This window comes from Eleutherodactylus coqui, chromosome 2 (assembly GCF_035609145.1).
Source record: "Eleutherodactylus coqui strain aEleCoq1 chromosome 2, aEleCoq1.hap1, whole genome shotgun sequence".
NCBI classification, from domain to species: domain Eukaryota; kingdom Metazoa; phylum Chordata; class Amphibia; order Anura; family Eleutherodactylidae; genus Eleutherodactylus; species Eleutherodactylus coqui.
Genome location: NC_089838.1, coordinates 117,055,490 through 117,127,578, shown reverse-complemented (window position 1 = coordinate 117,127,578; position 72,089 = coordinate 117,055,490).

Below are 72,089 nucleotides of genomic sequence, written 5' to 3'. Positions count from 1 at the left end.
CAGCAACCCAACAGCAGCTTATTTAAGACCATGAAAATGTGTCACTTTGCAAGTATTCTAAATTTCTGTCTAGAAAGTGCTGATTATACGCTGCTGCACTGCAGTTTTCATAAAGTACAACTGCGGTCAGGGATTTCCTGTATATGCACTTTTAGGATGCTACTAAAAATGCTTACTAGCATAAAAACATATTAATTTTCTATTCCCTTGGATGTATGTTAACACGCAGAACGTTTTTCTTTAGGCAAAACATTTAAAAAAGCAGGTATAATAAATATTTCAGCCAAGAATATCTGAAAGCCTTTCAATTATTTAACCTTCAAGCGGAAGCATAAGTTAAACTGGTTGTACTACAGTTTCAAGTTATTCACTATCCACAGGATAAGGGATTACTTTCTGGGGGTTTCACCTCTGAGACCCCGGCCGATCTCGAGAACTGGATTCCCATGTCTTGCTCTACCGGTTACTGCTGAAGTTGCTTCCCCAACTGCAGGGACGGCTCTGTGAATAGAGTGCTGGTCGAACTCCATTAATTTCAATGGGACCGACGGAAATAGCGGAGCTCGGGTATCTCTGCAGTTCCATTGAAAGTGAATGGAGTGCTAGTGCTGTCATGGACTTGAATGCCATGTTAGTCTAAAGCAGGGGTGCACAACTCACGGCCTTTAAACAGCGCTACCCCGGATTGCAGCCCTCAGACATTGTTTCTGTACATCCTCCAAAGCATGTTATAGAGGAGCAGGAACTGAGCAGATTCATATGTAGTTTTCAGGGAAAGATTTAGTATAACTTGTATCTGATTCATTTATAACTCTGCTCATTTTGAGCTGAACACTCCAATGGGAATTGGTTTCTTATTCCCATTCATTGTTAAGACTTGTTAGAAATTCACATTGATTTAAAGGAATGCTACCATCCAATAGGTGGCGCTATTTTTCCATCTTCTTATTTGCGTAAATTACCCAGAGGAGCTAGCATGGCCTTATAAGTCTCCTCACTCACTTTCTAGGTGTCCCCACAGCCCTTTTGGCTGCTCTCCTAGGGGAGAGACTAAACCATCCCCCGACCCACTCAACCGCTAGGTGTCTCCACACATTTTTTGGGTGATCTCCTCAAGGAGACACAACACCCCTTCTGACCCCCATCACAAGCCTCTCACAAGCTAAGTCAGAAACCTACTGCACACTGAGGGATAAACATCCTGAAACAGTCTGTCTGTGTATGGTTTTCTGGCTTGATTTCTTATTTCCAATCATTGTTAAGACTTGTTAGAAGGTCACATTGATTTGAAGAAATGCTGTCATCCAATAGGTGGCGCTACAGAGTTATTTTTCCATCTCCTTTATTTGCAGTCTCCAGAATGGTACATGTGAAGGAATTGTCGAACTCATGTGCAAATATATGCATATGATGCATATAGCCGTGGATGATGGATTATGGCCTCACACCTGCTTTAATAGCGGGAACCAAAGAAACCTTCAATCCCCGCTGTTTAACCCTTTATATGCTCCCTCTGTCATCCATCAGACACCCACGATGGGATCACAGGGTCCCGGTAGGTTGCTATAGCATCTGGAGGCTTGAATATAGCCTCCAGCTCTGCCAGCTACCATGGCCTATGAGGCTCACACTCTAGCTGAGCTTCAAAGGTTTTTTAATACCCTTCTGTACTGAAATATATGAATCCTATATGAAGACGACTATAGCCCCACCAAAAATGTTAGTCCTACATATTTATTAATATGACAGCCCCCAAATCAATGTCCAAGACAGGACTGCAGAAATTACCCCATTTTTCCTTGTATAAAGCGCATTTTTTCTACAAATATTTTGTTTAAAAATCGCATCATGTCTTATACACGGGATGCCGACATTCTAATGTAAGTTTTCATTGGAAACGATCCGACAAAAACTTACATGAATGTCGGCTGCAAGGTACCGCTAATGGGTGTGCGGGAGCCCTTAGAGCTCCGTCATACTATCGGAGCGGGGAGGCAGAGCAGCGGAGAAGCAGGGCAGCAACATGGAGAAGCAGGCCAGAGGTGCGGCTAGGTGAGTATGCCTGCACCCTCACACATACACATAACACACACAGTACATATACAGTACATACATACAACACAGTCTACTCACCAGCCGTCACCTCTCAGCGCTGCTCAGCCGGTCTTCTGTCTCCTGCGTTTGGTCCCCATAGCAACCTGTAAACAGCAACCTCTCACAAGACAGCGGGGGTGCTGTGAAGAGCTACGGAGACCTGTCAGGCAGCACGGAAAGGCGGTCTGTTGAGTATAACAGGGACCTATAGTGGGATTTAAACATAGAACAGTACTACTGTTTTATGCTTAAAATCTTTTTTTCTTAATTTTGGGTGGGAAAGTAGGGGGTGCATCTCATACACAGGGGTGTCTGCTACATGTAAAAATATGGTATCCTTAAAAAAATTTATTGAAAATTACATATATAATAAAAATATTAAAAAAAACAGAACATGAAGAAAATAGGGCATCAATACACAGGGAAATACATCACCTCAGGTCACACATATAAGAAAATCATACTCATCAATCTACAATAGGCACAACCAAGCTCAATGTCATGCACATAATAAGGTGTTACCACGTGACCGAGGGTCTGAAAATCCCTGCACCCAGGCGTGCACGTGTCTCCTATGTATTGATGCTGCATTTCCTTCATGTTCTGTTTTTCTAAATGTTTTTATTAACTATGTAGTTTTCAATAGACATTTTTTAAGGATAATTTCTGCAGTCCTGTCTTGGACGTTGATTTTGGGGGTTGTTATATACTGAAATATAGCAGTGTATTAAAATAATGATAAAATATGATGATAATCAATTCTGCTAGTAGGACAAAAATAAACAGTTAGAAAAGTATAAATGAAATAGTAAAAAACAAGATAAAAACATCAAAACCCCACCTTTCCCCTTTTACCTTTACCATGTAAAAAAAAAAATCACATGTGAGGAATTGTTGCATTCGTAATGAGCAATGACTCAGAGAAAAACATACTTTATTTAACCCTCAGGCCGGCTTCATATGGGTGTCAAAACTTTTTGTGAGATTTGTATGTTGCAAGACGTACAAATCTCACACAAATAAGAACCTCATTTCTTTGAATGGGGTCATACACATGAGTGATGTTTTCCTGCATGGCACCGCCATGCAATGCTATGCGTGCAATAAATCGCAGCATGTTCCATCTTGCTACATGTTCACTCATCGTAGTGCCCATTGTTTTCATTAGGGCCAGCAGCAGCATCGCCAGCCCCATCGAAAGCAATGGGAGAGACTCTGCGATCTTCTCGTAAAATCAAAGAATGGTAAAGTTGAAAGGGACCTCCAGGGTCATCGGGTCAAACCCCCTGCTCAGTGCAGGATTCATGAAATCATCCCAGACAGATATTTGTCCAGCCTTTCTTTGAACACTTCCATTGAAGGAGAACTCACCACCTCCCATGTCAACCTTTTCCACTCATTGATTACGCTCACTGTCAAAGTTTTTTCTAATATCTAATTTGTGTCTCCCCCCTTTCAGTTTCATCCCATTGCTTCTACTCTTTCCTTGTGCAAATGAGAATAGGGCTGATCCCTCTGCACTGTGACAGCCCTTCAGATATTTGTAGACAGCTATTAAGTCTCCTCTCAGCTTTCTTTTTTGCAAGCTAAACATTCCCAGATCCTTTAACCGTTCGTCATAGGACATGATTTGCAGACCGCTCACCATCTTGGTAACTCTTCTCTGAACTTGCTCCAGTTTGTTGATGTCTTTCTTAAGTGGGGTGCCCAGAACTGGACACAGTTTTCCAGATGGGGTCTGACTAAGGAAGAGTAGAGGGGGATAGTTACCTCACGTGATCTAAACTCTATGCTTCTCCTAATACATCCCAGAAATGTTTTTACCTTTTTGGCTGCTACATCACATTGTTGACTCATGTTCAGTCCACGATCTATTAGTATACCCAAGTCTTTTTCACATGTGCTGCTGCTTAGCCCAATTCCTCCCATTCTGTATGTGCTTTTTTCATTTTTCTTGCCCAGATTTAGGACTTTGCATTTCTCCTTGTTAAATACCATTCTGTTAGTCGACGCCTACTGTTCAAGCGTTTCTAGATCTTTTTTAATACTCTCTTTCTCTATCCTAGTGTTAGCTATCCCTCCTAGCTTTGTGTCGTCTGCAAATTCTATCAGTTTCCCATCAATTCCCTCCTCCAGATCATTTATAAAAAGGTTGAACAACACTGGGCCTAGGGCAGAGTCTTGTGGTACCCCATATGATACATTCTTCCACTTGGATGTGCAGCCATTCATTTACCACTCTTTGAGTATGATCACTCAGCCAGTTGTCAATACACCTAACAATTGCCTTGTCAATCCCATATTTAGTCATTTTTTTTAATAAGTATGCTATGAGATACTTTGTCAAATGCTTTACTAAAGTCAAGATATACTATATTTACTGCATTTCCCTGATCGACCCAGTCAGTGATGCTGTCATAGAAGGAAATTAGATTCGTCTGGCATAACCCCATGCTGTCTTTGGTTAATTTCTCCATTTTTATCCAAGTACTTGCATATACGTATGCTCTTTAATAATTTGTTCAAAGATCTTCCCCGGTATAGAAGTCAGGTTCACGGGCCTGTAGTTTCCTGGATCCACCTTCTTCCTTTTTTTGAAGATAGAGGCATTTGCCCTTTTCCAATCTTCTGGGACTTCTCCTGTTCTCCAGAAATTTTCCTAGGATGTATTTCATCTGGATCTTGTGACTTAGCTATGTGTTCCCTTACAATCTCTCTGCTTATAGATAGTCTGCATTATTTTATTCCCCCAATAGCACAGGGAAGATCAGTTGATATTACATCTACTTTCTGAGAGAAAACAGATACAAAATAGGAATTTAAAAGTTCGGCCTTATCAACATCATTCTTAACCAATTCACCATTTTCATCTTGTAAGCACCCAATAGCATCTTTGACTTTTGTTTTGCTTTTGACATACCCCCCAAATCCTTTTTTTTTAAATTTTGGCCTCTGTTGCAAGCCTCAATTCATTATTAGCTTTAGCTTTTCCAACACTTGCCCTACAGTTTCTGCAGACTGCATTATTTTCTTCTTTAGATATTCCCCCCTCTTTCCAACTAGGAAACATATTTTACTTCCTTCTTAACATGTGTGCAAGTTCTGTATTCATCCATCCTGGTCTCTTTAAATGCTTACCATTCTTCCTTCTTTTAGGGATTGTTAACGATTGTGCCTCGAGAATCTCATTTTGCAATATTTCCCAATCTTCTTGGACATTTCTGTCCTTAAAAAACATCCAGGCATTGGATTATTCCCATTCTCTTTCTAAGTTCATTAAAATCTGCCTTTCTGAAATCCAACCTTGAGGTCTGAGTTTTCTCAGGTCTTCCTCCTCTTTTTATCCAAAATTCAAGGATAGCATGATCACTGCCTCCTAAGGTCCCAGTCACTCTTACTTTCTCAACCATTCCCTACCTGTTGGTAAGAATTAAAGGGGTTGTCGCGCAGAAGCAAGTGCAGTTATGCACTTCTGTATGGCCATATTAATGCACTTTGTAATATACATTGTGCATTAAATATTGGCCATACAGAAGTTATACACTTACCCCCTCCTGGTGCTGGCGTCCCCGTCTCCATGGCGACGAGCAAACTGCTTCTCTGGTCGCCGGAACAGTCGTGCTTGCGCAGAGAGGAATCCTCTTCTGGAAGGACCTTGCTCACAAGCTGCGTCCTGGCTCCTCCCCTTCTCAGCGCCATCGCGTAGCTCCGCCCCGTTACATGGTGCCGATCAGCCAATGAGGTGGCTGGAATCGGCAATGGAGCTCAGACAGCAGAAGGACATCCACAGTGCACCATGGGAGAAGACCGGTGGTGCATCGTGGGAGAAGACCGGTGGCAGCCATCTTGGAAAGAAGATTTTTTAAAGTTTCTGAACGGGGATTCAGGTAAGGGAATTTTTTTTTGAAATAACACATGGCTGCAGTATTCATTTACAGGTACTGGGGGACTGGGCAAAAGAAAAATTTTCTCTTTAGGCGCGGGACAACCCCTTTAAGTCCAAGATAGCAGATCCCCTTGTTTTCTCTTCTACCTTTTGGAAGATAAAGTTGTTAGCAAGAGTGGATAAGAATTTGTTGGACCCATTATTGTTGCCTGAGAGAGATTTCCAACAAATGTCTGGATAGTTAAAATCTTCCTTGATTGCTATGTCATCATTCTTTGAGAGCTTGGGCATCTGATGTAGGACGACTTCATCAATATCTTCTGCTTGCACAGGCGGCCTATAGTAAATGCCTACAATGTTGTTCTCTCCTTGTATCCTTAAACAAACTGTTTCTACAGAACTCCCATGCTCTGAAGCTTGAATCTCTGTGGAGATGAATGTTTTCCTAACATACAATGCAATACCTCCTCCCCTTTTATTAGGTCTGTTTCTTATAAAAAGGTTGTATCCTTCAAGCCTTGTGTTCCAATCATGTGTATCATTCCACCAAGTTTCCGTGATGCCTCTGACATCATATTTCTCTTCCTGTGTTAGGAGCTCCAATTCTCCTTGTTTGTTTCCCATGCTCTGTGCATTTGTGTAGAAACATTTTAGTTTATGATCGGTGTCTCTTTCTTCTCTACTTTCCTTCTAAATTTTTTGTCTTTGTTCTTTCTTTCCACTTCTAATAGCGAGATTCTCAAATGTATTAATTAGCTGTATATTTTTACCTGGCCTGTCACTTCCCTTCCCACAGCAGGCTGCGACTGCTGCGGCTGTGACAGCCGTGGCAGAGGATTCCCTTCATCCCCGAAGTGAGGCAAGGCTGTTTTAACATGAAAATGCCTCGCATCCATGGGGATTTAACATGGATGGTGAGCAGAATATGGGGGCAGCATTCCCACCCCATATCGTCTTTACCTGTGTGAGGTTATTCTCACAGTGCATGTCATAAAAGAATATACAAAAAAACATGTTGAAAATAGCTAATTTTGTTTATGTTGCCTTACAAAAAACGGAATAGAAAGTGATTAAAACGTCACATGGGTCAACAAATAGTACCATTAAAAAGTACAACTCATGCCACAAAAAAAGAAAAACCGTTTCACAGCACCACTGACAAGAAAAGAAAAACGTTTGGAGTCTATAAATGCAGTGAATAACAAAAAATAAATTTTCTTTTTAAATAGTGGGAAACCCTATATAAATGATATATTATAAAACCCTATACTGACATAATAGTACTGACCCACAGAATTAATTTAATATATTACTTATACTGAATGGAGAACGCCATTAAAATAATAATTGCAGATTTTGTTAATCTTGCCTCTAGAAAGAAAAGGTATAAAAAGCAATCACAATGTTATACACTATGTTTCCCAAAAAAATTTGGATAAATGAAGATTAGAGTTCATCTTGCAAAAAGAAGCCCTTAGAGAGCTCCGGTAATGGAAAAATAAAAATGCTATCGCTGTTGGAATGCGACGACACAAAAGCATATATTTAAAAAAAAGTTTTTCGTGTACAAAAATAGCAGCACATAAAAAACTGTATAAGGGCTTATTTACACGAGTGTATATCGGTCGGGTTTTCACGCTCGGCCGATCTAAGCAGACTCCCCCTTCCCTCCCCCTTACCGGCTCTTTGCCTCTCTCCTCCAGTCTGGCGTTTGCAATGGGAGGGGGCGGGGCGGAGATAAGCTCCGCTCTGTTCCGCCCACTCCCATTGCTGGCTATGGACAAGGGGCGGGGAGGGAGCATAGCTCCACCCTTGTCCCGCCCACTTCCATTGCAAACCGTTCGGAGGGGAGGAGAGAGACAGAGAGCCGGTGAGTGGGAGGGAGGGGGGGAACTGCTTAGATGGAAGCATATATGAAAACGCCGGCCGATATACGCTTGTGCGAATAAGCCCTTAACTCAATTAAATAATGCAACTTTCTTAGAATTTATTTGATCAAATCATATTGGCCCATCTACCAACGTCCAGGTGACCAACCTTTCAGATGGGTCCTAACACTAATACTAGGTGGTTTATCTTAACCTAGGAAAGATGGGTACCCATCTCTAAGAATGCTCCTCTCTTGGGCCATTATATAACTCACAGAAAAAGAAGCCAGATACAAGATATATACTACGGGAAATGCTCAATCGCCGTTTGACCTTTCCAAGGTTCAGATTAAACCACCTGGTATAAGCATTAGGACTCATCTGAGCTTGGTCACCTGAACGTTGGTAGATGGGCCAATATGATTTGATCAAATTATATAGCAAGAACCTTGCATTATTAAATATGGTTAAAGTATTTACACACTTGCGTTTTTTATAGCGCAATTGTCAATGGGACTTTCTAATGTTAAAAACGCATCACAAATTTGTGCTTTGCGTTTTTTGTGCGATGCGTTTTTAACTTTAGAAAGTCCCTTTGACAATCATGTTAAAAAACATTAGTGTATGGGAGCCCTTATAGGTATGTATAACTCTGATAGTAAATGTATTTTGCGTGCTGTTCTTTTGTTTCTGCTTCTAGAGAATAATGTTATCACATTACTTATTTTGTACACTGAACGCCGTATAAATGGAATGTTGCCAAAAATTCAACTTTTCCCACAAAAAAACAAGCCTTCATTGGGCTTTGTTGACGGAAAAAAATGTAAAAAGTTATGTCCTTATTAGTGCAGAATTATATGAGTGCCTATTGAGTATATGCGCACTAAATCCCATTCACACAAGCATATCCGTATTTTTTACGGACTGAATACGAATGGTACATGCTTATTCACTGCCTGTTTACACATTTTGCCAGAAGCTAATGTGAAAAACTTCGACATCCATTGGGCCTTCTTGCATTATTTTTTGCCCATCTGAAAAACACAGAAAATATGGATGCAACATGCACTAAATATGCATTAACACACGCACTGAAAATTGTGTGTCTTTCATGGACCAAAGTTGCTTATGCCCGTGTGAATGAGCCCTTACACATATGACAATGGGTCTCCAAAGCAAAAGCTCCTACTTACAGACACCCTGGCAAATAAAAGGGAGTCTCAGAGTTGGGCGTATGCGAAGGGGATGCCCATAGAGAACAACCGCTTTAATTTCCAGGTCAAATAAATATCAATGGCTGGTTCAAACATATACAGTACGTAGCTGTGGCTTCCCCAATATATAATGTATACAATGTAAGAAGACCGTGACAAATGTTGTCTGAGTCTACAATTATACGTATGTGCTTTTTTTGTTATTTATTTACCTCTTAAAGAACTTAGGCTTCATTGTTTTATTTTTTTGCGCCTTTCCATGGTGAAACACACATGTTCCGCAATTGCTTGTTGACCCATTTTAACCTTCTTTCAAAGTCATCTTTAAAGTGTAACTGTCCTTGACAATGAGAGAGACCTCCTTATTGTCTGCTTCTTTTTGGCAATCTTTAACATGGTGTTAAATGGCGTTCACATGGGGGAGTTGACTGCAGGCAGGAAACAAAGTAGTGTGTTGTTTTGAGTGACTTTGCTTGAGCTTCCCTTTTGATTCAGAGAATGATACACTTCTATAGAAGATGACAGACATTTTGACAGGTGCAATATGCTTTGAACTGTCTTGCCACATAGGGCTTTTGTGCAGAATTTTCCCAGCAGAGTGGCACATCTCTTTGGGATGCTGCTTCGCATAATGTTCGTTTTTCATCAAGTTTGGTTAATGTCCTCCTTTTTCCTTCTCTACATCTTTAATCCTGCTCACTTGAGAATAGAAACTGACAAACAAACAAATCAGGTTCAGATTTTTTGGTTTACTACGAAACAATATTCCGAACTTGCTTACTGTTTACTGTCAAATCTGAAAATGTGCATTAACATGTATTAGTTATGTCTGATTGAATGAAGGAGCAATTAATGAAAGATTATATCTGCTTCTACGTCAAGTAGGATGGTGCATGTCAAGCTGATAATGGACAGATCACCCCCATACAGCACAGATATTAGGGTTAAGGAGGATGTGGGACGAGGGCTGTACCCAATACTCCAGGCAAAAGTAATTCTGACTTTGTCAGAAAAAAATAATTAAAATGGCCAGTTTAGAAAACCCATGATCAAATACCTTATTAAGAGATCCTGAGTTAATAAAGGTGGGTCCCATGTTCATGACCTGTTAGCCAAGCATGTCTGTGCATCACATGAAGAATCCATTGATTTAAGAACTGTGTAATGCTTCATGTAAACTGTGGTGGCGCTGCAGATTAATGAAATGCTTGCTGCTGGGAACAGAATACCCTGATTATGGTTCATGGGCGACCCTTCTAATAATGAGGGATTGTATAAAGCATACTACCCTTTAAATGATCACATCTCAGGCACATGAATATACACACCAGAGTGCTGCCAATATATTTGTAAACATTTAATCAACTTGATTAGGGTGGCTTCACATTTGCATTGGAGGTTCCGCTTTCCTGCTCCATTTGAGAAGCAGTATTACATTATACTGCATTTTGACAGGCAGTCTATAAAGGCATGCCACAAGCATGTCTTTAACTCATGGCAGCCCTGGGAGCCTTCAAAAGACAAGTTCAATTCCCTTATGGAGACAAAAAAAATATACGAATAACTAAAAAAAAGTTTTTAATTATTGAAAAAAAACAGAAAGTAAAAAAGTAAAAAAAAAATGTTATTCCCATATTAATAATAAAAAACAAAAATAAAAGCATATTTGGTATTACTGCGTCTATAAAAGTTTGATCTATCAAAGTAATGCATTATTTATCCCACACGGTAAACGTGATCAGAAAAAAAAACAGTTGCGGATTTTTGGTTACGCAATCTCCAAGAAAAAATGTAATAAAAAGCGATCACCAAGTCACACAAACTCTAACATGGTGACATTAGAAACTAAGGGGTGGCCCTACAAAAATGAGCTCTCACACAACTATGTTGACAGAAAAATAAAAAAAAGTTATGGCTGTCAGAAGATGGTGGGAGAAAATAATTTTAGTTTTTTTCCAAAGATGTTTTATTTTTTAAAAGTTGTAGAAACAAGACCCCTCAAAAGATGGCAGAATTGCATTTTTTTCATTTTACGCCACATAGAAATTTTTGAAAAGTTTTCCTGTAAATTATGTGGTACAGTAAATGGTACCATTGAAACATACAACTCGTCCTGCAAAAACCAAGCCCTCACATACCTATGTAAATGAAAAAATAAAAGTTATGATTTTTTGTAAAAATGAGTGGGAAAATCAATTTTTTTTTAAAAAAAGGGCAGCATCTTTATAGGCTTAATGAGGCTGACTTCACTTACAACCTGATGCTGCAGAAATTCTTGATGTTCTTTGGTGGGGTTTGAGCCATGGTATCTGCAGTGCAGTTTCGAACTCTCTCTTTCTGGTTTTGCAGATTGTAGTTCTTTAGCAAGCCACCCTTCTGCAGCATTGGCACTCTCTGTTATGGTCCTTAGGCAGATGCAGGTACTCTTTAGTCCAAAGGGAAGTCTCAGTGTCCCTTCAGTAGCACCTGCTACTTGGCCTGCCTCTGTCACTCTTTGATGTCCTTACTATTACACAGGGCCTCTGTGCCCAAATAGTACCTGCATGTTCTCCTTGTGGCGCAGCACAAATTCTCCTTTTATAAGGTGCTGGAAGCTTTGAGAAGCCTAAGAACTCTTGGGGAAAGAGTCCCTTCTCTGGGCCATCTGAAGGTAGTGAAGGTCTAACTGTCCTGTCTCATCGCTCTTCAACAATGTCCCTGGGCTTTTGGGCCACTTCATTCTGTAAGGGGAAGAGCAGAGCAGCGCTCCCCCTTACATAATAATCAGTTATCCATAGTTTTGATCAGGATCGCCTACCACTATGATATATGAAATGGTGAAAGAAATGTGATTACCATCAAAAGTCATATTCTATATGTTTATTTAATGCATTTCATTCATTGTATGGTACAGGCATTTGTTCAAGGCTGAGATCGTCATGTGTGCATATACAGAACAGTACAACTTTAGGTGTGTAACCATAATCTTATCCTGAAGCTGAACGCATCATCCAGTAAACTTCATGGATGTAAATGTTCCCTATGGAAGCTGTGCCAATTCCTACCTACTAACTTACTCTAGTTCAGCTTGTCTCCCTCTGCTGGTTCCCATCTGATTCTCCAGGTCTTTCCTGTCCCCTAATACAAATGATTTTACATGTGAAGAAAATGAAAAAGTCTCAAAGTGATATTATTACCAGTAGCGCCCAATTACAACATAGGTCTCGCTATACAGGTCTGACATCTAGTTTAGATGATGCGGCACATAGAGATCAACCATATCCACAGAGTTATTTGAGCTATTATGGCACGCTATCATCAATGACCTTATTAGTCTGACGTTACCTACATCAGATCACTGTTGGTGACTTCAGTTTAGTTTTGAGATTCCAATCAACTTTTTTATTTGTGTTAAAATTAAAATTTTCTACAATAATATTTAACGTCTACAAATCACAGCGGTCTTAGTGAGGCCGGATGCACACAAGAGTAATTCGCTGTGTGCTGCCCGCACGTGACAGTCCCGCAGCAAGCAAGTACGCAATGACATTACATACTTGCTGCCGGCCACCGACAGTCATACACTACCGTATGTGCGCGTGATACACGCCAATATAGAACATGCTTTGATCTTTATTTCGCGAGTATTTTGCGCAATGTGTTTGATCGATAGCATTGGAGTCTATGGCAGATTGGTACATACATTGTATTCCGCGCACCCTACCCGATCACGGGACTGATGCTAATTAACATTACATATCATTAAATCCACATGATTACAGCATTTATGATGGCCAACGAGGCGGTAGGGATACCATTTCGAAGTGCGGGAAACATTTTCGCACCTATGCAGTTGATGCCTACACTTTCATATGTCTAACTTAGGAAGTGTTCACTATTTTACTTTTCATCTTGAAACCCTTTTACATGGCCTGATTATTAGGTACGAACATTTGTCTGAATGTTCGTTGATTCTGATCATTGAGCCGGGGACAACGTCCAGCCAACCAATCAGCAAACAGTCATTCGCTGCCTGATCAATCATAACAATGTTCACTAATTGGTTGTTCATTTCCTTGTGTGATTGACGAGCTGTACAGCTGGCCTAAGGGCACGAACAATCATTGTTATAATCGTTTGTTTCAATATGCAATCCTCAGTAAACGATTAGCACTCGAGAAGCTTGCCGACCGGTACTTGTTTGATCGAGCCAAGCATTCAGTCATTCAGTCCGTGTAAAAGGACCATTAGGCATCAAAAGCTATAAGAAATGCCGGTGGGAGCTATTTGACTCCCACAACTTACGGATCTCTAAGTTGCCATTCAGCTGGTTAAAATGGAGTAACAATTTGTCAAGCTTCCTCCAAGATACAAAATAGCTAAAACACCTTCCGGGTTTGCCAATTGTCCTTAAAATTTCTGGACAGTCCATAAAAATAGGCAATTTTTTTTTAGTATCTGTAAAATATGGAATGATTTTAAGCTGTAGACGCTTGTCCAGGTTGTTGTCATTTTAATTATCATCTTACAGTTGACAGTAAAAGCTACTTAGGCCTCATGTCCATGGGTGGTTTTTCACTGCGTATTACATGTGCGATGCGCGGCCGTGTGATACACGGTGAATGGAGTCAATGAGAGGCAATGGACTTTCATTGGCCCATGCACATGAGCATGTAGACATTGCGTGTAGATACGCACGAGAAATAGGTTGCAGCATGCTCTATTTCTCTGTGTACCATGCAGCGTGAGCCCTATGCATTTGTATGGGCAGCTCATGCAACGCTGTCCATTTGCAATACATGGCAGAGTGTGCGCATGGCAATCTGAAAAGAGTCAGATTTTGTGCGGTGTGCAGACTTTATCGGGTACAGCACAGGCACCAGGAAGCAGGCGAGTATTAAAAAACATATTATATGGTGGCAAGTTCCCTATAATGACCAGTCACTGAATCTTATCTTGTAGCTATTATTGTGCATAAAGAAAAACATTGCATTGTATTCCCTCTGCTATAGCTTTCTTTTATTACGAGTGCCGCCAAGTGATATTTACAACAGAAACAAGTAATGTGATCCTTGAAAATAGATGTGCTAATTGTAACTCGTAATGTCTAAACACAATATATATATGACTCGGAGGTAGCCTGATCCCAAGGTCTGATGAATAGACATGGATAAATGTTCTCTCCGCACTAACATCAACTATTAATAAATATTAATAATCTGTAAGCGTGTGCTCATGTGAACTGCACTACGGGCACATTAATGGGAACCTGTATGTTGTTATGTACCAAACTCAAACGAATGTATGAGTATCTTTTACATCAGTCTGTATCTTATTCACCTCAATGTGCAAAAATATGGGGAACGGCTTATGATTAGGTTTATCTTTTTCCCCTTATAGAGTGTAAGCTCTTGTGAGCAACGCCCTTACTACTCGTATTTGAATTGTTAATTATTTTATTACTCTGTGATGTTTTATTTTACCTGCATATGACCCCTCTAAATTGTAAAGTACTGTGTAGTATATTGGTGCTATATCTCAACACTGGTGTCCTATATTGAAATCACAATGCCTTCCTATGCCTGAACGCTATTTTTATTCAAGTATGGGACACCAATATGCCAGTACTGAGATATAACACTGCAGAAGTCTTTTTGACGATACCCTGTATTTACAGAGGCGTAACTTGAAGCTTTTGGGCTCCAATGCAAAACCTGTGACAGGCCCCCGAACTATTATGGTTTATTCATAGTCCTGGGCTCTCTATATGGAGAAGAGATGCATTATGGGTCCTGTGCCCTGGGGCAACCGCATCCTCTGCATCCCCCATAGTTATGCCCCTGATTATGTGTGTGTATGTATATATATATCTATATATATATATATATATATATATATATATATGTGTGTGTGTAAAAGCCCTCACTGACTGACTCACTCAATGACTGACTGACTCGTCACTAATTGTCTAACTTCCCGATGTCGTACAAACATGAAATTTGGCACAACTATTCTTTAGGTCCTAAATGGGAAAATTAGAAAATTAAGCGGGTCACAACTTGATTGTGTAATGCTGAGTGAAAAAGTATTTGCACCCCTATGTAATGTACCTAATTTAACTCTATAACTTCCCATTGTTGTTATACAAATATGAAATTTGGTGCAACCATTCTTTAGGCCCTAAATAGGAAAAGTAAAGGGGTCACAAAGAGAAAATTCAATGCTAATTGCAAAAGTAAGTGCAGTCCTGTGTAATGTACCCTCCCAGTGTTGTACAAACGTATTATATGGCACGAGCACTCATTATGTCCTAAATAGTAAAAGTAAAGGGGTCACAACTCAATTATTCAATGCTAATTGAAAAAGTAAGTGCACCCCTATGTAATGTAACTTCCCGGTGTCATACAAACATGGAATTTGGCACAACCATTCTTTAGGTCCTAAATAGGAAAAGTAAAGATGTCACAACTCGATTATTCAATGCTAAGTGCAAAAGTATTGGTACCCCTGTGTAATGTACCTAATCGAATTCTCTAACTTCCCAGTGTCGTACAAACGTGAAATTTGGAATGATCATTCTTTAGGTCCTATATAAGAAAAGTAAAGAGGTCAAAACTTAATTATTCAATGCTAAGTGCAAAAGTACAGGCACCCCTACGTAATGTACCTTATCTAATTCTCTATCTTGCCGGTGTCGAACAAACATGAAATTTGGCACGAGCATTCTTTAGGTCCTAAATAGGAAAAGTAAAGGGGTTGCAACTCGATTATTCAATGCTAATTGCAAAACTAAGTGCACCTCTATGTAATGTAACTTCCCGTTGTAGTACAAGAATGAAATTTGGCACGAGCATTCTTTAGGTCCTAAATAGGATAATTAAGGTCCTAAATAGCAAATGTAAAAGGGTCACAACTTGATTATTCAATGCCAATTGCAAAATTAAGTGCACCCTTATGTAATGTAACTTCCCGGTGTCGTACAAACATGAAATTTGGCATGAGCATTCTTTAGTTCCTGAATAGGATAAGTAAGGTTCTAAATAGGAAAAGTAAAGGGGTCACAACTCCATTATTCAATGCTTATTGCAAAACAAAGTGCAACCCTATGTAATGTAACTTTCTGGTGTCGTACAAGCGTGAAATTTGATGCGAGCATTCTTTAGGTCCTAAGTGAGGAGAGTGGGAGGGGTGGCAGATTCTACGGAGGGACATCGGTACATACAACCTGAGGAGAATCTAATACTCCTCTATGTGTATACATATTTTATTACTCGGTTCCTCTAAAGTAACCTTGACTTCATAAAATTTTCCTTGCGAAAAACACGTAAACACCTGTATCAAATTAACTTGGGCGAAGCCGGGTATATCAGATAGTGTGATGTATATCATTCATCCAATCGTGCAGGTTCATCAACACCTTAGATCTAAAAGAAAACTGTCACATGGTCAGTTAAAGTTGCACAGGGTGCAGCCACCAGTTTGTAGAGGGGGCACCAGGCGGATGTAGGCTGGGGGCAATCGCCCCTCCTTAGGTCCACTCATCCAGATAATATTCTTCCTCTGAACAGCAGTGGCTATGTACTGAAGTTTGTGCTGTATTTTTGTTATGAGTTTGGTCCTGGGGCTGTATTTGTTCTATGAGCTTGGTTTTGGTACAGCATTTATTCACTGAGCTGCTTTATTGTGGGTATGCTGCTATCTTGTTGCTTTTTGCATAAGCAAAATACAGGCAGATGGTGTATCAGTGCAATATAGGGGGGAACGCATAAAAAAAAATCCACACAAATGCTAGCCTAAAAATGGCACTGGCTGTGTAATCTTATGTGATGCCAGCTAAGATGAACTAAACTCCAATTAATTCAGATAGATAGATATTGCTTTGTTTAAAAAATATGACTTCCATTGTTATGTAAAGTTGGTGCTGATGATGCAGTGTCACCAAGCCAACCTTATTAAACAGATGACATATAATCGATCTTTTCATCTATTGGTCAGGGGCCAGAAAAAGACCTTTAGGCATTTTTAATATCCCGTTGCATTTATTGAACTGTCCCTGATGTCTATTGCTTGATATCCTTATTATCACGGTCTAATTCATAAGTATGTCTTTAAGATTGATTGATTGAGGCGACTTCATGAAAAATTAGATATCCCTAGCACAAGGGTTGGACTGATGTAAAAAAATGGTATAGCATACAAACATTACATGGTCTAGATAGTGACCCTATATCACTAGATACCTGCACAAAACCAGACACATTAAGACATGGCACCAATGTTTAGACATCTTTTTGGATAAGTTAGGTAAGTTGTACTAGTTGTCTACACTGTTTTCTTTTCCTTGGTGGACACCAAATATTAACCCTTTGTATTGAAAAACGTTAAAACATTTCTAAATGCGCTAAAATGGAAATAATGCAATTGCAACATTTTTTAAGGGGAGTTGTATTTACAGTATTTTCACTTAGTACTACTTAGGCAAATAAAATACCTTTTAAAGAAAATAATTTTTTTTTTGTCGTCATCTTTTAACCCCCATAAATTATTTATTTTTCCATCGATGCAGCAGTGGGGGAAGGAGGAGGCTCATTTTATTTGCAGCACAAACTGTAATTTTTATTGGTACCATTTTAGTGTACATACAACTTTTAATTCTTTTTTATTTAGACATTTCTTTTTATTCATTTTCTTGGGTAATGTAAATCACCCTGCACCTCGAAATATATGGTGCCAAGATCTGGTGTACAAAATCGAACGCTAAGGTCCATTTAGATGCAACGATTATCGCTCAAAATGTGCTCAAAAGACATAATTTGAGTGATAATCGTCGTGTGTAACTGCTCCAATCTTTCACTCTTCGGCTGAACGAAGATTTTTAGGTGAGCATAAAATCCATCGTTCAGCCGGAGAGAAGATAACACAGACTGCATGCTGAATTTGCTGTCCATGTGGCTGTGTACTCCAAGGGAGCTGCTGATTACATTGTATGCAGCAGGAAGCCTGAGGCAGAACAAGGGAGCTGAATGCAGAGAACAGACCACCTGCTGTTCTCTGCACACAGGCCCCAGAAGCTCATTTACATGCAAATGAAGGTGATAAGCTGCTAATAGACATTACAGTCCTTTAGCAGTTCATGCAAAACAATCGCTCAAAACCTATCTTTTGAATGATTATCTTTGTGTGTAAATTGACCTTTAGACCCAGAATTTCCAGGGTCATTTATTACCTCAGTAAACACCCCATGCTGCACTTACTATCTGACTCCTAGAAGTAACAAAGGAGCTGATTGCGATGAGCCAGACATAGCTGTTTTTAGCCTGGGGTGGCTTGATGACAGATAGCCTAGCTACTCTGGCTAACTAGTAGAAATCTGGCTAACTGCCCTCTCTTTGCTAAGCCTGAGTTTAGACCACATTCAGTCAGTTCTTAAAAGGGCATACAAAATGTTTTTTTTCTAGTAATTCTAGATTCTTTTAATAAATGCTGACTTTAGGAATTGCATGTATAAATAATCCCAAGTGTTTTTTTTTTAGACACCTGCAAATATATTGATCCTCTTACAACTTGGTCTTCCAATCAAGAAGAGTCACTTTCACAAGTACGACTTGCCCTCTTAGGTCTCTCAGATTGTGGAAAAGAATATGACGTCATAGAAGATGCCAGTGTTAATGGACTGGTGCCATTTCCTGAACAAGGTATTATCAATTTCATGGCATGATGTATAATGTCTAGAGAGTAGGACAGTAAAAAATGAAGTACTGTATATAACTGCAAGAAATGTTATCTATGTAAGGCTGGTTTCCCATTTGCGTTGGAACCTCCAGTTGGAACCTTGGAAGTCCTCAGTAATGTTTCATGTCGATGGTGATGTTGTGGCTCTGTACAACCTCTAGTTGGGTTTCTTCCTCACCTCTGTAGGCCTCCGATTTCATGTAGTGACATCCAGTGTTCTCTTTCTGCCACAATCTGTATGAATAAGACAGCTGCTCCATGCAGCATTGCTTCTCATGGAGAATAGCTCCGTACACAACGCACCCCACTGCTATGGTGGCACACAGAGACTACATGGCTCTGTACTAGGGAGTCCTACAACCGACATGTGCTGCCGTACAACCTTCTGGCAACATGTTCTGCTAAGTACACAAGGAGGAGGATAATAATAAGTCAAATATGCTTATTTACACCAATTGTTTAAACCCGGAGACCAACGCCTCTATACAAGTGTCAGTGTTTAATATGAAGACATTATTTACTGGCAGATCTCCACATATTGACTTTGATTGCATTACAAAAGCTCTCCAGAAGATTAATGCAAATCCTCTTTTATATCATTTTTATTATGTAACCGCTTTGTAGTATCACGAAGTTAATGTATTAAACCCATTCTCATCTTCCTTATCAGGTCACCGGTTTCCCCTTGCAGCTGAATTTCTAAATATGCCCAATACGCTAGACACTTATTCAAATAAGGGAGAAGTTAATCTGCAGAGAGACCACAATGTAAGTTGGATACAATGAATAGGCAGCATTTCTGCCTTTTTATAGTTTAGAGATGTCTGATGAAATAGTGTTGATTTATAGTATAGTCATGTCCTGCACCTATATCCAAATATTTATTGGAAAAATGCAACACTACAGCATTGTCCTGCCTTCCCTATGCAGGTTCAATGGTATCTTTGCATGGTGAATCAAATGGCCTCCATACAACTTCAATAGCTGTTGGCTGAATGATCATTCAGTCAACAGCTTATTCCTTCAGCTCCTCCATACACATGAATGTTCAGTTTGGCCAAGCATTCATATGTTCTGTGGAGAAAGCCGCATCCAGAGAATTCTTGTGGTAGCTTATCTCCAGGGAGAAGCAAGCGATAGAGCGTTAAAATTCAACACAAGCTGTCCTTCTTCTTACCTCCAACGTCATTTGTCCAGTCTCACCGAAATCGATGGGTTTGAACAACTAAAGTCTAATTTGTAAGAGGGGCATTTAGAGAGAGCAGGTTGTTTATTCCAGCTATACAGGAAGAGAATATATGGTATGGGGGATGTGCTATGGTGTCATATGTCTTTGTTGTGTAAAGGACTAAATGTGCTATGGTGTCATATGTCTAGGCCCAATGTGCTATGCTGTCATATGTCTTTTTTGTGCAAGCCCTAAAAGGTTACGTTTCTATGGAGATGGGAATATTGCGGTTCCAGTGATCTCTAGTGGCCAATTCGAAAACCGTTGTCCAGATATCGCCTTCTATGGGCTGTGCTTTGATTGGCTGTTGTGAGGTCACATGTTAGAAGGTCCTAAAAAGAAGAGAGAGAAAGGACTGAGCATTCTCACAGGGAACTTTCTAGTGGAAGGAAGCACAATATGAGCTGTGTAGTGAGCAGGAGGAGTGCGAGGACTGGGTCAGTGAGAGGAGTTGCTGCTGGGAAGCTGCTAAGTAAGATGCAATAGTTAGCAGAGGATCTGCTGCCCATAAGACAGCAGAAGCATCAGAGTCACGAACCATAGATAGTAGAGACATTTCAAGTGCGTCCTGTATGTGGAATTTCCAATAAACCGTGTTGATAGTAGTAGAGTATACTTTCTAAGAATGACTGTATGGCTATACTACATGGCCTATTTTTTTCTGCACAACGGGAATTATCTTTGCCAAGTGTTCTTGATACTATCCTTCTGGTATTATTGTTAGTGTCAAATTATTTAAAGGTAAAAGGTATTGTAGTTTAGCCCCATTCAGGTGACTTCTTTTTCTTATCTCATAAACGTTGATATATGGTCATATACAGGGGGTGGATGAAAATATGGAAACACATAATGCATGGGATTTTAATCATTAGCACTGAGCTGCCCTTTTGACCCCTGCTTGGCTTAGAGCTTTCCCGCCAAATTTGTGTTTACTTCACCTGTTGCCCTGCTCTGGGTGGTTTTGGAAGCCAACTGGTAGCAACAGCTGAGTGGCTCAAACCCCTGACCAATGGGACCTTGTTGTTCGGGCTGAAGTAAACGTCTGCCTGACAGCATCTGTCTTATATAACCTGCACTTAAAATCGATCTCTACATGTCTTATTGAAATATGATTTATAATCCTATGTAATTTAAGGCAAGTATTCTGTACAGTGTTTCCATATTTTTGTCCACCCCCTGTAGTTGACATATAGACACATTAAAAGTTCAGCCATAATAAGCAAAAGAAAACTGTAAAGCAGTATTTCTATCTATATGTTATACTCATGTGATTATATTTTAGTATACGAACAGAAAATCCCTTACATTCTAAGTCCTGGCATTATTATGGCTGGCATCATTGTATTCCTATGACCCTGTGATTAAAAGCTGGACTGTCACAGAATGCTTCACATATCTAGCTTTCCCTATAAGCTTGGTTTGTCACAGGGGCTGGTGAATAATTATTAACAAGTCCCTCTGGAGGTCTCTCTGCAGGGATGGGGGTATGAATAACTAAGGTTAGCAGATGGCGTCAAGTCAGCGGGGACAGATGAGTGAATTTTCATTAACTGCCAGTTTATTGGATTATGTGATGCAATTATCCATAAAGGTGCTTTACTATCAGTTATGCTGTTTATTGGCCTGTTCATCATTTTAATGATATGTGCTGTGGGGGGTATGAGGGAAATCTTGATGATATAATAAAGAATGACTATTGTATCATGGCTCTAGTTTTTGTAACCTTTTATGAACCAGCTTGCATGAAGATGATGTCCAATTATGTAGATTTAGCGGTTTATAAATAATAAATCCATAACTAATAGTGCTTCGGGAAAACACTACGTCCCTTCGACTAAACCTCGTCAACCTCGAGCTATGCCTATGTCATGGAAAGGTCAAGAAGTGGCTCACCGTAGAATGAGGTCTGGAACAAAACAACCAGTCGTTTTATTGCATTTGCCAACACATTCCCTGTTTTTTTTTACAATGTGACATCTCAGTCAGCCCATTTCTCCTACGGGGAGTGAAAGCATGTGTTCCTCTGTCTGGGATACACACAGTGGGTGTAGACAAACAAGAGCTAAAAAGTAAATACCCCCCTTGCTTTCCCATTGTCAGGCAGGACAACTATCTCATTCATTCGAGAAAAGATACAGCAATAAATACTTTAGGCCAGTTTCGGACGAGCGTATTGTAACACGTCCATAATACGGACCCATATTACAGATGTGTCGCAGAAGACACTACAACCACATGTCATCAGTATTTGATCAGTATATGTCAATACCAAATTTATGTGTTTTTTTTCAACTCTCTCACTCTTTTTTTTTAATGTTTTTTTTGCTGCACTCAAAGACTAACATTTTTCTTTTTTTGTCAATAGTGCTGTGAAAGGTTTTTTTTTGCGGGATGAGTTGTACTTTTTAATAGTACCATTCGTTGATCCATGCGACATTTTGCTCACTTTCTATTCCATTTTTTGTAAGGCGAGATAGGAAAAACTAGCTATTTTTTTTCTCTGGGTCATTACAAAGGCAGTGATACCACATGTGTGATTTTCTTTTTTCGTTTACATTTACTTATAGTAAAAGGGGGTAAAGGGGGGGTTTTGACGTTTTTATTAATTTTGTTACTATATTTTTTTTATACGTTAACTTTTTGTTTTTGTCCCACTAAGAGACTTGATTATCACCATATTTTATCATTCTTCTAATGCAGTACTATATAACAGTACTATAGTGCATTAGAAAGCCCATGAAGCTCAGCCAGAGGCTAAGCCTCATAGGCTGCTGTAGCTGGCTACGTTCAAGCCTCCAGGTGCCCTAGCAATCCATTGGGACCCTATAATCACATCCGGGGTCAGATGGGCGACAAGAGGGAGCCCCCACCTTGTCAGCCTTTTACATGCTGTGGTCGCACTGACAGTCGAGATCTAAGATTTTTTTGATTCCAGCTGTTAGAGCAAGTACCAGGCTGTCATCCAACAGTCGAGCTCCCTCTCTACCTGACATAGAAGACCAATATCAAGCTTCAGATGCAGTCACTGTCCAAAGATGGCGCTGCAGAATAAAACGCCTTCACGTCCACCGTTAAGAGACGTATTGGTGGTCACTAAGGGGTTAATCAACCAGCGACTAAATTTAGCTGAGCTGAAACAAAATGACTAACAACTAGTGAGTGAATTACCACTCATCATCCTGTTGGCTGAACGGTCATCTCCTTTATTATAAGGACTTATTCACACAAGTGATATTCTCACACGAGTTATGTACGATGCAATGCGCATAAAACTCGCATGAAAATGAAATCCATTTTTTGAATGAACCAATTTACCTAAGCAGCATCTTAACGCAGAGCGCCTCTCCCATTGTTTTCAATCAGACCTTCAAAGACACGCATGGCACTCACGATGGGAAGTGAAGTCAATGGGAAACACTTGCGATTCTTTGTGTGAATTTCACAGAAGTGATCCGAAGAAAATACTGATTTGTATTTGGCCAATAGAAAAGACTGCAAAAATGAAGACAAATATGCGAAAAATAGATCATACTATGCTATCAAATAACGGACATAGAAAATACGGCCATGTGATTAGTCCCATAGATTTATATTAGCTTCGTATTACGGTCCCTTTCATTACAGACTTAAATATATGCTCATCTGACAGTAGCATAAAGTTGTGATAATCATTTCAGTAATTTGGTAGATAACTGCAGAACCCAGTGATCTTGGCTGCTGGGACCGTACTACCTGCTTGCATACGTTTGGCAACTGCAGCTACCAGGACATTGTTACTTTCTTACATCTATGGACAAGGTAACTATTAGAGATGAGCGAGCACCAAAATGCTCGGGTGCTCGTTACTCGGGACGAACTTTTCGCGATGCTCGAGGGTTCGTTTCGAGTAACAAACCCCATTGAAGTCAATGGGCGACCCGAGCATTTTTGTATTTCGCCGATGCTCGCTAAGGTTTCCTTGTGTGAAAATCTGGGCAATTCAAGAAAGTGATGGGAACGACACAGCAACGGATAGGGCAGGCGAGGGGCTACATGTTGGGCTGCATCTCAAGTTCACAGGTCCCACTATTAAGCCACAATAGCGGCAAGAGTGGGGCCCCCCCCCCCCTCCCAAAAACTTTTACTTCTGAAAAGCCCTCATTAGCATGGCATACCTTTGCTAAGCACCACACTACCTCCAACAAAGCACAATCACTGCCTGCATGACACTCCACTGCCACTTCTCCTGGGTTACATGCTGCCCAACCGCCCCCCCTCCCCCCCCACAGCGCACACCAAAGTGTCCCTGCGCAGCCTTCAGCTGCCCTCATGCCACACCACCCTCATGTCTATTTAGAAGTGCGTCTGCCATGAGGAGGAACCGCAGGCACACACTGCAGAGGGTTGGCACGGCTAGGCAGCGACCCTCTTTAAAAGGGGCGGGGCGATAGCCCACAATGCTGTACAGAAGCAATGAGAAATAGAATCCTGTGCCACTGCCATCAGGAGCTGCACACGTGGGCATAGCAATGGGGAACCTATGTGCCACACACTATTCATTCTGTCAAGGTGTCTCTGCATGCCCCAGTCAGACCGGGCTTTTTAATTCATAGACACAGGCAGGTACAACTCCCTATTGTGAAGTCCCTGTCGACCGACAGCATGGGTGGCTCCCTGGAACCCACCGGCGATACACAAAAATATCCCATTGCATTGCCCAACACAGCTGAGGTAGTAATGTCGTGCTTAATGCAGGTGGGCTTCGGCCCACACTGCATGCCCCAGTCAGACTGGAGTTCTTTACAAGTGGACACATGCAGTTACAACTCCGTGTGGACCCACAGCATGGGTGGGTGCCAGGAAGCCACCGGCGGTACATAAATATATCCCATTGCATTGCCCAACACAGCTGAGGTAGTAATGTCGTGCTTAATGCAGGTGGGCTTCGGCCCACACTGCATGCCCCAGTCAGACTGGGGTTCTTTACAAGTGGAAACAGATGCATTTATAATTCCCTGTGGACCCACAGCATGGGTGGGTGCCAGGAAGCCACCGGCGGTACATAGAAATATCCCATTGCATTGCCCAACACAGCTGAGGTAGTAATGTCGTGCTTAATGCAGGTGGGCTTCGGCCCACACTGCATGCCCCAGTCAGACTGGGGTTCTTTACAAGTGGACACATGTAGGTTAAACTCCGTGTGCACCTACAGCATGGGTGGCTCCCTGGAACCCACCGGCGATACACAAAAATATCCCATTGCATTGCCCAACACAGCTGAGGTAGTAATGTCGTGCTTAATGCAGGTGGGCTTCGGCCCACACTGCATGCCCCAGTCAGACTGGGGTTCTTTACAAGTGGACACATGTAGGTTAAACTCCGTGTGCACCTACAGCATGGGTGGCTCCCTGGAACCCACCGGCGATACACAAAAATATCCCATTGCATTGCCCAACACAGCTGAGGTAGTAATGTCGTGCTTAATGCAGGTGGGCTTCGGCCCACACTGCATGCCCCAGTCAGACTGGGGTTCTTTACAAGTGGACACATGCAGTTACAACTCCGTGTGGACCCACAGCATGGGTGGGTGCCAGGAAGCCACCGGCAGTACATAAATATATCCCATTGCATTGCCCATCACAGCTGAGGTAATGTCATGTTTAATGCAAGTGGGCTTCGGCCCACACTGCATGCCCCAGTCAGACTGGGGCTCTTTAGAAGTGGACACATGTAGTTACAACTCCGTGTGGACCCACGGCATGGGTGGCTCCCTGGAACCCACCGGCGGTACATAAATATATCCCATTGCAGTGCCCAACACAGCTGATGTAACGTCAGCTGTAATGCAGGTGGGCAAAAAAGTAATTGGATTACACTGTAGGCGAGGGCCCACAAAAATTGGTGTACCAACAGTACTAATGTACCTCAGAAAAATTGCCCATGCCCAACCAAGAGGGCAGGTGAAACCTATTAATCGCTTTGGTTAATGTGGCTTAAGTGGTAACTAGGCCTGGAGGCAGCCCAGTGTAACGAAAAATTGGTTCAAGTTAAAGTTTCAACGCTTTTAAGAGCATTGAAACTTATAAAAATTGTTTAGAAAAATTATATGAGTGAGCCTTGTGGCCCTAAGAAAAATTGCCCGTTCGGCGTGATTACGTGAGGTTTCAGGAGGAGGAGCAGGAGGAGGAGGAGGAGGAATATTATACACAGATTGATGAAGCAGAAATGTCCCCGTTTTGGATGGTGAGAGAGAAGGATGCTTCCATCCGCGGGTGCATAATACGTATTGCTTAGGTATCGCTGCTGTCCGCTGGTGCAGAAGAGAAGTCTGGGGAAATCCAGGCTTTGTTCATCTTGATGAGTGTAAGCCTGTCGGCACTGTCGGTTGACAGGTGGGTACGCTTATCCGTGATGATTCCCCCAGCCACACTAAACACACTCTCTGACAAGATGCTAGCCGCAGGACAAGCAAGCACCTCCAGGGCATACAGCGCGAGTTCAGGCCACGTGTCCAGCTTCGACACCCAGTAGTTGTAGGGGGCAGAGGCGTCACGGAGGACGGTCGTGCGATCGGCTACGTACTCCCTCACCATCCTTTTACAGTGCTCCCGCCGACTCAGCCGTGACTGGGGAGCGGTGACACAGTCTTGCTGGGGAGCCATAAAGCTGGCAAAGGCCTTGGAGAATGTTCCCCTGCCTGCGCTGTACATGCTGCATGATCTCTGCGCCTCCCCTGCTACCTGGCCCTTGGAACTGCGCCTTCTGCCACTAGCGCTGTCGGATGGGAAGTTTACCATCAGTTTGTCCACCAGCGCCCTGTGGTATTGCATCATTCTCGAACCCCTTTCCTCTTCTGGAATGAGAGTGCAAAGGCTCTCCTTATACCGTGGGTCGAGCAGTGTGTACACCCAGTAATCCGTAGTGGCCAGAATGCGTGTAACGCGAGGGTCACGAGAAAGGCATCCTAACATGAAGTCAGCCATGTGTGCCAGGGTACCTGTACGCAACACATGGCTGTCTTCACTAGGAAGATCACTTTCAGGATCCTCCTCCTCCTCCTCTTCCTCCTCCTCAGCCCATACACGCTGAAAGGATGACAGGCAAGCAGCATGGGTACCGTCAGCAGTGGGCCAAGCTGTCTCTTCCCCCTCCTCCTCATCCTCCTCATGCTCCTCCTCCTCCTCCTGAACGCGCTGAGATATAGACAGGAGGGTGCTCTGACTATCCAGCGACATACTGTCTTCCCCCGGCTCTGTTTCCGAGCGCAAAGTGTCTGCCTTTATGCTTTGCAGGGAACTTCTCAAGATGCATAGCAGAGGAATGGTGACGCTAATGATTGCAGCATCGCCGCTCACCACCTGGGTAGACTCCTCAAATTTTCCAAAGACCTGGCAGATGGCTGCCAACCAGGGCCACTCTTCTGTAAATAATTGAGGAGGCTGACTCCCACTGCGCCGCACAAGTTGGAGTTGGTATTCCACTATAGCTCTACGCTGCTCATAGAGTCTGGCCAACATGTGGAGCGTAGAGTTCCACTGTGTGGGCACGTCGCACAGCAGTCGGTGCACTGGCAGATTAAACCGATGTTGCAGTGTCCGCAGGGTGGCAGCGTGCGTGTGGGATTTGCGGAAATGTGCGCAGAGCTGGCGCACCTTTCCGAGCAGGTATGACAAGTGGGGGTAGCTTTTCAGAAAGCGCTGAACCACCAAATTAAAGACATGGGCCAGGCATGGCACGTGCGTGAGGCTGCCGAGCTGCAGAGCCGCCACCAGCTTACGGCCGTTGTCACACACGACCATGCCCGGTTGGAGGCTCAGCGGCGCAAGCCAGCGGTCGGTCTGCTCTGTCAGACCCTGCAGCAGTTCGTGGGCCGTGTGCCTCTTCTCTCCTAAGCTGAGTAGTTTCAGCACGGCCTGCTGACGCTTGCCCACCGCTGTGCTGCCACGCCGCGTTACACCGACTGCTGGCGACGTGCTGCTGACACATCTTGATTGCGAGACAGAGGTTGCGTTGGAGGAGGAGGAGGAGGAAGGTGCTTTAGTGGAGGAAGCATACACCGCCGCAGATACCACCACCGAGCTGTGGCCCGCAATTCTGGGGGTGGGTAGTACGTGAGCGGTCCCAGGCTCTGACTCTGTCCCAGCCTCCACTAAATTCACCCAATGTGCCGTCAGGGAGATATAGTGGCCCTGCCCGACTGTGCTTGTCCACGTGTCTGTTGTTAAGTGGACCTTGGCAGTAACCGCGTTGGTGAGGGCGCGTACAATGTTGCGGGAGATGTGGTCGTGCAGGCCTGGGACAGCACATCGGGAAAAGTAGTGGCGACTGGGAACTGAGTAGCGTGGGGCCGCCGCCGCCATCATGCTTTTGAAAGCCTCCATTTCCACAAGCCTATACGGCAGCATCTCTAGGCTGATCAATTCTGCAATGTGCACGTTTAACGCTTGAGTTGAGTGTGCGGGTGCGTGGCGTCGTACTTGCGCTTAAACTGTGGCGCTAGCGACGTCTGGACGCTACGCTGAGAGACATTGCTGGATGGGGCCGAGGACAGCGGAGGTGAGGGTGTGGGTGCAGGCCAGGAGACGGTAGTGCCTGTGTCCTCAGAGGGGGGTTGGATCTCAGTGGCAGGTTGGGGCACAGGGGGAGAGGCAGTGGTGCAAACCGGAGGCGGTGAACGGGCATCGTCCCACCTTGTGGGGTGCTTGGCCATCATATGCCTGCGCATGCTGTTGGTGGTGCCTCCCCAGCTGATCTTGGCACGACAAAGGTTGCACACCACTGTTCGTCGGTCGTCAGGCGTCTCTGTGAAAAACTGCCACACCGTAGAGCACCTTGACCTGTGCAGGGTGGCATGGTGCGAGGGGGCGCTTTGGGAAACAGCTGGTGGATTATTTGGTCTGGCCCTGCCTCTACCCCTGGCCACCACACTGGCTCGGCCTGTGCCCACACCCTGACTTGGGCCTCCGCGTCCTCGCCCGCGTCCACGTCCTATAGGCCTACCCCTACCCCTCAGCATGGTGTATTACCAGTGATTTGATTTCCCAGGCAGGAAAAAAAGTGGCGCAAGCCTGCAGCCAAAATACAATTTTTTCCCTTGTTTTTCAAAGGACAAGCCACACTGCGTGTATTCAATGAATACTACTAAGTTTAATAACTGTGTTGTGGCCCTGCAAATGTGTCAGAGAACTGCAGTGATGCAAAGTTATTGGCTCCAGCAGATCAGGGATTTCCCATGCAGGAAAAAAATTGGCGCAAGCCTGCAGTAAAACGTAGCTGGCTGCGTCTGATTTTTTTTAACGTTCTGCACGCAGCACACACGTACCCAGAGCCCTGAGGACTGTCAGAGGCAGGCGAAATACAATTTTTTCCCTTGTTTTTCAAAGGACAAGCCACACTGCGTCTATTTAATGAATAATGTATGTCTTCTGGCCCTGCCTACACAATTCTATCCCTGTAGTATTAATGCCGGGTGCAATGGTCTGCACAGCTGGTTTTGAGAAAAAAAAAAAAAAATGCAACACTGCTAACAGCAGCCTGGACAGTACTGCACACGGATAGATGTGGCCCTAGAAAGGACCGTTGGGGTTCTTGAAGCCTACACTCACTGCTAACACTCTCCCTGCCTAACCACCACTTCTGTCCCTATTGCAGGGCGCAATGCTCTGCAGATCCAATTTTGAAAAAAAAAATAAAAATACAGTGCTAACACAGTACTGCACACTAGTAGATGTGGCCCTGAGAAGGACCATTGGGGTTCTTGAAGCCTACACTAACTCCTAACGCTCTCCCTACAGCAGCTCCAGCACGATACCACAGTCTCTCAGCTAACTCACAAGGCATGTGTGGCGAGCCGCGGGAGGGGCCGACTTTTATACTCGGGTGACATCTGATCGCCCCAGCCACTCACAGCAGGGGGGTGGTATAGGGCTTGAATGTCACAGGGGGAAGTTGTAATGCCTTCCCTGTCTTTCAATTGGCCAGAAAAGCGCGCTAACGTCTCAGAGAGGAAACTGAAAGTAACCGGAACACCGCGTGGTACTCGTTACGAGTAACGAGCATCCCGAACACCCTAATATTCGCACGAATATCAAGCTCGGACGAGTACGTTCGCTCATCTCTAGTAACTATGCAGTTGATGTTAAACATGGATATCTAATGTTGGACATGTTATATGTAAACTCAGTAATGGATACAAAATGTTTTGCCGTTAGCACCCCCCGGGACTATGTTGGGACTATGCTGTGGATTTGCAGCCATGTCCAGGGCGTAAGATTTCATCCACTACTGAACATAATATTTTGTTGGAAACCAATTACCATAAAGTCTTAAATAATTTTGTTTTCTTTGACTCTCTCTGTAGCTCACAGGGGATGATGACATGGAGCTTAAAACCCATGAAGAACCGTGTCATGAAATGGAATCATATGTACAGATCTCCAGTAACAAAAACTGGCTAAGTGCGTTGGATATGAATAATGCACCTGATGGTAAAGGTATGCTATAGAAAAATGCAAAAACTTGGGTAGCCTGTTATACTCTTCTTGCAAATTGGCAATACTACAAGGGCCAATAGTATAGCAGCAGGTGGAAAAGGCCAATGACGATACACTTCTCACTTATGTGCCAAGGTCTCCTCTCTCACTAAGTGCTCTCACCCACTGGCGAGAAGACTTTCCTGCGATGGGAGAGTGAGTGAAAACGCATGATAATGAAACCAATGATTTTTAATGGTTTCATTCTTAGGGCTCAGTCAGACGGGCGTTTTTTCGCGCGATTTGCGCATGCGCATGCGTCCGGCGATTTTATAGAACCATTGCTTTGCAATTGTATCGGACACATGAGCGCTTTTTATGCGCTCGTCCGATAAATTATAGAACAGAAATCGCAGATCGCACCTATCTGCGATCTGCGATTCCTGTTCTCTTCTCTATATGCGCTCAATGGGGCCGACCCCATTGAGAACATATAGAAGACAAATCATTCTTCTCTGCCACAGCTGTAACAGCTGTGGCAGAGAAGAACGATGTTTGCCCATTGAATTCAATGGAGCTGGCAATACAGCCGGCTCCATTGAAGGCAATGGGCTGCCGGTGATCTCATGATGAATTTTCGGGAAGGGCTTAAAAATATAGGCCCTTCCCGGAAATTCATCCAGAAATGTGTAAAAACAAAAACAAAAAAATATACTCACCTGGTCCCGGCAGACGGAGTTCAGCCGCGTCTGGCCGGCAGTTCTCCTGAACTGCTCTGAGTAGTATTCAGCAGCTGGGGATTTAAAATCCCCGCCTGCTGAATGAGCTGCCTCTGATTGGTCACAGGCTCACCAATCAGAGGCAGCACTCACTCACCCATTCATGAATTCATGAATGACAGCTGAGAGCTGCCCCTGATTGGCTCAGCGCAGGGACCAATCAGGGGCAGCTCTCAGCTGTCATTCAGCTGAGAGCTGCCCCTGATTGGCTCAACGCCAATACCGTCTGCCGGGACCAGGTGAGTATATATATTTTTTTTGTTTTTACACATTTCTTGATGAATTTCCGGGAAGGGCTTATATTTTTAAGCCCTTCCCGAAAATTCATCGTGAGATCGCCCGCAGCCCATTGCTTTCAATGGAGCCGGCTGTATTGCCTGCTCCATTGAATTCAATGCGCTGGACAGTTCCGGCCCGTTTCTATTGAAACGTGGCTAGGAGCAGTTTTTTTGGGCGATTTTTCGGCCCCGGTCACGCGATTTGCGGATGCGCATTCCGTCACGCGATCCGCAAATCGCGTGAAAAAACGCCCGTGTGACTAAGGCCTTATTAGCGAGGTCTTCACTCTAGCCTTGCAGAGCAGAGAAAAATTGGGGATATTGCCCATTGTTTTCAATGGGGCCGGCAGCAGCGCTAGCCCATTGAAATCAATAGAAGAAGATCACGAAGCAGGCTAGGAATCCCCCATAGAGAGGAGAGAGGGGGGGGGGGGCGGAGCTACAGGTGATCTCTGACATCTCTCCCTATATTTAGAGATATATAGGGCAGGGCTAGTAGGTTTCCCCGAGAGCAGGGGCGGGGCTGGATGCCCATCACATGACTCTCCCCATCATGACTGGTCTGGGACGCCTGCATTTCTATAGACACTTGCTCACATGACCGCAGATGGCAAATCATGTGCATGTTTACATAAATGCAAGCTGTCTGCCATTCCAGCCAGAGGGTATTAAGGCTTTATTCATATGACCGTACATACGCAGCTACTGTAGCCGCGTCAAAAAATAACGACCTTTTGAAGCATTGGATTACAACAGGGGCGTAGCTAGAGGCTCATGGGCCCGGGTGCAAAAGTTTAGCTTGGGGCCCCTCTACAGACCCCTCCAACCCCCACTCCTATGCACGGCTACTCCTTCTACATCACTTTTAGCTACATTACTGTTTTTTTAAATGACCCATCAATAGATCATTAGTAATCAGGAGTTTTAGCAGAGTTTTAAAACATCCAGAACACAAGCCTCAAGGCATGCTTCGCTTCCTCAGGAAAGAAAATTTATATATATATATATATATATATATATATATATATACACACACATATACATTGGAGACAGCATAATAACAATACATACAATAGAGACAACATAAGCTAACTTTATATAACATGTTTGGGGCTCATGTCCACGGCCAGGTTTTCACCACGTATTATGCGTGTGTTGCGCACACACACGTGGTGCGCAGTGAACTGAGTCAATGAAAGTCAATGGACTGCGTGTAGATATGCAAGAGGAATAAATCCCAGCATGCTCTCTTTCTTTGTGTACCATGCAACGTGAGCCCTGTACACTTGTATGGGCTGCATGTGATAAACCGCCCATACGCAATACATTGTTTCCATACGCATTGACACTCTAAACACTCCCCATCACATGGAACATCCCTTGTCGTCGTCGCCCCCCCCCCCCACTGCCCATCACACGGAATGCCCCTTATACCCCCCCACTCCCCATTACACAAAACGCCCCTTGTTTTCCCCCCACACACTCCCCATTACACAGAACGCCTCTCGTTCCCCCCCCCGATCACACAGGATCCCTCTCGTTCTCTCCCCCCATCACACAGTATCCCCCTCGATTTCCCCCCATTACACAGGAACCCCCTTATTCTCCCCCCCATCACACAGGATCACCCTCGTTCTCCCCCCATCACACAGGGCCCCCCTCGTTCTCCCCCCCATCACACAGGGTGCCCCTCGTTCTCTCCCACCCCGCCCGCCATCACTCAGGGTCCCCCTCTTCTCCCCCGCCCCATCACACAGGGTCCCCTTCGTTCACCCCCCATCACACAGGGTCCCCCTCGTGCTATCCCCCCCATCACACAGGGTGCCCCTCGTGCTCCCCACCCCCATCACACAGGGTCCCCCTCGTTCTCCCCCACCCCATCACACAGGATCACCCTTGTTCTCCCCTCCATCACACAGGATCACCCTCGTTCTCCCCCCATCACACAGGGTCCCCCTCGCTCTCCCCCCCATCACACAGGGTGCCCCTCGTTCTCTCCCCCCCTCCATCACTCAGGGTCCCCCTCGTTCTCCCCCGCCCCATCACACAGGGTCCCCTTCGTTCACCCCCCATCACACAGGGTCCCCCTCGTGCTCCCCCCCATCACACAGGGTCCCCCTCGTGCTCCCCACCCCCATCACACAGGGTCCCCCTCGTTCTCCCCCGCCCCATCACACAGGGTCCCCTTCGTTCACCCCCCATCACACAGGGTCCCCCTCATGCTCCCCCCATCACACAGGGTCCCCCTCGTGCTCCCCACCCCCATCACACAGGGTCCCGCACACTGACCGCAGTTTCAGCCCCACTTCTGTAGCCTTGACTACTTCCAGCAACCTCATTGGTTGTTGGGGACACACCTTCCTTTCAGATGTGCCAGAGGATACATTTACACAGAGCTGTGCACGAGAAGCAGGTGCTGACAGGAGTACACTTACACAGATCTGCGGTGTATTCACTGCTTCTCGTGCTTCCACAGCTCTGTGAATACACCGCAGATCTGTGTACTGTACTGCTGTCAGCAGCTGCTTCTCGTGCACAGCTCTGTGTAAATGTATCCTCGGGCACATCTGAAAGGAAGGTATGTCCCCAACAACCAATGAGGTTGCTGGAAGTACTCAAGGCTACAGAAGTGGGGCTGAAAAGAAACATATGCGCGCGGGCCAGCAGCTTCTCCTGCAGAGGGGAGGAGTCTGAGCGGAGGTCCGGGAGGAAGCGCCGGCGTGCAGGAGAAGCTGCCGGCCGGCGCAGAGACCTTAGTGAAAGTAACTGCGGTCAGTCCGTGTGAAAGAGGGCCCCCGGGGGCTCAGGGGCCGGGTCGCAACCGCGACCCCAGCACCCCCTATATGTATGCCTATGGATTACAATGTATTCATTCAGATGAATGATTTTTGGGCGCATAAAAAAATTGCGCTGGGAAAATCAGCGCCTGATTTTATACGCTGTGTCAAAAGATAGGTCTTGCTGAGATATGCTGGAGGACTTCTATGGAAGCTGAAAAAAAAAAGGATGGAGTTTCCCTGCATCCAATGCTCGGAAGAAGAAGACAGCTGGCTCTATTCAAGCATTAGCAGTCATTCCAAGGATTTCTGCGCTGTGTGAATTGCCGAAAATATACTAATTAAAATTGGAACTTATCATTCATACGAATTTACGGCGCGTTCGGAGGAACGTAAAAGTGCACACAGCCATGTGAAATAATCCTTAGACTGATATCCGGATTGAGCCGGGAACAACTGCACTTTAGAATTAACCCCTTAAGGACACAGCTCTTTTTGATGCAGCTCTCTTTCATTTTACGTTTTCTCCTCCCCACTTTCAAAATAAAAGTTTCTAATGTTGTAACTCCGGTGTCCGCCTCGTATGCTGTAAGCTGTGCTGCACGGCAAGAATTGCGTCATTTACATTACATCATGCAGATGTCTGTTGGTTAGCGTTTGCTTAATTGTTCATTTTAACGTTTATATCCAATTAAGATTTGATAGGGTTTTTTAAAAAAGTTACATATTAATTCATTCTGTTTATGATTAAAGAATTCTGAAATCCTACAAAATTTCTTTAGGAAATTAGATAAGAGGAAGCCATAATTAAACATGAAGCTTGTTTATTGAGCAGTACTTGGTTACCTAGCATTGATAAGATTAAATGTGCTGCGTTCCATCAGTCTTGCAGAAGAGATGAAAGAAATACCTTTGTTTATATGACATGAGAGTTTCCTTTTTAACGTTTTATGATTCTTGTCACTCAGGCACAGATAAGAGACTCACCTTCGTAAGTTAGCATTCACGATTATCCAGATACTTTATAGTCAGCTTGCTATTCTGGGTTTTCATTTATAATATATCAGACCGTAATTTTATAGAGGTCATATAAGTTATTGTAAAACATTTTAGAGGATATAGACATTAAATAGTCAGAAGGGTCATTGATCAGGGGATCTTCCAACAGCCAGACTTGGAGTCAGGAAGGATTTTTTTCTCTGAAGATCGTTGATCCAGGGATTATTCTGACTGCCATTAAAGAGTTGGGATGGGTTTTTCCCCCCAAAATGGGGTAAATTGGGTTCTGCTTCATTGGTTTGTTTTTTTTTTTGCCTTACTATGGATCAACATGGGGGGGGGGGGGGGAGTGGAAACAGGCTGAACTGGATGGACATTTGTCTTTTTTCAGCCTTGCATACTATGTTACTATTCATTACTTCTTTGCTTTTTTATTTTAAGGACAATGCAAAATTAAACTAAATTTCCACAGAATGATTCTTAAAGCAGATCTGTCAGCAGACACGTTCTATAGTCTGCCTCATGTAGAGAACACAGCCAATAGCAGCAGCATTGAATGTATCACTCCCCATTTGTGGTTAAGCATTGGCCACCTGTGTCAAACATCACTGGTGCCGATCACATGACCAGAGGAGAGGCAAAGAGAAGACAGATGGCCAATATCCAACCATAAACTGTGGAGTGATGCATTCAATGTTGCCACCATCAGCTGCCTTCTCGTCATGGGAAGACTATAGATGCCCTCAAAGTATAGAACTAGTGGTAATTCTACATATTAAGTCTATGTAGGCTGAACTACCGTATCTTCACCAATGTTATTATTATTTTTAAACTCGCTTGCCAGAAGAGGAGTGCCAGGAGGGTTCATATGTAGGATGGAGACTGGTACTATAGAAATGTCACCCTGCTACTTGACATAGAAGACTAATGACAAAAAAGGCTGCATTGTCCATTTAGTCTGCCCTTATACTGTAATATTTTCTTCTTATTCTGGCCAAGCTCAGCCTAATTGATAAGTCTTTCCCTAAACACTAATTTTGTTATATAATATTACTATTCTTAAAGAGCTTTGTAAAAAAAAAACCCCACAAGATACATGTGCAGCGTCCCAAAGGGTAACTCCTGACACGGGGCATACGCTTAGGAGCTGGGAGGGTAAAGCGGTCACTTGTCACAGTGGAACTTACCAGACTCCTCCCCAGAGGGACACACGCAGCCTCGGCCAGAGTATTACTGGGCCTCTTCCGGACACCCCTAGGAGAGGAATGGACAATATACATGCCGTAGAAGTTTAGACTGTCACATGACGCCACTGTTCCTTTACTCACCGGAATGAACCTCGGCGATAATAAAGAAAGTCCACATACGTTTTGGTGTTTAAGTACTTCAGTCCCTGGGAATAGTCAGGGCCTGGCAAAACTTTACTGTAAAACTTGGACACTTTACAATTTAAGAATACAGCGGTACAGGCAAGACAAAATAAGGGAGGTCAAGGAGGAACTCAGGATGATACCGGCCCTACAGTCTTTGCTATCTGTATGGTGCCACTCCTGGAAGGGGTAGGGGACAAACTCTTCTCAGACACTCACGGATAAAGATCACCTCTGCATGATGATCTTGACACGCTTTTGTACTCGCGCTTTCTTACTCTCTCCTTACTCTCTACTGGCTCCTGGCATTAGGGTACTGAAGATATCTTTCTTCCTCTTCCATCCTCTTCACCACATGAGGGTTGAAGGTACCCCATGTGGTTGGTTCTACACTCCTCTCCTAACCATTGAAGATTCTGGAACCCAACCTTGCTCTCCAACACTCGTACTTATAGACTCTAACATAACACGTGACAGGACATAAATTGGTACATTTGCAGACATCTCCCAGTCTCATGCACACATTAACCCTTCATTTGCTGCAGCTATGCAATACACATAACAAGAGACAAGACAGTGCATCCACACAAGGGACATGACATGTATGACATTTATGGAGGGGCCAAGAATAGGTGCTCTGGGCCACTACATATGAAGCAAAATCATCGTGTCATGGCTCAATAGCTATGTTAGATCAGGATCGTGGTGACATCACTGCGTCAACCACAGCCTATTTGATGCACATGCCAATGCACGCTCAATGTAATTTCAGTACTGGTCGGTGACATGAACAGTTCTCTGCAGGTGTATGGTTGGTAAGTTGGGAGACGTGTTTCCCAGTTGGATAATCAGTGTCTTCCTGCTGTATTCCTGCTCCTCCTCATGTAGGATGTGAATTATATTTCTTATTTTATGGTGTTTCTGGTCACATTGGCAGTTCCTGTCCCTTTCTATTGTCAGATAAATCCACTTAGTGATAAGGTTATTCTGAAGTGCTGTTACATCTTATCCCCATCTATACTGCTATTATATTCCCTCTGGTTCTTGGTGTGCTAGATTCAGTATTCCTAGTTATTCCCTGTAGCTATCATACCCTGGGATTCCAACAAGGAAGAGTCAGAGTTGCCCCAGGTTTCTGACTTGGGGTTGCCCTCATTAGGGTGAGTGGTCTGCTTTTAGGTAGGGTCTCATCACATTAGTAATTAGTAGAGATGAGCGAACACCAAAATGTTCGGGTGCTCGTTATTCGGAACGAACTTCCCGCGATGCTCGAGGGTTCGTTTCGAACAACGAACCCCATTGAAGTCAATGGGCGACCAGAGCATTTTTGTATTTCGCCGATGCTCGCTAAGGTTTTCATGTGTGAAAATCTGGGCAATTCAAGAAAGTGATGGGAATAACACAGAAACGGATAGGGCAGGCGAGGGGCTACATGTTGGGCTGCATCTCAAGTTCACAGGTCCCACTATTAAGCCACAATACCGGCAAGAGTGGGCCCGCCCCCTCCCAACAACTTTTACTTCTGAAAAGCCCTCATTAGCATGGCATACCTTTGCTAAGCACCACACTAGCTACAACAAAGCACAATCACTGCCTGGATGACACTCCGCTGCCACTTCTCCTGAGTTACATGCTGACCAACCGCCCCCCCTCCCCCCCACAGCGCACACCAAAGTGTCCCTGCGCAGCCTTCAGCTGCCCTCATGCCACACCACCCTCATGTCTATTTAGAAGTGCGTCTGCCATGAGGAGGAACCGCAGGCACACACTGCAGAGGGTTGGCACGGCTAGGCAGCGACCCTCTTTAAAAGTGGCGGGTCGATAGCCCACAATGCTGTACAGAAGCAATGAGAAATAGAATCCTGTGCCACCGCCATCAGGAGCTGCACACGTAGGCATAGCAATGGGGAACATATGTGCCACACACTATTCATTCTGTCAAGGTGTCTGCATGCCCCAGTTAGACCGGGCTTTTTAATTCATAGACACAGGCAGGTACAACTCCCTATTGTGAAGTCCCTGTGGACCGACAGCATGGGTGGGTGCCAGGAAGCCACCGGCGGTACATAGAAATATCCCATTGCATTGCCCAACACAGCTGAGGTAGTAATGTCGTGCGTAATACAGGTGGGCTTCGGCCCACACTGCATGCCCCAGTCAGACTGGGGTTCTTTAGAAGTGGACACATGTAGGTTAAACTCCCTGTGGACCCACTGCCTGGGTGGGTGCCAGGAAGCCACCGGCGGTACATAGAAATATCCCATTGCATTGCCCAACACAGCTGAGGTAGTAATGTCGTGCGTAATACAGGTGGGCTTCGGCCCACACTGCATGCCCCAGTCAGACTGGGGTTCTTTACAAGTGTACAGATGTGTTAAAAACTCCGTGTGCACCTACAGCATGGGTGGCTCCCTGGAACCCACCGGCGGTACACAAAAATATCCCATTGCATTGCCCAACACAGCTGAGGTAGTAATGTCGTGCATAATGCAGGTGGGCTTCGGCCCACACTGCATGCCCCAGTCAGACTGGGGTTCTTTAGAAGTGGACACATGTAGGTTAAACTCCCTGTGGACCCACTGCCTGGGTGGGTGCCAGGAAGCCACCGGCGGTACATAGAAATATCCCATTGCATTGCCCAACACAGCTGAGGTAGTAATGTTGTGTGTAATACAGGTGGGCTTCGGCCCACACTGCATGCCCCAGTCAGACTGGGGTTCTTTAGAAGTGGACACATGTAGGTTAAACTCCCTGTGGACCCACTGCCTGGGTGGGTGCCAGGAAGCCACCGGCGGTACATAGAAATATCCCATTGCATTGCCCAACACAGCTGAGGTAGTAATGTCGTGCGTAATACAGGTGGGCTTCGGCCCACACTGCATGCCCCAGTCAGACTGGGGTTCTTTACAAGTGTACAGATGTGTTAAAAACTCCGTGTGCACCTACAGCATGGGTGGCTCCCTGGAACCCACCGGCGGTACACAAAAATATCCCATTGCATTGCCCAACACAGCTGAGGTAACGTCAGCTGGAATGCAGGTGGGCTAAAAATTAATTTGATTACACTGTAGGCGAGGGCCCACAAAAATTGCTGTATCAACAGTACTAATGTACATCCCAAAAATTGGCCATGGCCAGCCAAGAGGGCAGGTGAAACCCATTAATCGCTTTGGTTAATGTGGCTTAAGTGGTAACTAGGCCTGGAGGCAGCCCAGTGTAACGAAAAATTGGTTCAAGTTAAAGTTCCAACGCTTTAAAGCGCATTGAAACTTATAAAAATTGTTCTGAAAAATTATTTGAGTGAGCCTTGTGGCCCTAAGAAAAATTGCCCGTTCAGCGTGATTACGTGAGGTTTCAGGAGGAGGAGCAGGAGGAGGAGGAGGAATATTAGACACAGATTGATGAAGCAGAAATGTCCCCGTTTTGGATGGTGAGAGAGAACGTAGCTTCCATCCGCGGGTGCAGCCTACGTATTGCTTACGTATCGCTGCTGTCCGCTGGTGGAGAAGAGAAGTCTGGGGAAATCCAGCCTTTGTTCATCTTGATGAGTGTTAGCCTGTCGGCACTGTCGGTTGACAAGCGGCTACGCTTATCTGTGATGATTCCCCCAGCCGCACTAAACACCCTCTCCGACAAGACGCTAGCCGCAGGACAAGCAAGCACCTCCAGGGCATACAGCACTAGTTCAGGCCACGTGTCCAGCTTCGACACCCAGTAGTTGTAGGGGGCAGAGGCGTCACCAAGGATGGTCGTGCGATCCGCTACGTACTCCCTCACCATCCTTTTACAGTGCTCCCGCCGACTCAGCCGTGACTGGGGAGCGGTGACACAGTCTTGGTGGGGAGCCATAAAGCTGGCCAGGCCCTTAAAGACTGTTGCACTGCCTGGGATGTACATGCTGCTCGATCTACGCACATCCCCTGCTACCTTGCCCTCGGTACTGCGCCTTCTGCCACTAGCGCTGTCGGCTGGGAATTTTACCATCAGCTTGTCCGCAAGGGTCCTGTGGTATAGCAACACTCTCGAACCCCTTTCCTCTTCGGGAATCAGAGTGGGCAGGTTCTCCTTATACCGTGGATCGAGCAGTGTGTACACCCAGTAATCCGTCGTGGCCAGAATGCGTGCAACGCGAGGGTCACGAGAAAGGCATCCTAACATGAAGTCAGCCATGTGTGCCAGGGTACCTGTACGCAACACATGGCTGTCTTCACTAGGAAGATCACTTTCAGGATCCTCCTCCTCCTCCTCCTCCTCCTCCTCAGGCCATACACGCTGAAAGGATGACAGGCAATCAGCCAGTGTACCGTCAGCAGCGGCCCAAGCTGTCTCTTCCCCCTCCTCCTCATCCTCCTCATGCTCCTCCTCCTCCTCCTGTACGCGCTGAGAAATAGACAGGAGGGTGCCCTGACTATCCAGCGGCATACTGTCTTCCCCCGCCCCCGTTTCCGAGCGCAAAGCAGCTGCCTTTATGGTTTGCAGGGAATTTCTCAAGATGCATAGCAGAGGAATGGTGACGCTAATGATTGTAGCATCGCCGCTCACCACCTGGGTAGACTCCTCAAAATTACCAAGGACATGGCAGATGTCTGCCAACCAGGCCCACTCTTCTGAAAGGAATTGAGGAGGCTGACTCCCACTGCGCCGCCCATGTTGGAGTTGGTATTCGACTATAGCTCTACGTTGTTCATAGAGCCTGGCCAACATGTGGAGCGTAAAGTTCCACCGTGTGGGCACGTCGCACAGCAGTCGGTGCACTGGCAGCTTAAAGTGATGTTGCAGGGTGCACAGGGTGGCAGCGTCCGTGTGGGACTTGCGAAAATGTGCGCAGAGCCGGCGTGCCTTTACGAGCAGGTCTGACAAGCGTGGGTAGCTTTTCAGAAACCGCTGAACCACCAAATTAAAGACGTGGGCCAGGCATGGCACGTGCGTGAGGCTGCCGAGCTGCAGAGCCGCCACCAGGTTACGGCCGTTGTCACACACGACCATGCCCGGTTGGAGGCTCAGCGGCGCAAGCCAGCGGTCGGTCTGCTGTGTCAGACCCTGCAGCAGTTCGTGGGCCGTGTGCCTCTTATCGCCTAAGCTGAGTAGTTTCAGCACGGCCTGCTGACGCTTGCCCACCGCTGTGCTGCCACACCGCACGACACCGACTGCTGGCGACATGCTGCTGCTAACACATCTTGATTGCGAGACAGAGGAGGAGGAGGAGGAGGGTGCTTTAGTGGAGGAAGCATACACCTCCGCAGATACCACCACCGAGCTGGGGCCCGCAATTCTGGGTGTGGGTAGGACGTGAGCGGTCCCAGGCTCTGACTCTGTCCCAGCCTCCACTAAATTCACCCAATGTGCCGTCAGGGAGATGTAGTGGCCCTGCCCGCCTGTGCTTGTCCACGTGTCCGTAGTTAAGTGGACCGTGGCAGTAACCGCGTTGGTGAGGGCGCGTACAATGTTGCGGGAGACGTGGTCGTGCAGGGCTGTTACGGCACATCGGGAAAAGTAGTGGCGACTGGGAACTGAGTAGCGCGGGGCCGCCGCCTCCATGATACTTTTGAAGGACTCCGTTTCCACAACCCTATATGGCAGCATCTCAAGGCTGATGAATTTTGCTATGCGGACGGTTAACGTTTGAGCGTGCGGGTGCGTGGCGGCGTACTTGCGCTTGCGCTCCAACAGTTGCGCAAGCGACGGCTGGACGGTGCGCTGAACTACACTGCTGGATGGGGCCGAGGACAGCGGAGGTGAGGGTGTGGGTGCAGGCCAGGAGACGGTAGTGCCTGTGTCCTGAGAGGGGGGTTGCATCTCAGTGGCAGGTTGGGGCACAGGGGGAGAGGCAGGGGTGCAAACCGGAGGCGCTGAACGGCCTTCGTCCCACCTTGCGGGGTGCTTGGCCATCATATGTCTGCGCATGGTGGTGGTGGTGAGGCTGTTGGTGGTGGCTCCCCGGCTGAGCTTTGCGCGACAAAGGTTGCACACCACTGTTCGTCGGTCGTCAGGTGTCTCTGTGAAAAACTGCCAGACCTTAGAGCACCTCGGCCTCTGCAGGGTGGCATGGCGCGAGGGGGCGCTTTGGGAAACACTTGGTGGATTATTCGGTCTGGCCCTGCCTCTACCCCTGGCCACCGCACTGCCTCTTGCAACCTGCCCTGCTGATGCCCTTGACTCCCCCTCTGAAGACCTGTCCTCCTAAGTAAGCGTTGCACACCAGGTGGGGTCAGTCACCTCATCGTCCTGCTGCTCTTCCTCCGAATCCTCTGTGCGCTGCTCCCTCGGACTTACTGCCCTTACTACTACCTCACTGCAAGACAACTGTGTCTGATCGTCATCGTCCTCCTCACCCACAGAAAGTTGTTGAGACAGTTGGCGGAAGTCCCCAGCCTCTTCCCCCGGACCCCGGGAACTTTCGAATGGTTGGGCATCAGTGACGATAAACTCCTCTGGTGGGAGAGGAACCGCTGCTGCCCAATCTAAGCAGGGGCCCGAGAACAGTTCCTGGGAGTGTTCCCGCTCCTGAGCAGGTGTTATTGTAGTGGAGTGAGGAGGCTGGGAGGAAGGAGGAGCAGCAGACAGAGGATTCGGATTGGCAGCAGTGGACGGCGCAGAACTGCGGGTAGACGATAGGTTGCTCGAAGCACTTTCTGCCATCCAGGACAGGACCTGCTCACACTGCTCATTTTCTAATAACCGTCTCCCGCGTGGACCCATTAATTGGGCGATGAATGTGGGGACACCAGAAACGTGCCTCTCTCCTAATCGCGCAGCAGTCGGCTGCGACACACCTGGATCAGGAGCTTGGCCTGTGCCCACACCCTGACTTGGCCCTCCGCGTCCTCGGCCGCGTCCACGTCCTCTAGGCCTACCCCTACCCCTCAGCATGCTGTATTACCAGTGATTTGATTTCACAGGCAGCTAATAAATTGGCGCAAGACTGCAGGCCAAATATAATTTTTTCCCTTTTGTGAAAACGAAAGGCCCCACTGCCTCTAGTGAATGAATAATCTAAGTTTAATAACTGTGCTGTTTTCCTGCTAATGTGTCACAGAACGTGAGGGTAGCAGAGTTATTAACTGTGGCAGAGCAGGTATTTTTTTTCCCGATTAAGGAAAGCAAATGGCGAAGCCAGGAGTAAAACGTAGCTGGGTGCGTCTGATTTTTACAGGTTGCACACGCAGCCGACACGTGTCCACCGGCGTTAGGACGGACAGAGGCAGGACAAATATAATTATTTTCCGTTTTTTTGCACCAAAAGGCAGCACTGCGTATATTCTATGAACATGAGAATTTTAATAACTGTGCTGTTTTCCTGCTAATGTGTCACAGAACGTGAGGGTAGCAGAGTTATTAACTGTGGCAGAGCAGGTATTTTTTTTCCCAATTAAGGAAAGCAAATGGCGAAGCCAGGAGTAAAACGTAGCTGGGTGCGTATGATTTTTACAGGTTGCACACGCAGCCGACACATGTCCACCGGCGTTAGGACGGACAGAGGCAGGACAAATAGAATTATTTTCCGTTTTTTTTGCACCAAAAGGCAGCACTGCGTATATTCTATGAACATGAGAAGTTTAATAACTGTGCTGTTTTCCTGCTAATGTGTCACAGAACGTGAGGGTAGCAGAGTTATTAACTGTGGCAGAGCAGGTATTTTTTTTCCCAATTAAGTAAAGCAAATGGCGAAGCCAGGAGTAAAACGTAGCTGGGTGCGTATGATTTTTACAGGTTGCACACGCAGCCGACACGTGTCCACCGGCGTTAGGACGGACAGAGGCAGGACAAATAGAATTATTTTCCGTTTTTTTGCACCAAAAGGCAGCACTGCGTATATTCTATGAACATGAGAAGTTTAATAACTGTGCTGTTTTCCTACTAATGTGTCACAGAACGTGAGGGTAGCAGAGTTATTAACTGTGGCAGAGCAGGTATTTTTTTTCCCAATTAAGGAAAGCAAATGGCGAAGCCAGGAGTAAAACGTAGCTGGGTGCGTATGATTTTTACAGGTTGCACACGCAGCCGACACGTGTCCACCGCCCTTAGGACGGACAGAGGCAGGACAAATAGAATTATTTTCACTTGTTTTACAAGCAAAAGGCAGCACTGCGTATATTCAATGAATAATAACTGTGTTGTGGCCCTGCCTATACAATTCTTTCCCTGCAGTATCAATGGAGGGTGGAATGCTCTGCAGAGGCGATTTTGAGAAGCAAAAAAAAATGCAGCACAGCTAGCAGCAGCCTGGACAGTACTGCACACGGATAAATATGGCCCTAGAAAGGACCGTTGAGGTTCTTGAAGGCTACACTCACTCCTAACACTCTCCCTGCCTATGCAGCACTTCTGTCCCTAATGCCGGGTGCAACGCTCTGCAGAGCCGATTTTGAGGGAAAAAAAAATGGCACTGCTAACAGCAGCCAACACACAGCTATCAGTGGCCCTAATAAGGACCTTTGGGGGGTCTTGAAGCCTACACTAACTACCAATTCTTTCCCTACAGCAGCTCCGGTACAAACAGCACTGTCCCTCATCTAACTCACACGGCATCTGAGCCGAACCGCGGGAGGGGCCGACTTTTATGTTCGGGTGACACCTGATCTTCCCAGCCACTCACAGCAGGGGGGTGGTATAGGGCTTGAACGTCACAGGGGGAAGTTGTAATGCCTTCCCTGTCTTTCAATTGGCCAAAAAAAGCGCGCTAACGTCTCAGGGAAGGAAGTGAAAGTAACCAGAACACCGCATGGTGTTCGTTACGAATAACGAACATCACGAACACCCTAATATTCGCACGAATATCAAGCTCGGAAGAACACGTTCGCTCATCTCTAGTAATTAGGGTCAGATGACCGCCACTTTCGATCTAGTTATTCATATTCTGTGTTCTCAGTATTAATATATTGTGGTAATATCCGTCCTTTTTAGACACCTAAATAAGTCCAATCTGGATGAAGTGTCAGCTTGGACGTAACAAATCCCTGCATTTTTATGTTTCAAAAAGAACCGTACTTTTTTCTTTCGGAAGGCAGGGGGTAAATGGTCACTAAAGTGTTTTTTAAAAATGTGTGCTAAAAGGGAAATTTAGGTTTTTTGAACTAGTGTGTATAAAATTGAGAAAACAAGAGAAATGTTATTTTTGTAGAAAAGGAAAGAAATTGATGAAAATCAAAACTTTACCGAAATGTACAGATTATCATATACTATGAATATAGTATACCACAGGCAGAGACAGTTTTGAAGAAAGTGTGGCCTTGGGCAAAAGTAAAAATGGTGCCCCAAATATTAATATACTGCATTAACAACACAGTTACCCACTTTGATCCCCCTAACACCGGCCCTGACCACATATATAATATGGTGACTTCTCATATTTTCTGCATAATATAGTCTTGTTTCCTTCCATGGTGGACAATCCATCACACACATGTATCTATTTATTCCTTTCCCTCCATGATTTCAGATAATAGACAACATAATAAATTGTAAATGACTTGATGGATGGAGTGCCCCTAGCTTATTACTCAGTGTCGTTAACCAGTCATATGGAATGGATACTTGTTGGGCGTTTTCCTTCGTAGTTATGTAAAAATATGGTTAATTATCTCTTTTGGGAAAAGAAGCAGAAACAAATGATCATCTATATACCAGAGACATGATATTTCAATTTATCTCATTGGGAGTCCAACTCCTAGGTGCCTTTCTGTGCTGGGCTTTATGCGGTCTTTTTTGTCCCTTGAGGTATTATGTATTTACAGGTATAAATCTCTGTAGGATGAGTCCTCTTTCCTTGGCTATTGTGTGCTGAGCCTGTATTCTGTTATAGTGTAAAAAAGTCAAAAAATCTGTTTATTCTTCCCAAATATGTTTTGTAGCCTCCTAGGCTGCGTTCACATTGCAAAAACACAATGTTTTTGTCTTTGGGTTTTATTTAATAGCAAAATGTGCAAAGAATTGGAATTCGCGAGGACAGCTTCAGATGAGTGTACGCGCAAATGCACACGTTTCAGCACAATGTATTTGCACAGTGAATGTGTCTTTTTTGCTCGCGTGTCTGCCCACAGTATTGTACATTTTTCAACACGCAAAGCCTGTCCATGTGCACACACAACACCCCCATCCTTATTAAAAAGGCCATTAAGCCAAATAATGTCCAGATGTGTTCATTTTTTACTGAATTGTGCAGCATTTTGTGCCTTCTGTTGCATATTGCATGCATATTTGTGACCCCCCTCCACCCCCACCCATAGGCTTCAATGAGGCCCTTTGATGCGCAAATATACAAGAAAATAAAGAATGCTCTATTTTTTTTGCGCATGCACAACAAATTTGTTAATGTGAAAAAATCCATTGACTTCAGTGGGTTCTCTACTCTGCGTATTGTGTACGTATATTTTGCACACACAAAAACGCTTGCAAATACGTCCATCTGAAGCCGCCCTGAATTTCAGTTTGAAAATGACATTAGGGTATTTTTACACGAGATGACTATAGAGCGATAATTGTTCACTGAATAGAGGTGGAGCGCACCATAGATCTCTTCCAGCCGCCCGCCTTCATTCAGAGTTATCAGGCAGTCATTCATAGATGAGCAACTGCCTGTTTACATGAGTCAACAGTCACTTGGTTTTTAGGGGAGCTGAATATCAAGCAACTCTTTCTCACTTGTTGAGTCCCGTGTTTACCCTTCTATAGGGAGCTTTGGTGCGCAAATATGCAGAAAAATAGAGCATGCCGTGGGACTTTTTTTTTGCATAACTGAAATGCACACGCAAAACACGTAAATGTGACCGAACCCATTGAAATCAATGGGTTCCATTCTCTGCATATTGAACTCGTGTAAATTTTCCGCATGCAAATATGATGTTTGATGCCGTCTGATGCCAGCCTAAGGAAGTTTTCACATGTGCATAATATTTCCATAATACGCATGTAAAGATGCAACTTAGGCTGGTTTTACACGGTCAACAAAATCGCATGATTTTCCGTTGATGCAATAGAGCGAGACAACGCAGCGAGAAAACTAGCTATGTTTTCACTGATACTATGTTGCACAAGAAAAAGCATTGCTATCGCTTAACAATTGCGTAAACAAAGCAGCGATATCGTGATCGCCGTGTGAAACTGGCCGTAATCTGCTGCTGCAAATTTTGGTGCAAAATTTTCTGCATCTTTAATTGCACACGTCAAAAGTCTCTGAAGGAGCTTTTATAGTGGCAATTTCTCAGGCAGAAACGAAGTCTGATCAATGATTTAGACCAGAAGGGGCTTGTTGAACTACATTTACATGGAGCAGTTAGCATTAATGTATGTGCCAAAGCGGGTCCCTCCTGCCCCGCGGACATGAGGCCAAAAAATAAGAATAAACTCACCCTTCCGGACGCTGCGGTTCTTCCTTCCTTCCCTGCCAGATCTTCTTTCTTCGGCCCGGCGGATGTGCTCGGCACACCGGCAGCATGCCGCGCGCATGCGCCGGGCACATCCGCCTGGTCGAAGAAAGAAGATCCGGCCAGGAAGGAAGGGAGACCTGCAGCGTCCAGGACAGGTGAGTTTTAATTATGGTACGGGTGTTCCGCGGATCCAGATGGCTTCCGTAGGCCTCAAGAGAAGCCTGCGGGAGCCGTCCCCGCGGGAGACCCGCACTTCAATGGAGCATGTCCGGATTTTTTCCCACACGCGGATCCGCGCCTGAAGGGAAAAAAAGGCACCCGCAGTTATTTAACTACCTGCAGGTGTCCAATGCATCCTTATGGGGCGCGGATCCGCGTGTGGGAAAAACGCTGCAGATTTTAACCCCGTGGACATGAGGCCTAACAAATAGCTTCCCTGAAGACTGCAGACAATAAAACATGCTCTGACCCTTGAGAAATTAACACTATGCTTGGTGATTTCTATACTAAACTATACCAATCACAGGCAATAGATCTTGTTGGGGGCTCTCAATTTCTAGATTTAGTACAACTACCTAAAATCACCACTGAAAGAATGAACTCCTAAATAGCGACATATCAGTGGAGGAAGTGAAGGACCCCATTAAGCTCCTGCACAACGGGAAGACTCCGGGTTTGGATGGGTACTCGAGTGAACTCTATGAATCTCTGTTAGAGCAGGCGCTCTCTCCTTGGCTATAACTTCCACAATATTTTACACACAGATAATATCCCAGCTCAGACTCACATAAGCTACTTCTTAAACCTAATAAGGACCCCCTGACTCCCAATTCATATTGCTCTATCCCTCTGATAAATCAGCATCTGAAGATCCTATTCAATAACTTAGCAGACAGATTGAGCTTATTTATGCACTCACTAATTGGTCCCTATCAGGTGGGCTTTATCAAGGGCCACTTAGTAGTAGCCAACATCCATAGGGTCCTGGTTGTATTGGATAGGGTAAGGTGCCATCCCCAGCCAGCCCTCCCCCCAGTCTTGGTGGCGCAATGTGCAGTGGTCCTGGCTGGGGATGGTTCTGGAAACGTTAAACTTCCAGGGAGCCTTTTGGGCATACTTGGTATCCCTATATGACAATCCTACAGCCAGAGTTCATACCCTGGAATTTTTGTCACCATCATATCCCCTACAGAAGGGGACATGACAGGAGTGTCCTCTGTCACCTGTTATTTCATCTAGCCCTGGAACTTCTTGCTCAATGTTAAACTTGCCTTATACATTGATGAAGCACTACTGTTTGTAGCCGGTCCATCTTAAGAAACGTCTATCCGTCATTCACACCTTTGGATCCTTCTCCGGGTGCTGTATCACCCCACAAAAGAGTGAGGTACTAAAAGGGGCTGCTGATAAGACTTTGGCTTTGTGTTCTTTTTTTGTTTCTATGGTAACGAATGTTACATCACATGAAAGCCTTATGTGTCCAATATATGTTTTCAAAATTTTGTGTTTGTTACTTATGGCAACAGTGATCTAGGCACGCGGGAAAACAAAATGGCGGAGTCTAAGGTGATATTCACCGCAAATGAGAGCAGAGGAGTGATAAAATTCTTGTTTCTGCAAGGAAAGTCCGCAAAGAATATTCATGGTGATATGTCGCAGACATTGGGGGATCAATGCCCTTCATATTCTACATATTTGGCAACTGGGTTGCCAAATTTAAAATGGGCCACTTCAGCATCAATGATGAGGAACGTCCTGGACAACCGAGAGAGGTTGTTGTTCTGGAGACCGTCGATGCTGCGCACAACCTCATACTGGAGAATCGGCCAATTTCAGCTAAAGGAATAGCAGACATCATGGGGATTTCTCGTGAACATGTTTGTGTCATTATTCATGAAGATTTGAACATGAAGAAGCTATCTGCAAAATAGGTCCCCAAATGTTTGACAACAGATCAGAAAAGCATGTGAGTGAAAACTTCCCAGTCCATTTGTCAGCGTTTCCGGACTGATAAGAACTTCTTGGATCGACTGGTCACTATGGATGAGACCTGGATTTATTTGTATGACCCTGAAACCAAGGAGTAGTCAAAAGATTCTCCTCACCCAAAGAAGTTCAGGGTGCCAAAATCAGCCACTAAGGTGATGGCGTCTGTGTTCTGGGATACGGAGGGCGTGCTTCTAGTGGACTACCTTCAAAATGGTTCCACCATCAATGCAAGCTATTACATTGAGCTTTTAGACCAATTGAAGGCAGCTCTCAAGGCCAAAAGGCACAGCAAGCTGTCGAAAGGAATCTTGCTCCTGCAAGAAAACGCCTTCGCTCACACTGCACAATTGACCATGGCAAAACTGGTGGAGCTAGGCTTCCAGCTGGTTGACCATCCACCTTACTCACCAGATCTAGCTCCCTTCGACTATCATCCAAACCTGAAGAAACACCTTAAAGAGTACCAAATTTCACACCATTTCTGATGCCCTGGCTGCTATGGATAACTGGTTTGAGGTACAACCGAAATCCTTCTTTTTGCAAGGCTTACAGAACTTGTAATACCGATGTACGAAGTGTATTGACATCAGTGGAGAGGATGTGGAAGAAATGTGAAGTTTCATCTTCATATCTCGTTTCTTTCTGGGTAAAGCCAAAGACTTATCAGCAACTCTTATAGCCAATGTCAACATATGGGTTTGGACCACCATACTATCAAGACTTCCTTGACTTACTTGGGTATTAGAATTCGGAAAGTCCTGAGTTCATTATATACTTTAAACCAAACTATTTTTGAAAATAGAACAGGAAAAACAATGCTGGTCACATCTTCTACTGTCCTTCTTTGGCTGCTGTCAACAAATTAGGATGAGCAATTTTTCGAAGCTATTATATCTAGAGATGAGCGAATGTACTCGTTTAGGGCGATTTCGCAATCAAGCACCACTTTTTACGAGTAACTGACTACTCAGGCGAAAAGATTTGAGGGGCGGCGTGGTGGAGCGGGAGGGTAGCAGTGGGGAACAGGGGGGAGCTCTCTCTCTCTTCCCCCCCCCACTCCCCTCTGCAACCCCCGGCTCACCCCCGGCGCCCCCCGAATTTTTTCGCCCGAGTAGTCAGTTACTCGAAAAAAGCGGTGCTTGATTGCAAAATCGCCCTAAACGAGTACGTTTGCTCATCTCTAATTATATCCTATGCAAACCATCCCAATACTCATTAAGCACTCAAACGTCTCTTGTCTTAACTCAGCCTTCCTCAAATGGGCGGGCCAGGAACTTCACATTTTTCTTCGGGGGCTCATGGGTGGCATTAAATTTCCTAGTATATGGAGCTACAATCTCTCATATTTAGCCAGACATGTCTTATATTGGTTACAAGGTTCAGATTTTTTTCCTAATAGGTCCTTTGAGATACGTGTGGCACACTCATTGAATTATACAGTATTTCTGCATACCAGGTTTGTTACCCCCTCAGATCAAAAACGTGATCCTCCTGCATGACACAATTGTCTCCTGGAAGAAGCTTAGGAAATATTTTCAATTATCTTTCCTACTCTTTAAGCATATGCCCGTGGGGCCATCCCAAATTTCTCAAAGGCTTAGATGATAGAGTATTTAAATCTTGGAAGACGCAGGGACTTATACTGGTTCGACAACTCATGCATGATTTAGAAAACAGATGGCTTTCACCCTCATTGAAACATAAGTTCATTTTGCAAAAACATACTAACTAATCTCAGTAAGGACACCTGGCTAAATGACTTTGATGATCTCTTCAGATCCCCACCTATATAACGATCTCTAGCATCGTTACAAAATATTATAGGACCAGATTTCCCCCCAAAAAGTAACAAGCAATATTTTTTCCAAGTGGGGAAAGCTAATTGGCAATCCGGACATTAAAGACAAGATACTCCAGGGCTAGATGCAAGTACAGTCATGCATCTTTAATGAATCCTGGAGAGAAACACACTGCAAACTGATTAATCACACCTTCTATGGTCTCAACTTGCCAGTGTCCCCACCTTGCCCAACCCATTCACTTTGCTATCCTAAATGTAGGGTGCCTGCTACCAATCTCTGGCATGGAATTTGGTACTTTTCCTGAAACCCAAATATTTTGGACAGACATAGTGAATTATGTTGCAAGGTATTGTGGGCCAGGTAGATCTTGGGCATGATGGAGGAGCAGAAATTTTTGGGGAAATGTAAAAGTTATACTCAGCCGTGTTGCTCCTCCCACTGCTGCTTCTGCAGTCTGTATTCACACTGTTCAGTGGCTGAATTCCAAGTAGAGTAATCATGTGAAACATCACATGATCGCTCTTTCTGGAACTCAGTGGGTGAACAGTGCAAGTGCTGGCACGGACTACAGAGACCAACAGCGGGAGGAGCAACCCTTGTGAGTATAACCTTTTTTTTCTTAATACATATAATGGGCACCTGATTGTGGAGGGGCTGGCGCCTATAAGGGGCATTCCTACTGAGTGGGGGCCTATGAAGGGAACTATTACTAAGTGGAGCCTGTGGGGGCATTATTAGTGAATGGGGGATTATATGGAGCATTATTACTGAGTGGTGGCTTATATGAGGCATTATTACTGAGTGGGAACCTATATGGAGCATTATTACTAAATGGGGGCCTGTGACTTGTGTTATTATTGAGTGAGGGCCTATATGGGGTATTATTACTAAGTGAGAGCTTATCTGGGGCATTATTACCGAGTTGGGGCTAATTAGGGCATTATTACTGAATGGGCCATAAGAGGAGCATTATTATGGAGTAGGGAACTTTTACTGTCTATGGGACACAAAAAGTGGCACTTATAATGTGGGGCCTACCGATAACACAAAAAGGTGGATTCAATTACTGTGTGGGTAACCTTAGGTGGCATTATTACTATATGGGGCACTATGGACAGAAAGATTATGTAGAAGCTTGGAAAATAATACCAGGTACCTGCAAAATTATGCCAGGATGTCTGTGTCAGATTCTGCAGAGACAAGTTGTGACCAGGAGAAGCCATCATGACTGACTGGGCCAGACGAAGAAAAAGGGAAAGTGAACAACTCCAGTCAGAGGGGATGCCACATGTGATCACAGGATATAATGGTACTGCATGGAGTTGTAAAATTGATCTACATATAGTGTTTTTTTTCAGCAATGCTGTGGTGGTATTATGAAGTCGTGGTCTGGGGGTATTATTTGGTGCTCACGTAGTGTTCTTATTGGTGGTATTGATCTTTCTAGTGGTATTTAATTAGTGACAGTATGTTGGTGTTACTTACTATGTGATGGCGATATGTGATCTTAGTGTGGCGGAAATATTCGTAATATTGGTCTTCGAATAATGGAATTTGTACAGTAACAGTAGGGTGGTAATTATACAGGCCATGCTTATTATACTTCTCCAAAACCAAAAGAATTATTCCATGTGTGTATTAAATTGTAAAGTAATCTACTAGACAGTGCTGAAGGTTCAGCCTAATAGGGGTAGAGCTGTGGCATGCCTGCCATAGTTACAGATCCAGATCCCACAATTGCATTTGTGGAATGCCGATGGAGACAGGGGAAGCCCCCCCTCCCTCTTTCTAATCACATAGATACAATGGTTGCTATTGACTTTGGCATCTAGTGAGTTAAATGACAGGGATCAGAGTCTTTCAGATCTTGGCCATTATGGCAAGAGCTTGGCTGTCAGTCAACACAGGGAACATGCACAAAACACATGACATAAATGTGTGTCATAGGTTAAAGACAGATCAGTCTGTGCTATGATCACTTATGTCATGGAGGCTTAATAGGTTAGAAATAGGCGGCACCTTAACAAATATCTCCAGTTCTAACATGTTCTATGTGTAACGTGCAACAAGCAGGAAGAGACCTGCACTCTCTGAGCAGTTTCTAAGAGGTGGCTGAGGAGTTGCGTCACAGTGGCAATGAGTGCAGTGCTCTTTATACAGTCTTGCGCACAGTTGAAGGTGGATAATAGGATATGGATGACTAATGGAATTAGGTGAACTTGATGCCAGTGCCTGACTTAAAAGATCTTGGTGGCGAAATAAGACTAACGCACATATTTGGGTAAACTGCAGGCACCCCATTTACTTTTGAAACGTGGCAGTCTGCATGCACACAGTTTAACACTTGCTATGCGAATAAACAAGCCCTGGGGAGGCAGCACCTGAGATAAGGAAGACCTACAGATTGACTGATGATGACTGCAAATAATATTGTTATCAATCCCGAATAACACCAATTGCCAGTCTGAAAACACAAGCTAAAATTCTCCAGTACTCACTCTCTTGTCTGAAGGATGTCTCATCTCTGTAGCTTGCAATTCTGCAACTGTGCTGACTGTTTGATGGAAGCATGGCTTGAAAGGATTTCAGGTCTTGAAGAACAAAGGATAGTGGGTGATTGATTAGCTGCACACAGGGTCTCAGGAATTTAGAAGAAAAAATTCTCAAGTTACAGGCCAGGGGGAGGGAAGCCAGTGACACAGATTCACCTCGCTGCAAACATTCCTCCCTGCTTCTGTTTCTCTTGCTCTCTCTACACTGACTCTGCACACTTCCGCCTCCTAACACTTTTTATAATTATCAGCTATGCCACAGATGAGAGGAACCAGGAATTCCCTCATCTTCTTCCACTGAGGGGGCATGTCTGCTCAGTTCCAGTTACGTGATCTATGACAGTGAAATGACTAAGCTAAATTAACTATTTAGTTCCCTATCCTGACTCTATCTTCTTATTACATGATATCTAGCATAACTACCCTTTGTTAAATGATCTGTAGTTAGGAAAGCTGCTCTTGACTTGTAGTTTAGTACTTTAACTGTATATGCTTTAAAGTAAATTTTCTGCAGGCTTCTCCCCTTTTACCACCTTTATGGCCGTGGCAGGTAATTTGCTTACCCCTACTTACTTGTATTCACCCAACTTCCTACTGATTTGGGCCTATCTACAACATGGGGCCACTTCATAAATTTTTTTCCAGGACCACTTTGATTTCCCAATCCACCTCTGTTTCCATTTACCCCTTATGCCACAGCTGCTTCTATTTCACTATGAGCTCTCATTGGATCTGTCTCTTACAATGCATAAGAAACTACCTCAACTAGTCCACATTGTGATGCGGGTAGCCAAGAGGGTTCTCTTATGCAGATAACTCAATCAATCCAAACATAGCTGAAATAACTAGCCAACACAAAATACTACTGAATGTAGACAAAATTGACGCAGTAAGACATAAAGACAACAGTGCAGCTAAGTTTTTTAAGAAGTGGGAGACCTTCCTAGTAGCTCACTTAACTAAGACCAAACTAGATACAGTGGTCTTACCTTTTTAACTCTAGGTTTATTAAAGCTTACCCTGACTCTTTCCTCACTTTCCTAGATAAATAAATCTATACCTAACTGGAGAGGGCTACAAAGATAGTCGGTGAGCACTACCATTCCTATGTAGAATATCATATCGATCCCACAGTATGATGTAGATACTTCACTATGAAACACAATGGATAGTTACTTTCTTTTCCTTGTGGGGATAATAATAATATTCTTTATTTGTATAGCGCCAACTTATTCCGCAGCGCTTTTGGAGCATGGGGAGCTCAGTCAAGTTGGAGCATGGTGGGGTGGTACAGGGGGTATAGAGGAAGGAACTATACACGATAGGAGTAGTCTCAGGATGGGGACTAGATCAGGAGAGTTGGTATATTTCTTTGAATAGCTGAATCTTCAGGGCACATCTGAAATTCCGTGCATCAGGGATTGTCTGGATGTCTTGGGGTGGAGCGTTTCATAGGGTTGGTGCTGCTCTGGTGAAAGACAAGGATGGAAAGACAAAAAGGTCAGTTTTTGAAAGGTTAAGTTTGAGAAAGAGAGAGAACATGGTGTTAGAGACAGCAGACAGTCAGAGATATTTTGGAGGAAAAGTGCAGAGATGTCACGAGAAGAGGTGTATAGCTGGGTGTCGTCAGCATAGAGGTGATTTTTGAGGCTGAATCTGCGAATGGTTAGCCCAATTGGGGCTGTATAGATAGAGAAGAGAAGGGGCCAAAGACCGAACCCTGGGGGACCCGACAGCAAGAGGGAGTGGAAAGAAGGAGGAGCCAGTGAATGAGATGCTAAAGGAGCGTCAGAGAGATAAGAGGAGAACCAGAAGAGGGCAGTGTCCCTTAGGCCGATAGCGCAGAGCATAGCAAGGAGGAGGTTATGGTAGACACTGTCAAATGCAGCAGAGAGGTCATGGAGAATTAGTAGGGAGTAGTCACCCCTTGACTTGGCCATTAGCAGGTCGTTTGGTACTTTTGTGAGAGTGGTTTCGGTTGAGTGGAGGGGGTGGAAAATCAGACTAGAGGGGGTCAAGGAGAGAGTTGTCAGAGAGAAAATGAGTGAGGTGGGAGTAGACCAGGCGTTCAAGTAGTTTGGAGATGAAGGGGAGGTTAGAGATAGGTCGGTAGTTGGCAGCGTCAGTCAGGTCAAGGGTTGGTTTCTTTAGGAGAGGGGATATAATGGAATGCTTAAAAGAGGAGGGAAAAATGCCACTGGACAGGGAGAGATTAAAAATGGTGGTGAGGTGGGCGAGACGGCTGGGGAGAGGGACCAGGGGAGTTGTGAGGGAAGAGGGTCGCTGGCGCAGGTGGTGGGGTGGGCAGCGTTAAGCAGTCTGAGGAATTCTTCCTCTTTCATTGGTTCGAGAACAGACAGTGAATGGGTGGACGCGGTGCTGAAAAGCTTGGGGTCGGGGATAGCTGTGCATTGTTTTGGGAATTCTTTACGAATAGTTTTAATTTTTTCTTTGAAATGTGTGGCTAGCTGTCCGGCACTAAGGTCCATGACAGGGGCCATTCTTTTTGGGCTAAGGAGGGAATGGAAGCTGTCGAAAAGTTGTCTGGGGTTGTGGGATAGAGAGGAGACGAGGGAGGTGAAGTAGACTTTTTTGGCATGGTGGAGGGTGAGATGGTAGGTTTTAAACATAAATTTAAAATGGATGAAGTCTGCAGGTTGTTTGGATTTACGCCAAAGCTGTGGGGATAGATCTTGTCTATCCCCCATTCCCCCATTTTTTCCTTTCGACCTCTTTCCTTCTTCTTTTTGTTTTACTAACTTCTCTATTCTTCGTGTCATTGTAAGATATATGCACCTTTATATCTGATCAACTACATGGTTTACAATGATGTTATGCTCTTATATTCTGATAATGTTTTTGGTTACTTCTCTTTTTTTTGTCTATTGAAAAAGTAAAAATCTTCAATAAAAGGATATTTGGAGAAAAAAAAATGCTAAAAAATGTTTGTGAAACTGCCGTAAACCTTCTTAACCCCTTCAAGACTAAGACTGTTTGTGACTTAATGACCAGGCCAACTTTTGGAAACCTGGCATGTGTCACTTAAAGCTCCCTTCTCACGTGGCAGAATCACTGTGGGCATTCTGCAAACTCCATGGTGGCATAATCAATGGTGCAGATTTACCCGCTGCTGTCGAATTCAACCTTTGTATTTCAAGAGCTGTATTCCACTGCGCGATTTTGCAGCACAAACATGCTGAGGAATCAGAATTTATAGCGTTTTATAAAAATGTTGCAAATTCATCATTGAAATTTTCTGTGCAATGTGAAGGGGATTTTTAAATCCCCTCCACATGGCTTCTACTATAAATGCTGGCGAAAACACTGCAGCGGATCCTGCCTTTGTGAAAGCGGCCTAGCAGAGAATTTTTTTTATCAGATATATATATGTTCACTTCCTCATTTTATTTTGGAAACATATTTGAAAAGTTTTGCACATTTCTGAGCAATTTAGGAGGACCTACTAATTTAGCATTATTTTTTTTAACTTTGATATATGTTGTTTTTAATTTTCATGTATATTTAATTGACAATTTTTTTATGTATATATTGGTGATTAATAGATGTAATAACTAGAGATGAGAGAGTATACTCGCTAAAGGCAATTGAGCGGCTGTCAGCAGGAGGGAGCGAGGGGAGAGAAGGAGAGAGAGATCTCCCCTCCGTTCCGCCTTGCTCTCCCCCGCAGCTCCGTGCCCGCTGCCGGCACCCGAACCTTCCGTCTCGAGCGGAGGAGATACTCGCTAAAGGCAATGCTCGCTCGAGCAATTGCCTTTAGCGAGTATACTCGCTCATCTATAGTAATAACTAATTCATGTAATAAACTATTGTAAGGGTACAGTCACACATAGCAGAATTGTGGATTTTCTGCATTACAACACTGGTGTGGATTTTGATGTTTATCCACAACAGATTTCACCCCTGCAGAAATAAATCAGCTGCAGAACCATGTCAAAATCCATACCAAATGATGTGGATTTTGATGCAGATTTTGATATGGATATGCACCAAAATCCACAATGCAAAATATTCTGCAAATTTTGGTATGAATTTGCCCCAAAATCTGCTACACGTTAATGTACCATTATAAGTTTAATTTATTTCTAGATAAAGTATTAAAAATTAACCCTAAACTATACAATCAATATTTAAATAGTATAGGTGATTGTAATAGAAGGGGTTTATGTGTGAAAGGAGTAAATGTGGGGTCAATATCTGGTGTTCTAAACACTGTTTTCTCCTTATCTCTCCTCCGATCTCATAGTAACAGCGCTGTATAGAAACTTTCCCAGCCAGCGATGTGATTTGCTGTCAGTAATCACATATTTGGGATAGAACCGATCTTGTCCTGATGATAGCACCTGCTAGTAACAGCCTTTCTTGGGTGTTTAACCCACTGTGGGCTGCGATCTCTGGCAGAGTTAGGAACATAAATTTACGTCTCTGCTGTACAGAGCCCAGGCAGCAATGTAAATTTACCGTTGACAGTCGTGAAGGGGTTAATAATTTTATTTACCTAACTTTTAGAACCAGTTAAAAATTAATGTGTTATTCTCCAGAAATACTGTGTTGTTGAACCTCATTTACAGCTTTGCAGAAAACATTTCCAGGTAGTTTACAAATCTAAACTCACATTTGGGCTAATTCATCTCTGAACAAAATGCTCTAATCCCAGTTGACCTGCAAATTGTCTAAGATTTGTAGACGCAATAGAGAGATTATTTTTAATACAAAGATGTTAGCAGTGGGGTGGAGATTAGAAATGGGAAAGAAAGGCCATGTTTTCGCTAGACCACACTGATAGCAGATCTTCCTTCTGTAATTGTTACTATGTTTTGTGCATCCTTTTTCTTCCTCTGTAAAATCCTTGGAAACGTTTGATTGGCACTTGTCATGCCTGATAGAGACAAAGGTATCAGGCAAGAAGGCAACGGTATCTAAAGCTCCAGAAGGAAAGGGGAGGAGGGCTCTCTTTCTTTGTCATTTGTCTAATCAGTTTATTTCAATGGGAAGTTGTTTGTAAGCCATAATCGCTTGGGTACTGTTTGTTTAACTACTGAGCAAGATACTGAAAATACTGAGGACGCTCTGCACTATAAGATACATACGTCAGGCATTCATTGAAAACGCAGAGGTTTTGTGTTGTAAAGTTTCTAAACTTCCCGAACATATTTTCTTTATAGTGTCTGCTATTAAAATATTTAGTTTGTCGCAGTATAGAGTTTGTATATTCTATTCCTCTTGCTTTACCTCTTCCAAATGTATGTCATGGGGCAGATGGGGTTCCCACGAAATGCCATACATTTACAGTATGTAGGTGGCACAGGCCCAGGAGCTGAGCCTGCACCATTGGCATGGTGGGAGGTACAGCCGAGGTACAGCCGAGGTCCCGCTGCAGTGGTGCGGACCAGAGAGAACACTGATCACCAGCATTAAGCCGCTACATGCCACAATCAATGCTGATCATGGCATGTACAGAGTTAACAGAGGGAGGGAGCTCTGTGATATCATCAGCTAACCACCATCCAATAGCGAACAGCCGATCAGTTGCCATAGCAACTGGATGCCAATCAATAGCCTCCAGGTTTGCTAAAGCAGGTACTGGCAAGGAAACCAAAAAAATACACCGCAGTACATAAGTACTGCAGTGTATTATTTAAGCATGCATGGGATTGCAGGCTTAAGTCTCCTGCAGGGACATAAAAAAACTCTTTTTGTGCACTTTTCTTTATTTTTATTTCAAAAAATTAATTTAAAAAAATACACGTTTCATATTGTCACAGCCGTTACAACCCATACAGTACATTGAACATACTTTTTATCCCACCTGGCTGACACGCTTTAAAAAAAAGTAAATAATGTAGACAAAATGTTTGTTCATTTCTTCTTACAAAAAAACCTCACAATTAGGGCGAGCACCCACTGGCGATTGCGTTTCCCGCGATTTTCCCGCGCGTTTTTCGCGGCGTTTTCGCGGCTTTTCCGTTAATTTCCATTGACATTCATGGGTGCATTAGGAGAAAAATAAGGACACATGTGCAACTGACAGTTCCTATGTTAAAAACGCAAACGCAACGCAAAAAAAACGCCAGTGGACAGGAACACATGTTATCTCTATGCCTGTGCAGGAAAAACGCAAAACGCAAAACGCAGGTAAAAAAACGCCAGTGGGTGCTCGCCCTAAGTCAGCAAAAAGTCACGTGTAGCTCAAATTGGTACAATCGCTCACCCTGCAAAAAACAAGCTCTGAGATAGCTAAATCTATGGAAAAATAAAAAAACGGTGTGGGATTTTCAATGCAACAATGCCAAAACAAAATTATTTTCCAAAAATGGGTTTAATTGTGCCTAAGTGGAAAAACCTAAAAAAAAAAATTAAAAAAAAATAATATATATATATGTATATATATATATATATACACACACACACATAGTTTTGCTATAGAAAAAAGTTATGTCATTTATACCATATTCTGAATGCCATGACATTGCCATTAAAAATATACAAAAACAACGTCAGACTTCATGTGTGTAAAATTGCTAAAAGTTACACAATACATTCTATGTACCCCAATAAAAACTGCAGCTCACCATGTTTGTGCGTAGTACCTACAGAACCGAAGTTGCAGCTATTTTAAGTGGGGTTGGCAATATTGAATTGATTGCTGTCAATTCAGACTTTGTCCAGAGGAAAGGCAGGTTAGTGGAGGGCGAGCAGGTAGCAGAGAATGATCTGTGATTCTCCTATTTGTTCCATTCTCCCAGTGGAGGGATGATATGGACTTTCGTTTATGTTATCACCCCCTTTCCCTCAACCTCAGCAGAGAACATATTTGCCCTGATTGCCACATATGGGGGTCTTTTTTTCCCAGAAAAGGAATGAGAAGATCAAAACTTGCTCATCTAATCACTCCTCCATGCACTTTAACTCCAAAGATGCCGTCATCATTATTGACTGCGTAATTTAATCATTTTTACAAAAGAAATGTAAAACTTTTTTTTTCAGCACAGTAAATTCCTTAAAAAAATAAAATGCTAAAATAATAGTTTTCTCTTGATCTCACTTCTCTGAAACAAAACCAACGCACCAATAATGACTACAGGTCATCCTGAAGATGAAGCTTTCATGGAGCTCTGTCAACATAAAAATAAAACTGTTCCCGTCTTAGAATGTGGGGACATAAGAAAAAGTCTTAGGGCGCTTACCCACTAGCGATATGTTTTCTTGCAATGCGAGAGCGAGTGAAAACGCAAGCCACGCAGCGCTAAGAAAACTCTGCAATATTGCTCATTGTTTTAAATAGCGCTGGTGGCAGCAGTTCCAGCCCAATTGAAAACATAGGGAGTACATTGCGGACTTCTGCCACAGCTGTTGGTGCAACAGGGACCGCAGGGATGAAAGAATCCTCTGCCATAGCTTTCACAGCTGTGGCAGAAGTCAGCAATGCTATCCCATTGCTTTCAATGGGGCCGCCACTGTGCAGGCAACCCCTGCAGCGATGATTTTCAAGGAAGCGCTTGAAATACAAGCCTTCCCTGAATATCAGCCTTAGCTGAAATGGAAAAAAGTTATAAAAAATAATTATTTTACTCACCTCGAAGAGGCGTCCAGCTCTTCTCCCTGGCCCCGGCAGTCGTCTTCTGGAGGCCGGGGATTGAAAAATCCCCTCCCGCAGAAAGTGCTGGTCTGATTGGCTGAGTGCTCAGCCCGCTCAGCTATTGATTGACAGCTGAGCGCTGCCTGTGATTGGTCACAGTGCTCAATTAATCACAGGTAGCGCTCAACCATTCATAATTCAATGGATGGCTGAGCGCTGCCTGTGATTGGCTGAGCGCTGTGACCAAACTGTCTTTGGGCATATTCATCATTGCATTCTAAGCATGCTCAGAGCATGGAAAACAAAGAAATCAGAACTGGAGGGAGGCAAAATACAGTAAGCCAGGAGCGGGAGAGATAACGCTGACAGCAGGCACTGGCCAGTATTACTGTCCCGTTTTCTATGCCACGCTCCAAGCATATTTAGAATGCAACGATGAATATGCGCTTTGCTGCACCAATAGCAACCAATCACAACTCAACTTTCATTTCTTATACTGCTCTGGTAAAATAAAAGCTGTGCTGTGATTGGTTGCTAAGAGCAATAAAGACAGTTTTTCTTTTAGATAGTTTTTATAACTGAGGCCCAATAACACTGAATGTCATACCATGGTGAGTCACAATGATTTACATGCTATCACAGTACAGTAATAGTGGGGTTCAGGAAATAGAATAAATGTTTACTTTGTGGTTATCCTCAAAGTCTCCTGTTTTTCAAGTTCATGAATAATATGAAGATAAGTCTGTGAGAGATATGAATAAAACCTGAATACTCATAAATAACTATAAGAACAAAACTGGGTATTAATTGTGAATATAGCATACAAGTGATTAGTGTTTCATCCCATTGTTATGAACAGCAGGAATTCTTCTGCTGATTCACCATCTCCTGTTGTTGGGGCAGTTGCCATGCAGCACTTCTCACACAGATCCATTGTAGTGGATCAGCTGATCTCATTGCTCAGGCAGCCTCCTTAGGGAGGAGTTCCTCATTGACTAGCCTCCCTTTAAGAATTCCTGGCTTCTTCAGTATGGTTGCTGGTGATAGCAGCAACAATGTGCATTTAAGGAGAACCTGTCACTGAGTTCATGCTGCCCGGACCACAAGCAGCATGAACGTGAGACAGGTATGCACAGTGCCTCAGTTGGTGTTATTTTGAAACACTGCAATGCTTCAGAATAAACACACTTTAAAGTTTGACTTGGAATGGAGTTCCGAGTCAAAGAGTCAGGCCATGCCAGCATGTGTTTACCTGCAGCATGTTGACTGACAGCTCTCTCCTTGCCTGTATATAGGGAAAGAACTGTCAGTCTTCATGCTTAGGCCTAATACCCACGACCGTGACGGGCTCTATAAGCGGAATACCACAGCGTAGCCCGTCACGACGCCCCCCAGAGACCCCATACTTACCTCCGGATTCGCCGCTTGACGTCCCGCATGATGCTATGGCGCGCATGCGCAGTAGAGCGCATGACACGCCGGCCGCGTCACATGACACGCCCACAGCATCATATGATGCGCCCGGCAGTAGGCGAGAAAGCGTTTTTACGCTACACAGCGGAAGATAGCATGACGGACGGTCTCCATTGAGTGCAATGGAAGCCGTACGCACGTACGCCTGCGGACAATAGAACATGCCGCGGGTGAGTACGGAAGAATTCATGGGGCGGAATTCCACGGTGGAATTCCGCACCGTGAGCATTGCGCTATTAGGTTTAATAGAATCCACCCGTGGGAAATAGGCCTTAAGGAGGGAGACACCAGCATAGCCCACCTCTTTGATTTGGAGCACTATTTCAAGTCAAAATTTAAACTGTGTTTATACGAAACACCACAATGTTTCCAAACTCATATTGCCTTTGGTTCAGGCAGCATCTACACAGTGACAGGATCCTTTTAAATCTAGTATTCATTTTTTAGGTTTCAGTGCCTTATTCTAGTGTTATTTATTTCTGTCAGTGTGGTCTTGTTCCTGTGGTTGTCTAGTCCAGTTTTGTATCTTGGCCTCTCCTATTGTCTGCTTAGTTTTGTATTTGCTTATGCTTAGTTCATTTGTCAGATTGCTTGTTGGACTTCTTGCCTGGGTTCTAATGCTCTGTTTTTCTCAGGGAGAGTGTTTCAGACCGGATCGCCAGTGGTGACAAACGAGGGCTTTGTAGGGACAGTGGTGTCTGATGTTGGGGTCTGTGTCAGAGAGAAGTTAGGAAAGACATAGCTAGAGATAGTATTAAGGATATGATTCTCTGATTGTTATTTGTTCCATACCATTTGCTCTACAATATTCGACTCTACTGTAAGTCCTGGGATTATCTGAGTACTGAGAGACATGGTCCGTGCCCTGGAAAGGTGACTGCTATAGGTGAAGTTGAGTTTTGTCATTTGGTATCCAGCCATCATTGTTACACCCGTCATAAACATTCAGAAGAGCATGTCCATATTAACTGATCTAGTTGAGGCAACTGTATAAAATGTAGAAGCAAAACAAGGAAAGATTTTGCCAACAACCGTCAGCCTAAAAACTCCATCCCACAGAATGATCATGCCAGCAAAACATTGTCTAATACAATTTACAGCTACATTAGTCATTAGATCATATGTCAATCATACATTATCTTGTTAGCCTTTCCTGACTGTGCATCTTAGGGAACATCCATAAATAGATGATTTGTGAATTGTACCTGCTCAGTGTGACAGTTCAATGATTACAATATTCCCTTTAAGCATAATTGAATACTCCACACAATAATTACTTTGCACGGTATCTATTATGTGTAAACGCTATGTTTGTAACCTCTCCGCTTAAATGTTTCTATTTTCTGTCCTAATTGGCACCGATCACTTGTTTGATTTTATGTTTTTTGTTTGAGGTTTGAGTCATTAGCCTCTAATTAAATTGCCAGGTGTGAGTGGAAGACATCTTGACTATGCTATTAGTTTCCGAATGCTAAATTATGTAGTCAAATAGGAAGAAGTAAACTGGAGATAATCAGGCTCTTAAATTAATGTTGTCAAGCTGAAAATGGCAAGACATTGTCTCCAACTTTTTTCTAGACATCCCTTGTTTTAAAGCTAACAGTTACTTTAGGCTGTTTACACTGTTACATTATCTTTATTAGTACAATTTTCAGATCATCTTTCATATATTCCCCCATCCATACAGCAGAGTAGTAAGCACTGCTGGGTATAGGGGGTCTTTTCTCCAGTTTCTGCGGATTGAATGTCATTTGTTGTTCCATGCTATCCAGCCATTTCAGGCTGGGCAGTATTTGATTGAGGCGGTCTTCAGTGGTTGCTGAACACTTAACACTAATGGCCCATTTATGATATCACTTAAAATTCGTTCAAACGTATGAATTTGAGCGATAATCGCTAGTCGTTATTGCTGCCTTTCAGTCAACATAAAGACTATTGCTGGCTTCTTGTTCTGTGTAAATGATCCCCTCTTTACATAGAAGGTGAAGTGCTCAGCGAGAAGCCCGTGATCCAGCGACAAGATTTGTCAGTCTAAACACTCTGCACGAGGGCTAATGACCTTACTGGTGATGTCAGCGCTTGTGCAGCCGTTTACCCAACTGTCGCCCCATGTAAAAGGGCCAGAGGCGTAACTTTAAGCTTCTTGGCCCCAATGCAAAACTTGTAACAGGGCCCCCAACTATAATGCTTTATTCATAGTACTGGGCTCCCTGTATGGAGAAGAGAGGCCTTATGGGCCCCCTAAGGCTCCTGGGCCCAGGTGCAACCGCATCCCCTGCATCCCCTATAGTTACGCCCTTGAAAAGGGCCATAATGCATTGTCCATATGAAGGTCTCAACAACAGATGACGTTGTGTATATTCTTAAACATTTAGTATCGGAATAAAATTGCATAACTGTTCTACATACTAACCGCATAAAAATTAAAGGTTCTTAGTACAAATTTTGATCAAAACATGGGGGCCTATTTGCCATATCCAGGGGGCCATTGCTTTCAGATGGGTACCTAACTATAACAGCCATTTCTGTGCCTGAGTCCAAGTGGATTTAGACAAAGTGGAATACCCAGCTATACAGTCTAATTAAAGGTCCTGGGACAGATGGGTGAGCAGGGTGCTCAACAGAAATGGAGGCAGCCACTTCTCCACAAATGCAATTACGATATTTGTATTTTTTGCAGCCATGCTTACACACATCTATGCATCATATGGAGTGCCTACTGAATCTACTTTTCTTTGTATTTGATTTGTGGTCAAAAACTCAATACCCTATGTGCAAGAGAAATCGTCCACCTCAGGCACTGATTCCCTTGTAAACTCTGTATCTCATAGACTTATTTTAGAAATGTGAAGTAATAGCACTGAAATAAAAGTCACTGTTAGGCCGGCTGCACACGAACAAATTTAGATTGTGGAATTTGCGGTCAGTGTCCACACCAAATACCGTTTGGAGAATGGAATGTAAAATCGCTTTTTCCTACACACTCTCAGAATCGAATTTACAATTTCCGCAAGCAGAGGAAAAAAAAATCAGAGCATGCTCTATTTCCGTGAGGATTCAGCAGGGGCAGCTTCCATTGAAGTCAGACAAACGCCTCACATCCGCCAATACATCGCACGTGCACAAGCGTGATATTGGGCCAAGTTTCACCTCTTGATATCACACTCACCTGTGTGTGGGAAGCCTAAGGCCCTAGTCACATGAGCAGTTTTACATGGCTAATTTTAAAAAATCATAACCGCCTGAAGCATTGGTTTTCGATGTATTAGCCGCATTTTTAGCTGCATAAAAACATCACGTCAGGAATAATAGGACTGAAAACGGTGACTAGCAGCTGGAAAAGAGAGCTCTTGCCCTATCTTTTACCGAGATACAATGGAGGCTCCCATAGACTTCTATGGAAGCTGAAAAAAAAAGGGAGAGGGGAGGGAGTTTAGTAGCGGCTAATGCTTCAAAATGATCACAGCTGGCTCTATTTAACTATTATAAGTCTTTCCAAGGATTTCTGACAACTGAGGGATTTCTACTCTGCAGTGTATATTTTTGCTAATATGCTGCAGCTGCCCCTGTAGACGGACGAGAAAACGCGGCTTAATCTCGGGACTTGATCGCAGCTATTCTTCATGCATGTGATTATCGACCGCAATACGGCCAGCGTGAAAAACGCATTGCTCCATAGCTCCACCACACTACAAAAATGACTACTTTTAATTAATAGTTATGTATATTAGTGACGCCGAACATGGCTATGAGAGTAGCAATACACAAAACTCAAAGACAAAGTAGAGGTAAAGGAAATGAGGAGAGAGCAGGGAAATATTGGATGTACTATAGGTGGGTGACCTAATTACCCTAGGACTGGTTGGTTATGGTTGCAGCTTGCCTTCTTTGTCTTAGTAGAAAGAGCAGTTTAGGAACATACACTAAACAGTTGAGTCACATACTGCGTCAACAGATACTGTAGGGGAGGCATATTTATGAACCAGTTTCAAAATTTGGACAGATAGGCACTTTCAATTTAAACCTATTGTTTATCAACTCCCTGATTTTCTTTGTGTTGGGAATAAGTTACATTTTATTAGCAGGAGCAAAACATCGTTTTCGCAAGATCTGAGCTGGGAAAAAATCCAAGAGTATCCAGTATAATGGTATTCCTGCAAGTAGCGCTAAGCAGACATTTGCATACAGTTCGGCCAGTTTGTGGAACTTTTACAAAAAGTTTTGTTCAGTCTGAATTAATTCAAATAGAACTGGAAGTTTACCAAACTCCCTATCACTGCTGTAGAACATTGGCATATACAAAGCCTCAGCACAATGTATTTGCGCTATGGACAAGGCTTTTTTGCACACATATCGTCATATTTTACTATATTTTTTGCCCATGCAGGGCATTCATTTTGCACATGGGACACTACCACGCCCAGATTTAAAATGGCTATTTGCCTAATGACTTCCAGATGTGTTCTTTTTTTCACTATATTGCGGAGTGTTTCATGCATACCCTTGCATATAGAGTGCGCATTTGTGCACTTCCCACAGACTTATTATGGGGACCTTTGTTGCACAAATGCACATAAAACTAAAGCAGCATGTGCATGCAAAAAAAGGAAATGAGAAAGAACCCATTAAAATCAATGAGTCCTATTCTCTGTGTATTGCATGCACAAATACGTCTGTGGGAAGCCATGCAAAGAGCCCTAAAAGCCCTGTATAACACTGCTATACAGGGCTTTCATGGTTTTTCGACAGTGTTATACACCAGTGTTCAGGACGAGTGTTGAGCGAACCGAACTAGTAGAACCCTCTTTACAGTGTAACTTTGCTAAAAGCTTGGTTCAGGTTTGTGTCAACCAAACACTCTAAGGGTGCATTCACATGACCGTATATCGGCTGGGTTTTCACGCCCAGCCGATATACAGCGTCTCTCTCTGCAGGGGGAGGAGGATGGAAGAGTCGGGAGCAGTGCTCTGAGCTCCTGCCCCATCTCTGCCTCCTCTCCACCCCCTCTCCGCCCCTCTGCACTATTTGCAATGAGAGGAGGCGGGGCAGGGTGGGGCCAAGTGGGTGGAATTAGCTTCGCCCCCACCCCGCCTCTCTTCATTGAAAATAGTGCAGGGGGGTGGAGAGGAGGCAGAGAGGGGGCGGGAGCTCAGAGCACTGCTCCCGGCTCTTCCAGCCTCCACCCCCTGCAGAGAGAGACGCTGTATCTCGTCTGAATGCGCCCTTAACTTGCTAAAGGAAGAACACATTTACCAACAACACCATAATCTCCTGCAAGCCAGTGGATCATGTCTGCTTGGGATTGCCTTGTGATGACAGCAGCTCTGTAACTGCAACGCAAAAAACATTTTCCTCAAATGTATGTGTAGATTTACAACTTTGTATTTGTCTTTATAAAGTAATTCTGAAAGCCATACAAATGTGTTGTCTAATTTCTCTAGGAACAAACTGTGAGAAAGTTCACGAAGAGGACGATGGCGATGTGAACTACAAGAGTGTAGAATCACAACTTCAACCGCTTGGAAGGAAAGCAATAAAACTGGACCACAGCATAAGGCAAGAATTGGAAAGACAGAGGCTAGCTGAAGAACGGAGGGCTCAGGCAGCAAAAATGTATGCAAAGTTACAAAGTTCTCGACGGACAGCTAGTCGGACAACACAGCCCATGAGTATATCCAGATTTGAAGACTGTAAGTTGTACACCATTCGTCTTTCACTTTAGTTGCAACATTTTGTTTATCAACAGAAGTAAAATTAGAATGTAACACATTTTTCTATCTACTGCATTTAATCACCAGAGAAATAAAAAAGGTATGATTTTTTGAAAGTTGAGAGCTGAAAACAAAGACAAAAGAGCTGCAGGGGAAGAGATTAAAGCTAATTGACTTTACTGATCATAGTTTTTGAACAATTCCATAACTATGTCTCGCAGTATTAGGCCTCATGTCCACAGGGAAAATCAGGCCTGCCGCGGATCTGTCCCCGTGGACATGAGGCCTTACTACTATTGATGAGAAGGAGTATTGTACAGGTGCAAGAATATGTAAGCAGCTCCTTTGGAATTACCTGGATTTCTGCATTGATCACTGATATCGGCTGATTGTTAATTTTACACAAGCGCAATATAAGCTAAACTAATAGCACATACCATTCTGTAGTATGTAGACTTCCTGAGACTTATAGCTCTGTAGTAATGGATAACTTTACTACTTAAACATAGCTTATCTATTGTGCAGACAAAGCAAATGTGTTAAGGGCCCTTTACATGCAAAATTTGTTCAAACAAACAAAAATGCACAATAATAATCATTATGTCTAAATGCAAAACACTGTTTACTATTTGCTTACTTTTCCTTTGTTGCTTACTTTTAGGCCTCATGTCCACAGGGAAAATCAGGCCCACCGCGGATTCTTCATGCAGAATCCCTCCTGTAGCGGGTCCCTCCTTTCCCGCGGACATGAGGCCTAAAAAGAAGAATTACTCACCTGTCCGGACGCTGCGGATCTGCCCTCCGTAGCAGCTGGATCTTCTTTCTTCGGCCCGGCAGATGTGCTTGGCATGCCGGCAGCGTGCCGCGTGCATGGGCCGTGCACTCTATTTTTTTTTTTTTTTTTGAACTCCTGCTCTCCCGCGCCGGAGAGCAGAAATTCAGCTGCGGGTGTGCTGCGGATCCGGACGGCTTCCATAGGCTTCAATAAAAGCCTGCGGGAGACCCACACTAAAATGGAGCATGCTGCGGGTGTTTTCCCGCACACGCAATCTGCACCTCAAGGGAAAATGACATCCGCAGATATTTAATTACCTATGGGTGTCCAATGCATCCCTATGGGTGCAGATCACGCTGCGGATTTTAAATGTTATTTTAGCCGTGGACATGATGCCTTAACCAGCATAAATTTCATTGCTGGATTGCTGACTTCTTGCTGCGTGTAAACACTCACAGCTTTGCATAGAATGTGAAGCGCTGAGAGAGACGCCAGCCAGCAGTCAACGATACTCAGCGGTGATCTGCCTTTCTAAACGCTCTCCAAGAGCGCTAACAACTTAGCAGTGACATCGGCGCTTGTGCAGTCATTTGGCCGTCAGTTATTTATCATTACAAAGCTGCTACAGAAGCATTAGGCCAATTACACAGGAGCGTACTGTGACACATCCATAAGACAGATTTGTATGTGTTACAGATGACATTAGCATCGTATTTCATCATTCTTTGATCTGTATTTGTCTCCGTATTTACTGTCATTTGTTTCATTTTCTACTGGCCAAATACAGATCTGTAATTGCCCAAAAGAAAAGATTGGCAATGAATACAAATAAGAGGCAAAACCAGACAAAAGTAGTGCATGCTGCATTTATACAACACGGCATAAAAAATAGGTGGCCCTGCAGAGGTACTGTTCCATCTCCCTTATTTGTATATTACCCAGAACAGCATGAAAGTCTCCTCACTCACTCACCTTCTAGGTGCTTTACCTAAGGAGAAAAGATATGATCAGCAAAACACGGACCACATACGGAGTAAATATACGCTCGTCCGAAAGTAGCCTTAACTTTATTTTCTAATACCATGTTTCCCCAAAAATAAGACCCTGTCTTATATTACTTTTGGCCCAAAAGAGGCACAGGGTCCTATTTTCACCTAGTAGGCGCCGTCCCGGTCCCTTCTGCTGGTGTCTGGTGCTCTGACAAACTTCCATGTAGTGCTCAATGTCGACGGAGCCAACCAAAGCCGGCACTCGATGAACCAATCACAGCCATTCAATGATGTCATTCACTGAATGACTGTTCATCGAGCGGCGGCTTTGATTAGCTGAGGGGGCGCTCATGAACCAATCAGAGCAAACGCTTGCTGGAGGCGGGGTATTCAATTCCCATCGGCAGCAAGAGATGCTCCGTCGGCATTGAGGACTGCCCAGAAGCCTGCGGGAGCGTCGGAGAGCAGTGGGAGGGATGGACGGCGCCTGCTATGTGAATATTGCTTTTTTCATGTAGTGTAGCTAGTGCTTATTTTTGAGGTAGGGTTATATTTTAAGCACCCCGACCCACCCCCCGAAAATCAGGGTAGGGCTAATTATCAGGGTAGGTCTTATTTTTGGGGAAACATGGTATGTAGTCAAACCAGCCTATATGAAAAGCTAAAATTCACTTGAATTAAAGATTAAATCAAAAAGTCTTGTTGGCTGCTTGTACATCCTCTTTACATATCAATCAATTTAATAGTCCTTTGCAAGAGTCAGTAATTGGAAATTGTTCTTGACATTTCTGTGGACTTGATATGTGTAATGTGATTTATTGTTCCAAAAATGCACCTGCGATATACACATTCAGAGATAGAAAAATGAAGAGAAGATTTGCCAGCACATAATTTATGAAATCAGAACCTACTTGCATTCTACATCGAATTTTGTTTCCTTCCTACCCCTTACATTTTCTTCTTTATCTTTCTTTCCCTTCATTTCTTACTCTTGGACTTTTTAGTAGGTCATTAAAAGTGATGTCTCATTTACAAAACCAATTTTTAAATACCCTATTATGAAATTTTTTGTTTGAGTTAAGATATCCCTAGTTCAAGACCATCATCTATTTTTCAAAGTGGAGAGTAGGTTAAAGAGTATGTCTCCCTCTGGAGGACTTGGCTTATATGTAAATCATAT